This window comes from Gossypium arboreum, chromosome 1 (genome assembly GCF_025698485.1).
Source record: "Gossypium arboreum isolate Shixiya-1 chromosome 1, ASM2569848v2, whole genome shotgun sequence".
In the NCBI taxonomy this organism is placed as follows: Eukaryota; Viridiplantae; Streptophyta; class Magnoliopsida; order Malvales; family Malvaceae; genus Gossypium; species Gossypium arboreum.
The window spans coordinates 41,422,002-41,494,090 of NC_069070.1; the positions used below are offsets into that span (position 1 = coordinate 41,422,002).

Sequence of the window (72,089 nt, forward strand, 5' to 3'; positions counted from 1 at the left end):
GCAATAAAAAAAATGGTACACCTAAACAAAGTTACTAATATTAAGCATATGAATGCACATCCACTTGTACCTCCCCTTTAAATCCAGCAGGTTTTTCATAAGTCGACTCTCCTGTTAATGCATTATAGTAATAAACAACCCCAGTGTCAGTCTTGTGGGCAGTCCAGACATCAGATTGTTCATTGACAGCAGATTCAACTCTGGTGGAAACATCATGACCAAGTTTCCTATTATCTGCAGAACCCCATGAAATACGAATGAAGAAAAAATTAACTTCATGATACATTAATGAAGGTTAAACAGATCTTACATTGTTAGTTGATCAGTAATCTAGCATGGAAACCCTGAGCGTACCAATTCCTTGAGGAGGAAATCCTGTCTGGATTGCCAATGACTGGTTAGCCAGAGCAGCTGCAGATGGTGCAAATGGACTCATTCCCAGAGGTCTAACACCAGGAGGTTGAGAATCAGATGATGGTGCAGGAAGAGGCATGCCACTTGATGTTGAAGGAAAAGGTCCAGGATAAACAGTAGGATAAGGCACAAATGGAGGCCTTGGAAAACCACCCAGTGGAGGATGTTGCATCCAATACCCTTGAGGGGAAGAAACCATAGAAGGTAAGGATGTATAGGGAGGGTATACCTGTTGCTGAACAGCAGGATTTAATGAAACAGGTGCACCGGGTCCAGGAACTGCAGAAGAGGGAGAATCCACAGCAGCAGAAGCAGTAATCATCTGAATAGATGGTACTGATCCAGGGTGTCCAGGTGTCCCTGAAGTTCCAGAAGATCCGCTAGACATAGGAAAAGGAGGAGTTGTGGGGATCCTTGAAGTTACAGGGGCAAAACTGGGAGTAGTAGATGCATTCATTGTAAATTCTGAAGAGCTATGAACAGGCAATGGCCCAGACTGAGAAACAGTGGATGGAGATGATGCAGTCATCGCTTGTGTACCAGTAGCTAGTGTATCCTGAAAAGAGCAAAAAGGTTCAACACTTCAAATTGTAAGACAATGGCGTACAAACAGCTCCATAACAGAACCAATTCGCAGATGCATAAGCAAATGCTGGACATCATTTTGCAAGCAGTAGAGAACTAAATTGAGAATGGGATTGAAGGAGACTGCACAGAATTACAAATGCTCGACAGGAACCTTGTTAGGGAGTTAATGAATTACTATAAAGTATGGAAAATACTGCATTCATAATCCACTCGATGAGATTTGATCACAACGGACGCTAAAATTGAGGCATACTGTTTAATTAAAGTCACCAAAACAGATGATTTTGTAGATCTATCCTGGATAGACTCTTGTGTTGCAACATAGTCCACATATTCATTTTTAAGGATGTTATAATTGCTGTGCAAACAGCTGCTCAAGAACATTTCTAAAAACAAAAACTTGAAACAAATACACAACCCACCTTCCTTACCCAGGCATAAAATCTCTCAAATTCTTATATATGTCAAGTTCTCCGCCAAATTCAAAGTACGCCCCCCTCAACTCCTTCCCCTTCAAATTTGTCAATCTTTTAGAATTAAAATCTCTGTTTTATATTATTTCATGCATAACTTTGCCACTCCTCCGCAAAAACAAAATTAATCTTGGCTCCAGAAAGCTTAGTAAAACAATCGCTACAAACCATCTACACTTAACTGGAAGTCCAATTAACTCACAAAATTGTATAGCTTGACGCCAAAAATTAATGAGCACGGCAATTTTCGAAAATTTAAGCCGAATACAACGAAACGAAATTAGAATTCAGTATTTTTATAATTGTCTTACAGATTTAGAAGGTTGAATTTGAGCATTCTGAACCAACTGAGGATTTGGAGTAAAAGAAAAACTTGCGGAACTCGACAAGGCTCCTTGCGGGACTGGCAAAGGAGGCTGCATTATTGGTGAAAACGCTCTAGGAAGAATTTGAACGATGGTCCTAGCAAAGATACCTGAAGGATGAACAAGAGGAACAGGATCGAACAGCGTAAAAATGCATTAAAAAATAAAATCGAACTCTATAAACAGCCAATCAAGAAATCGGAAACATCAAACTACGTGATTCTTCACCATATCGTTTTCCTTGGGAACAAAAAGTTTGAACATTAATCAAAATAAAATAAAATAAAATAGGGAAAATATGTTTCAGGGAAAGGACTTACTTGACAGGATTCTGAGACTACCGAGAAAGCTTCATTCGATAGGGTATTGGTAGCGAAAACAAAGAGGAAGGGGGACAATGGTGCCTGTCAAGGTCGAAGGAGATTATTAGGCAGAGATTAGGGTTAGGGTTTGGGGCTTTGGGGCTTTGGGCTTCTGGGACCGAACAAAGGGAAAACGAAATAAGAGTTAAAAAATAATATAACAAAATACTAGTCACCGAGTCACCGTTGTATTTTTATGGTTCAAGACTTCACCCTTCCCATTTCTACTGGAGAAATTTTACGTTATTACCAATAGAAAGGTAGACTTCTTCCCCGTCCACTTGGGAACATTCAATCCGGAGAGAACAAGTTTTATACAGTAAAATAAAGGACGATACTCAATCGATTTGATTTTTATTAAATTGGTTCAACGAGTTGAATTAACTACGAAAAAATAAAAATTTTAAATGATTCATAAAAATATTAATAATCACAAATAAATAATAATAATTAGAAACTCTATGAGACACCCTATACTCGATTCGGTTGTTAAATTCGAGTGTGACACGTCACATCAGGTTATTGAAGTAACTTTGATTAACTCCATGTAATTTCATAAAGTTTAGCATCTAGTTATCATATAATCCAAATCAATCATCATTCACAATAATTTATATACATTATAGATGTCTATCAACTTCATTTAATATGTCTCAAAATTGCTTGGGGTAAAAAACGGAGTCAAGACTCGAATCTAAACTCAAAGATCAAAATTCAGCTAAGTATTTCGATACATGGCCTTCATGTCTTGAGACATGATGATTTTCATTTTTGTCTCAATGTTGGAATGTCTCGAGAATTGGTCTCTTATCTCTCGAGAATAACTTCCCTGTCTTAGATCCATAGCTTTGATGTTTCGATGTCTTGAGACAAAGAGATTCTTATGTAACAATCTGATTTTTAGTGGTACCGAAAAATACGATTTTAAAATCTCATTTCCGTAAATCGAGTTTGTAAATATAAAATAGAAATATTTACAGAGTAAATACGAGAATATAATAAAGAATGGTTAAGTAATTAACTGATAGAATAATTAATTAAAGCTCAAGGACTAAATTATAAAAGTCCAATCACTATTGAATTTTAATTGAGAAAAGGCTAGAGGACCTAGATAGCAATTAATCAAATAGCTAAAATGGTTATTAAACCATTTCCTATTATGAGATAGTGGACATTGATGATGTTGGCCACTTATATTAGTTAAGAGTAAGATCAACATGATTAAGCTTAGTTAATTTAAAAAAATTGGATTAATTAGGTCTTAATTAATGTATATATATGTTGGTGAGTGGGAAAAGAGATGAAAACATCTTCATGTCTCCTCCATTTGCCACTATCCTTTATTGGAACAAAAGGGAGAAAAACCATTTTTGGGTTTTTCAACATCAGCTACTAGGTTAGTATGAAAATCAAACATTTTTATTGTAATTTTTATAGATTTATGATCATGAGCTTGATTTAGCTAGCCTATGTATCAATTTGATTAATTATTAAAGTTTTATCAAGTTGCCAGTGTTGATAAATTGACGAATTAGGCTTGAAATTGATAGATATTGAGCTTAGATTATGAAAAGGACTAAATTGCAAAGTGAATTAAGCTTATTTGTTAGCTGTGTAACATTAAGGACCAAATTGAATAAATATAATTTTTTTTATGAAATTATGCTAGCAATAAAAAGTATAAAGTGCCTAATGAAAGCATGTGAAATCAAATTTTAATTTGAAGTTAGGAATCGAAAGTTATAAATATCCCGAGTTTAAGGACTAAATTGAATAAAATTTAAAATATGTGTGAAATTGGAAAAAAAAAAGATTTATTTAGGATCATGCTTCTCATGACATTGTATGATCATGTATGACACTAATTTGGTATATAAAATATTGTATGGACCAAGAATTGGATTAAAATGAAGCTAACAGGGGAAAAGCAAAAATTATAGATTAGTCCTTGAAAAATCTACCCGTTTTGCATTTTGAAAAGGTAAGTTCACATGGAACTTACTACCTTTCCTTCTGTTTACTTCATTATATTTATGTTTGAACATAATTTTAAATATTGATGAATTTGGCATACAAGGCTAGTAATGAGATTGAATTGTAATGAATTGTGATGATTGATTGTTATGTGATATTACAGGGTATAAATGTGAAAATATGAATGATTACAGGATATGGAAATGCAAATGTGACTGAAAACAAGATATGATATACAAATATGAATGATACAAGGTATGAAAATGTAATATGTATAATAGATGCCCATGTGAACTTAATAAAAGGGTTATATGCGCGCTAGTACTAGATAAGTGATGATACAGAGATTATGACAGATTATATCGAAATCCATCATCTGTTGCGGATCATTGAGTATTATTTATCTCTACGGAGACTTTGGTGTGGTGGAAGGATGTAATTGAAAATGTTTAAATACTTAATGCATACGGGCTTTGCACTTCGGTGTCTTGGTGTGGCATAGTTTAAGTTCGTATGAGCTATATAGTATGGTGTAGTTCATCCGTGTATTCGAATCTGTTTTACTAGGGTTCCATTGGGTGAAACATTGAAATTGAATAAGGAAATTGGAAAATGAAATGAATTGAACTTGGTAAATTAATGTGATATGTGACTCACTTGAAATGGTATAAATTTGTGGATTGATGATAGAATATGGTATTGAGATGAGTATATGTGAAATTGGTTCAAATTTGTAATGTTTTGAGTTATGTTTATAATGTTTGATGCCCATGAAAACTTATATTCATATGCTTACCTTGTTGTGACTTTAAGTGTCATGTTTTAGCTAAATGTATGCCAAAACTATGGTAGTTAGCATGCTCATTTGTGAACAAGGTAAGTTATGCAATTTCCATTTGAACTTACTAAGAATTTAAATGCTTACTATAGTTGTTCTCCAACTTGTAGATCTCTAGCTTGCGAAACTCAGAAAGCTAAATCATTACAAACATCACACTATCGTCAAATTGGTAGAAATATGTTCATTTTGGTTCCTAAAGTTGGAAAATTGTATATAAGGTCATTGTGTTATGTAATAATCATCTTAATGTGAATGTCAATGTTGTATTTGTGGTTAAGATTGAGTTTGCATTTTAAGCTTGATATATAGCCAAATTGATGCTTTGTTTTGATCATGTTAAATTGTAACAGCCCGTTTTTCAGTAGTGTCGAAAACAGTGATTTCGAAACCACAAATTCGGCTAATGAATTTGTAGTTTTTTATTATTTTATTCATGTGGGTCAAATATAGTTTAAACTGAATTTTGATATAATTAAATTTTGCTAATTAAATAAATAGTTAGTAAAAATTGTTTGTCCTGTAAGTCAAATAGTTTCCAGAAATGAGGTATCGAGACCTCATTTTTGTAAACCGAGCTCGTAAATATATTTACAGAGTTATATATTGGTATGTGAAGGTTCGGTTCAAAAATTTTAATATTTAGCTAGTTAATTAAAGAAAAAGAACTAAATTGTAAAAGAAATTGAATTTTATTGATTAAATGGTTTAATTATTATAAGTGGAAGGATTTCTAAGGCAAATAGGCTATTTTTATTTAGTATGGATAGTCAGTGAGCATTTTTATTTTATTTTATTCATTAATTAAAGGTTAAAATAGTTAAAATAAAGTAATTAAAAACTTAAAATAAAGGCCATCATCTTCCACTTAACTTTTTACCACCAAAAATAAAAGAAACAAAAGCTTAAGAAGCCATGTTGATAGCTTAAGGCTCGACCAACATTTAATTCATGCATGTAAGTGTATTTTTATTCTGTTTCTTGTAAATTTTATGTTTTTGATATTGTTGCAATTAGGTCCAGCTAACCCATATCTTCGTTTTCAAAACTGTTAAAGATTTTGGGTTTTGCCATTAATGAATTTTAGTTGTTCTTGGAGCTAGTTGAAAGATTTGTAAACTTGATTGTGATTTAGAACTATTTCGTAAAGGAATTTTTTATAGTTTTCTACCTAGGGGCTAATATGAAATTTCGTAAAATTTAGCGTATTAAATTGTAAATTTTCGATTGTTTAAGGACTGTATTAGGGTGCTATTTTGTTTGGTTCTAAATATTAGGGACAAAATGTGTAAATTTAAATAGTTTTAGCTTTATGGACTAAATTGAAAGAAATATAAAGTTTAGGGGAAATATGTAAAAAAAACTTAAGGGTTACATGCATAGAAATGAGTTTAATATTGCATTTGAATTTGATAAATTGAATTTAATCATTATATAGATCAAGAATTGAACCATACGGAGGATAATCGGGGAATTGGGAAAACTACAAATTAGTCCATACGAATCAACCATTAGCGTATCTTAAGTAAGTTCATACATTTATTTTTGGTTATAATTCATTGTTAAATACTATTAGTGATTTTTATATATATTTTGGAAGCCATTGAAAAGAAATTTATTTATGTGAAATAAATTGAATTTTCTAAAATTATTTCGATAGATCGAGTAAAAATTTCATACATGAGATTTCTGATTGAATTCTATTCTGGACTCAACTCCTGGATGTGTTGCAGACTCGAATATACATGTGACTCAGATTTAGCCTAGACTGGTAATCCGTTGTCGTTTTAAAGGTTTAGCCTGGATTGGTAACCTTTGTAACAACCCGTTTTTAGTGAAATCAGAATAGTAGTTTCGGGACCACAAATCCAAGCCAGAAAGAAAATTTATTTTAATATTATTGCATGGTCCACATTATGATAGGAATGTTATATGAAAATTCTGATAAGAAAATTTTACTGATTATGTGTTTAACTTTGGAAAGGACCAAACTGCATAAGATGCAAAAGTTGAGTTTAATAGCTATAAGTACCAAATAGCTCTGGAATTTAAAACTTGAGGTCCTTATATGGTAATAAAACCATTAAAGAAAATTTAGTAGATATTTTAGGTGATTCACCGATGGAAAAACTAGAAAAGGATAAGAACTAAAATGGAAATGAGAATAATTAAAAGATGATAAATAAATTAATAAGAAATATCATATTAATATATCATCTTCTTCCTCAAAATTTCTATGGAAACCCTAAGAAAGAGAAAGCAAGCTTTCTTGGCTTAATTAGGTATGAATTCTTGTCCCGTTTTTGGTAATTTTTATATTTTTGAGATCGATATAGCTTAATCTATCTATTTTGGGGATTAATTTGCAAAGATATCAAAGTATAGAAATTTTGTCATGGATGAATATGCTAAAATTTTGAAGTTTATGGTAGAAAATGAAAGGTTGTTGATAGATAAACAACTTTTGTAAAGTGAATTTTGATGAAATTATTATTTAGGGACTAAATTGTAAAGATGTAAAAGTTATGAAAAAAATTCTAATTTTTTTGAAATACATGTGCTGTAAATGTTATATGAAAATTTCGGTTAGGCTTGGAATAAGGATTAAATTGCATAAATTTCATTTTTCGAGCCTAGGGACGAAATTGTCATTATGAAAATTATAGGGGCAAAATGGTAATTTTGCCCAAGATGTGAATTGATTGTAAATGTGTATGAACTGGATTAAATTGATGTTAAATTCATTTATATAGATCCAAAAAGATCAAATAAAGAGTTAGATCAAGGAAAAGAAAAGGTGTCGGATTAGTAGACTTTTATACACGAACAAGTGTTGAGGTAAGTTCGTGTAACTAAACTATGTTTATTTTTATGCTTGAATTGAATGTGGTATGTGATTAAATGAATTATATAAATGGTATAATTATATGAAATAATCACATGTCCAATCATGTTTGGAAAATGTTAAATTCTGTTTGAATAATGAATTTTGATGGATATAGTATTTTCCCGTATTAATTATAGTCCAGCATATGTTGTGGACGCCTTATAGCTCAGACGAGCAATCCTGTTATAAGCCCTCTCGAGCGTCTTGTTATATAGTTCCTGTGAGCATCCTAATCGGTAGTGAACTTGCATGTGTTGCACACTATCGTAGCTAGAGGTGTGCATGGGCCGGACTATCCGGCCCGGCCCGAAGGCTCGCCCGAAATGTGGGAGGGTTTGGGTAAAAATATAAGCCCAAAAAATGGGCTTGGACAAAAAAATAAGGCCCGTTTAAAAAATGGGCCGGGCCTCAGGTAAGGTATTTTTAGCCCGAGCCCGGCCCGGCCCGACCCGAATTCACTAAAGGACAAAAAAATCTGCATTTTTTTTATTTTTGAATGTTATTTTCTTGTTGTTTTCTCCCTATTTTGCTACCATTTTACAATTATGTTGCTCTGTTTTGTTGTTATTATTTGGATATTGTATAAAATTTATTTTATTATTAATTTTCTTATTATTTTAAAGGCATTTGTTAATTTTTATTATTATTTTAGAAGCATTTGCTTGTTAAGTTGCATTTATCTTAGTGTTATTTAAGTCTACATATTTTTAAAATTTATTTTCAATTTGTTGGGAAATATTTATTTTGATGTTTTTAATATTTTGATGTATTATATATATTTAAAATAATATAAAAATAATATAAAAAATAATATGGGCGGGCCGGGCTGGGCTCGAGTTTTAGTATTTTTATTCGGGTTGGGCTTGGACAAAATTTTAGGCCCATTTTTTGGGCCCGGCCCATGAACACCTCTAATCGCAGCTCTTTGTGAGCGTCCTGTTACACGATTCAATCGGTTGTGATCTAGCATTTATTGCGGACACAAACGTAGCTCTTCGTGAGTGTCCTGATATAGGCTCTTATAAACTTCCTAACATGGCTCACTTGAACTCCCTATTACGCTATCCGGTGTTCCCTGATAATAACTCTTTAAAGTTACCTGTTAAGCTCTATAAGCTCTCTGATTAAAACTCTTATGATTTTCTTGTTTAGCTTGGATAAGCATCATGTTACATGGCTCATCTGAGCATCCTGATATGTGGTTCGAGAGTGTTCTCCTTGATTAAGTGCCCTAATGAGTACCCCTGATCATGAGTTGATTGTTTACAGTTTTGTACACCTTATGTGTATTACGTGAGCATCCATCAATATTTCAGTAATTCAACGGATAAAATTCTTGGCATGAGAAATTATGAGAGTAAATAAATTATGTTTCGAATGCTTCTGAAATACTTGAAACTTTGTAGCATGATGAGCTCATCCATGTTTATTTGATGTACATGTGAAATATGTGACTAAGCATGATGAGCTCATCCATGTTTATTTGATGTACATGTGAAATATGTGACTAACTTGCTTAATTGAGTGTATGTTTAAGCAAACTTGCCAATTTGTTGGGAAGCATGTTATTGTTATGCTTATTTAAATGAATATGATTGGTAAGTTTAATTCCTGTTATACGAACTTACTAAGCATTAAATGCTTACTAGGTTTTATTTTCCCTATTTTATAATGCTCGGAAGCTAGTAAAGGTTGGAGAACGGTCGGAACATTTTCACACTATCCTACAACTCGCTTTGGTATAAATAGTAAACTTATTTTGGTATAATGGCATGTATAGGATAACTTTGCCAATGTTGGCATTTAAATGGATGTTTGTAATCTAGCCATTAGAACGGCTAGTAATGGTATGTTTTGGTTCATTTTTATAAGGTTACATCATAATTAACATATATGTGTTTGGTATGGTTAATTGAATTATGGTAAGTTTAAATATTTTTACAAAAGGGCAAGTTTAAGCACATGAATATATAAGGATGTTATATTATGCATGATATTGAAGTTTGCTTGATTTATATGACTTGAATTGGTTAGCAAATGTATGCAAATGTTCTTGTAGGTTGAAGGTTAAATTTGGGTGAGAAATAAAGCTAAGAAATGACCTGATTTTGTCCATAAGGGTAGACACACGAGTGTGTGGCTGGCTGTCTGATCCAAGTCAGAGAGTTACACGGATAAGGACACAGGCTAAGACACAACCGTATGCCTCACATCGAATGCCCACACGGCCTGAGACATAGGCATGTCACTTGGCCATGTGAGCCACATGGCCTATACACATGGGCGTGTGACCCTTGTATATAAGAAAAATTTTGGAATATTGCGAAAAATTTTCTGAGTCCCTGATTTAGTCCCGATTTGTTTCTAATGCTTAATTTGGACCCTGAGGGTCCATTTAAGGGATGATATGATTAGTTTCGGATGTGAATTGTAATATCCTGATTTTGGGCCTAGTCGGAATAGTGGTTTCGTGACCACAAAATTCGAGATAGAAATAATTATTTTATGATTATTTTAAGGTCTATGATATGATTGCATGATTGTGTGAAAATTTCGTGAAGAAATTTTATGCATAAAGTGCCTAATTTGAAATTTGGGACTAAATTGAATAAATTGCAAAACTTGTGTTCTAGAAGTATTTTGCATAAAATTGAATTAGATTATTAATTAGAGGTCCTTAAAGAGTAATTTTACCAATTTCTAAGTCTATGGACAAAAATTGGACATGGATGGAATTTTGGAAAGTTTAGTAGTAAGGGCATTTTGGTCATTTAGGGTAAAATGAATTAAAATACAAAATTAAAAGCCAATTTTGCTCATCTTCAACCCCATGGCCGAATATAGCAAGGAGAAACCATGGCTAGGGTTTTCAAGCTTCCAAGCTCGATTGTAAGTTCGTTCTAGCCTCGTTTTAATGATTTTACGTTTTGGAGTCCGTAGCTCGATTTAGCTTATGCTAGCAATAATTTAACCTAGGGTTTATATTTGGAAAAATACCCATAGGTGAAATTTGTGTATTTTGGTGTTTTATGATAGAATATGAAGTTTTAAATTATGTTAGACAACTTGTGCTACTCGGTTTTAAGTGAAAACGAGCAAAAGGGCTTAATCGGTAAAAATACCTAATAGTCATAAGTACATGTTAGAGTGAGAATTTGATGGTGCCATAGAAGGGAAAAATGATCAGCATGTCATAAAACATAAGAAAATAGGCTGAAGTTTAATTTACGAGCTTTGGGGCAAAAGTGTAAATATGCAAAAGTTTAGGGGCAAAATTGTAATTTTTCCAAAATATGATTTTGGGTCAATTTGAATAATGTGAGTCCTAATTAGACTATATTTTAAATGATAGAGCAAGGAAAACTGAAATTCGGGCTAAAATGGGGAAAATACCAAGTGGTGGATGAAATGGTAAAAATAGCCATTTTCGCATATGAGGTAAGTTCATATGTAAATGTTGGTAACATAGTTATTATTTTAAATGTTTTAATGTTTTTTTTAAATGATATGATAATTATTATGAAATATTATACTTGTGATAATTGTTTGATAATATGTCAAATTATGTGATATACTTGGAAAATGTGAAATACTACCGAGTATCAGATATCGGCATTCCGTAGAAGATGGTTGAGACACATGATTGGGAAAAAGGTCCGTTGAACCTCGTGAATGGATTAGGATACAAGTGACATGTCACTGGGATATTTGGGCATCCGAACTCGTTGAGTTGAGTCCGAGTTCACTTATGGATCGACGTCGAACTCGTTGAGTTGAGTCCGAGTTCGTGAGATATAACTAGGCATTCGAACTCGTTGAGTTGAGTCCGAGTTCACTTATGGATGCGAACGCCGAGCTCGTTGAGTTGAGTCCGAGTTCACTTATGGGCGGGTTACATGGTAGCTTGGCTACATATGTGGCACTTATGTGCAAACTTTCCATGTATCCGAATTATATTAGATGTGTTCAACGGGTAAAGTTCTACTCAAATGGAGGAATACTCAAGATGAAAGGGACGTATTGGTAAGTGTTGTGAAATGGATAATTTGAACAGGTATGTACTTAACCCTCGGGTTGAAAACTCGATATAACAACAATATGGTAAGATGATAAATGAAAAGGTGATATGAATGTCTTGGTGATGATTATGCAAATGATGTTTTATGTTTGCTTATATGGTTATGTTACTTGCTATTTGCATGTGAGCTTACTAAGCATTTATGCTTACTCCTTCCTTTTCATTCCTTGTAGTGTTGACAAGCCAGCTCGAAATCGGAAGCGGTCGGAGGCACGCTCACACTATCCGTATACCATCTTGGCATAATGGCTTGTATATTTTGAGTATGGCATGTATAGCATTATAATCATTTTGTATATATGGTCTTATGATATGGTTATTGAGTTGTATGGAAATAGAAATGCTTGGTAATGATTAGCCATTGGAATGGCTAATCATGATCATATTTGGTATTATGTATGTCAAATTGCTAGCTAATCCATGGAAACCATGAAATAGGTAAAATTTACCATAAAATAGATTCAGACAGCAGCAGTGACGTGAGTTTAAAAATCACTAAAAATAGTAGAAATGGAATTAAATAATGAATAAGTTATGGAATCGAAGCTTGATGAGTCTATTTTCATATGGAATAAGCGAAACAGGTATATGAGCTATATTTTATGAGATGTTTAAATTTTTGTGGAACAGGGCAGAGCGATTTCTGGATCCCCTGTTCGACTTTGAAATTCACCATAAATTTTACAAAGATAATTAGAAGTCATGCTTTATATGTACAGATTTCTTATTGAGTATAGTTTTATTAGAGACAAACGGAATAGTCATTGAAGCTCTGTACAGGAGATATCTGATTTGTAATACAGAGGTCGAGTAGTTGAACCCTGAAGCAGGGAGACTTTAACTAATAAACTGTACTAATTGGCCCAACCAAAAATTCTAGAAAAAATTAGTAGATATATATATGAGTCTAGTTTCAGGAAAAATTTACGGAATTGGATTTGAGTTTCAGTAACTCGAGATATGATTTTTAAAGCGACTGTGATGCAGTTAGCCACTTGTCCGGAAATTTTAAAATGAATTGTATGAAATGTTTAATTAATGAATTAAGTCCGTTAACACCTTGTGTTCGACTCCGGCAACGGTCTCGGGTACGGGGTGTTACATGAATAGTAAATGACATGAATTATCTATAATAGTTCCATAAACTCTAGTAATACTTTGTAACCTTGTTCCGGCGACATATACAGGTTAGGGGTGTTACAACATTACATGTATACACAGCCTTAGCTAGGCTATTTTTTTGGGTTGTCATTGGTTTAGACAGGGGGTAACCTAACACACTTACTCTGTAGCCGATTAGCTCATATGAGCATTATCTGTTTTTGAACTTATGTATTGAGTACTTTTACAAAGATCCATCGAAAGATTAAAGGTTATTTGATATGGAACTGTTTCAAGGAAAAAAAACGAATTACGAATTCTATATATTCGTATGTTTAAATGTTTACTGACTTGGATTTATTGAATCATGTTGTAATAAGGTTGATATTTGATTGACTATGTACAAATAACTATGTAATGAGTACGGCAAGTTAAAGAGTTGAATTGTGGAAACTTATTAAGTATTTTGCATACTTATTTTTGTTATTATTTCTCTGTAGATTTTAAACTTTTGATTAATGTTGATCGGATCAACGGAGCTTACACCTATCATCATCTCTATTCGGTAGATTTTGAAGTCTTGAATTATGGTTAATTGTGGCATGGATATAGGATGCTCATTTTGTAAATGTTTGGATATGTTTTAATACTTTGGCTGTAAATAAACTTTTGTTCAAAGTTAGTATTTATACCTATACGCTTTGTTGTCATCTTGGTTATATGAAGTTATGGTATGTTTCATGGTATTTGTGGATGCCCATTTGGTAACAAATTTGGCATGTTTATTGCTGGTTAGATGGTTTAAATTGTTGAATTGTTTTGGATGTTAAATCTTGTTTATATGTGGTGCTAATGATGGCATATTGGTTAGGCACAAAGGTGATTGATTTTGGAATGTATTAGGTGTGTTTGATTGTGTTTTAATGTGTGAAAGTGTTAGGAAATGGTTTGTCTTGGTGTGTAAGAAAGAGTTGTTGAATTGGCTTACATTAGGGGTTATTTTGATAGCACACGGCTTGGGACATGGGCTGTCACACGGCCATATGTCATTTTAATTTTAAGTGCAAGATTACTCACTTGGTCTCAGAGAATTACACGGCTTGGCGACACGGCCGTGTGACCAATATTTCGAATTGTACAAGGTTGGCCATAAGACCACGTGACCCCTTTTCCAAAATCTTCAAGTTTTTCCATATTTTTCTATTTTGATTCAAACTAGTCCCTGATTGTTTCCAAACCATTTTTAAGGCCCCGTAAGCTTGATTTAAGGCCTGTAAATGTAATTATGCTATGAATGAAATGTTTTAAATTAATAAATGAATTGTTTAATGAAGTAAATTGTTTTATATGTACCGTAATACTCCATAACCTTAATCCGGCGACAGAGATGGGTTAACGGTGTTACATAAATGCTATTTGAATTCATGATTTCAAGCTTATCTAAGTCTTATATGTTATAACCTACAAAATAAGGTACCTTGGTATGTTAAGGTTGGAACGAGACTTGGAAACATTTAGGTTCGAGCATGTGTTTTGTGCCATTGATCGATGATTTTAAAAGAGTTATAAACTTGATTTGGCATAGTTTGGCATGATATTATGCATTGGTGAATTTGGTATAGGTTGATGTTTGCTGAATTTGAAGCATCATATGAATGTATAAACATGTTTAATAGGAAGCATGAATTATGTACCAAATTGATTTTTGCTAAAATAGGGACAACGTCATGACGACAAGTCCCTAACATTATGACTTAGATCAACAGTGAGTGATGTTGTGATATCAATATTCTCGAAGTCTTGATGAAACTCACTGATTGATGAAGTTGAACATGAAAGCCATGAAGTCGCAACATCAACTTTCAGATTTTGACAACTTTTCAATAAAGTCCTTAATCGACCTCAAGTTAGCAAAAGAGCTTTCATAAGCTCGTATAAGACTTGAAAATGATTTTATATCAAATAGGTTGGATTTCTTGGTAACGTGATTTCTACAAATGGTATCCAGGTTGATCCAAGCAAAATTTTGACAATGTAAATTGGAAAGCTTCCTAGAATGTCTCTGAGGTGCATAGTTTTCTAGGCTTAGCCAAGTATTACCGATGATTTGTTAAGAATCTCTCGATGGTTTCTTTATCGATGACAAAACTATCACAGAAAAATGTTGATCTTGTTTGGTTAGATAAGTGTCAGTAGAGTTTCAATCAGTTGAAAACCATATTGACATAAGCTCCATTATTAACTTAGCCAGAATCCAAAAAATAATATGTTGTGTCCAGCGATATTTCACTTAATGGGTTAGGTTGTGTACTGATGCAGGATGGAAAAGTTATAGCTTATGATTTTTAGCAACTTAAACCACACGAGAGAAATTGCTCGACGCACGATTTAGAACTAGCTTCAGTTGTTTTCGCTTTGAAGATCTGGTGACATTATTTGTATAGTGAAAAATGTCACCTTTTTTACTGATCACAAAAGCTTAAAATACCTGATGACTAAAAAAGAATTATCTATGAGACAGCGTAGATGGTTGAAACTATTAAAAGATTATGATTTAGTGATTGATTATCATCTAAGTAAAGCTAATGTTGAAGCGAATGCCTTAAGTCAGAAATCTCTATTCGCGTTGAGATTGATGAATGCTCAGTTGAGTTTGGAATGAGACAATTATATTTTAGTAGAGTTGAAGGCTAAACCATTGTTTCTTCAGAAAATTCAGGAATTGCAAAAATATGATCTAAAATTGTTAGCTATGTGAGAACAGATTTAGAATGGTTAGACCACTGAATTAAGAGTTTGTAACGATGATACTCTGTACTTTCGAAATCGACTGTGTGTACCGAATGACCCAGAATTAAAACGAGACATTTTATCTGAAGCTCACAATAGTACATACTCTATTTATCTGGGTAGTACTAAAATGTTCAGCAACCTGAAATAGATGTATTAGTAGTCGGGAACGAAAAGTAAGATTGCAAATTTGTATCAAAATGTTTAGTGTGTCAGTAAGTAAAAGTTAAAACCCCAGGTTCTATCAAGTTTGTTACAACCTGTTATGGTTCCAGAGTGAAAATGGGAATGGGTCATAATAGATTTCATATCAGGATTGCCTCTGACATCAAATAAAAAAGATTCGATTTGGGTGATTATTGATAGGTTGAAGAAGAAAAGGTATTGTTATCACTTTTAAAAGATTTGGTTTGGGTGATTGTTAATAGAAAAGTGATAAATAGTAGATATTTGAAGAGAAGGGAAAATAGCCTATTAATCTCTGACTCTTTTTTCTATTGTTATTATCACATGGTAAGTTCACACGGTATATTTATATGTATTCTGTAATGTTTATACTTGAATTGTGTATTTTGGAATGTATACTTAAAAGTTGTAAATTGGTACAAAGGTGAGAAAAAGTCTGAATTGAAAAGTGTTATACTATTATATGTACTGAGCCCTAATGAACATAGGATAGGACACAATTGACATGCCAATAGGGTTATTTCGTGCACTGTACTGGTTTGACATGAGATGAGATGATGATGTACTATTTATTCACTGATCGTATCGGAATCTAGCATTTGTTGCGGATTACTGAGTTATCTTTTCAATGACAAGGTGTGTTTTTGAGGGAGGATGTGTAGCCTATGGACTTGACACTTAGTGCCCATGTGTGTTATTAGAGGGATGTTTAGCCTACGAGCTTGGCACTTGGTGCCCAGATGTGTCTATGGATAGTTTGGCTTGTTTGAGCAATCATGTATGTTTTAGGTGGTTACTCGTGTATTCATATATGTTCATTATAGTTCATTGGGCTAAACTAATATTTCTATTTAAAATAGATGAATAGTAAAAGAATTATAAAGTGATAAAATATAGTTATATAATTTAAAAGTTCATATGTTCAATGGTTTGATGTTATAGCTTCGATTATGGTTGAATTATATTGAATGATATGTTTTATGTGTTATATACTCAATGAATTGACCTGTTGATATGAATTGTGGTAACAAGGAAATTTGTTTAATTAACTGTGTTATTTTGTAATTGTGGAAATGAGGTAAGTTATATTGTTTCAAACCTATGAAATTTCTAAGCTTATTAGAAGCTTACTCCGTTTCGTTTTTTTGTTTCCTATAGTTATCATTTTGTGGAACTCGACAATCGAATCATCTTGAGGATTACACTATCCAATCTCCATTTTTGTGGACTTTTAAATGTTCAATTCGATTTATGGCATGTAGTAGGAGTTAAATTGTATCTAAGTGTTTTTGTATTAGTAAAATGTGAATGGTGTTTGGTTTGCGATAGAATATGCAAGTATACACAGTCATTATCAAGTATAAGTGAGTCAAAAGAGTATCGTTTCCACAGGGATTGTATCTATTCAACAATTGTAAAATTAATATTTTACAAGTTGCTTATGCAAATAAAATATTTAAAGGTGGTGGATGTCTTAATTAAATTAACAACTAATATACAAATGAGATAAAATAAAATGCAATGAAATGTTTAGCAACATTTCACAAGATTTAACAACAATAATATGAATAAGCTAGAACAATTATAACTTTTGATTTAATTCATTCAGAAATAATGCTTAACAAATGTTCTAGAAAAATTCCATGGTAACTCGATTATTTATTATCTCGGAATAAAAAATCCATAAGCTTCTCTTGAAGTCTTATGTTTATCACTTAGAAAAACATTGCATATGTCTATGTCAACATTTAACTAAAGATTATGTCATCATTCCTTAGAATTTATGCAAGGTAACAGAGACGGTTTGTTTGAAACAATTTATCCACATACATCTAAAGTTATGCAAGGTAATAGTGTCCTTTCTAATTATTACGAACCTTTAATTTATTTATGTTTGAATATAAATTAAACATGCATCTTCCAAATATTATGTCCATTAATCACCGTCTAGTTCTTATTAAGTAATTAATTCTAATGTAGTCAAACATATCTTAATGCATGAATAACATAAATGATTTTATTTGGAAGCATAAATACTTGAAGCACAGAACATTATAAACATGAGTTGAACAAATTGAATCACGAAATTGTAATAATCCTAGTAGAAAAAAATTAAGTTATTATCATTAATGAAAAGACAATTAAATAATTTGCAAACATGTTTGTAAACTAAGAACAACTGAAAGAGAAAGGAAGAAGAAACTCTAATAAGATTTTAGAGATTCTCCGAGAACTATCTGTAGTGGCTTCCTCCTATTTCTGTTGTTGCTTCGATGCGAATTATTCCTCAAGATGGTCGGCCAAGAGAGATTTTCTCTCAATAATTGCTTAATAGGGAAACTCTCAATGAAAGTATAAGAAAATGAATAAAAATGGAAGGCTTAGGCGTGAGAGAGAAAGGAGAATGAAGTGAATGTGTTCATTGATTGATGAGTTGAGAGGTGAATGAGGGGTGGTATTTATACATGAGGGAAGGCTTGAGAGTTTCCTAAAAATAACATGAACATCCTTTGGAAATCTCTCATGCATGTCCGACCATATTTTATGGAAAGAGGGGTTGATTATTTCATGATTCTAGCTTAATTATTGGGACCCTTAATTAATTGTTCCAAAGTTGGTTGGGCTGTTCATTGCAGAATTTGGACTTCTTTCCCCCTTAATGGATAGTTTAGGCTCCAATGTGAAAGGCAGACTTGTTCTTTTCAGCAACCCACTTCCAAACTGGGTTAGAAGAAATTTCTTTGAGCTTAATGCCTTAGCTTTGTTGTCCCATGCTAATTGATATTCAGCTCATGTGCATGTGTCATCCATACTGACTTCAAACATCGAACAAATTAGTGCACAAAGCTACAACAATTTTAGCAAAAATTATGAAATTTTCAAAATGCAGCAACATAAAGTAAAATTATGTGCAATTAGCACATAATTACTCAAAAATTGTAATCTTACTTTAATTGTGCCAAGATTCTCAATATGTACTAAAAACACATAATTAGCTATCAAAATACTAGAGATTTGCATAAATTCTAAGTTAAAAAGTGCTATTAAAATCTATATAATTTAGACTTATCAGTGTTATATAAAGAATATGTGCTTGATGGCTTTTTGATATGTTTGATCATGGCTTGAAATGGTAATTTTGAATGTCGTTGTTAAGCATGGGAAAATTGATAGATTTATATGAATGTTTGGCATGATTGCTTATGTTATGTAATGCTTGAATAGTTGAGATTGTGTTGGAGATTATGGTATAAAATCTTGATGATAAAATTGGATGTTTTACGTATGATATGTGGATGGTTTTGGATATCAATCTTATAGGTTGTGGATTTGGTATTTTTGGTCAATAATAGGTGAGTAAAAGATGGCATTTTGATTGTGTTTAAGGTATATGTTGGTCATTCATTATGTTGGTATGAAATGGGATGAACTTTGGTATTGATTCATGTTTGTGATGGTGTCTTGAGGCATATTGGTTAGAATTAGGAAAATGATATGTTTTGGTATGCTTTTGGTGAATTATGAATAGGTCTAAAGAATGGTTAAGTTCATACTTATGGCATATGTGAAAATTGGTTTTGTAACTTGCATAATAAGGTACCTAATAGCATACACATCTAACACACGACCATGTTTCACACACAGACATGTGACACGATCATGTGCTCCTTATGATTTAAGAGGTTTTGGTTAAACACGATTTTAGTTTGTTACATGGTTGGCCACACACCCGTGTGGTACTGTTGATTTGGTTAATGTATTTTTCACATTATCTTAGTCTCTCACATGGCCCAAGCACATGACTGTGTGATTGTTTGTAAATTTTTGCATTTAGGTCCACATGGCTTCAGTGAGTTACACAGCCTAGTCAAGTGGTCATGTGACTCCAGCTTACATGCTTGTAGTTTATAACACGACTTAGGCACACGATCATCGACCCTATTTTTATTATTTTCCCTAGTTGTTTGAAAATTTGCAATTTAGTCCTTATTTGCACTCGGGTTAACATAAAAACTTTCGTAAGCTCGATTAAGATTCGAAATTGTTTGTCAATCATGCTAAACACGTATTATGAATTCTTTTGTTGATTTATTGAATAACAAAGTTAGAAATGTTTGTGATTGGTTCTATTAACTTTTGTAGCATCTTAAAGCTCAGGTCCAGTGACCAGACCAGGTAAAGGTTGTTACACAATTAGTTATATTACATACTGGAATAGAGATAATCAAGATTGATGAATTTTTTTTGATTTTTTACCAAATGATGAATAAGCGTAGATAGATGTGTAAATGCATATATGGGAATTTAACATTATTCATGGAAACAATTAGAAGCATGCTTTGGTTTTGTATTCATTGAAATGTTAAGGGAAGACCTAAGGCATTACTTGTTTAGCTAAGAGCCGATGATTAACCTATAGCTTATACATATCCTTAGTTCCCTGATTTTGAGCATTTATTGATCCTTTCTTGATGAACTTATAATTTTGAAACCTTGAGCCTAAATTGAGTTAAAAACTCAACCTTTTTTAGTCATTGCTCTTAAAATGAACTATAGAATGGATGTCAAGCCACGAACATTGAGGGTTAGGTAGAAATAACTTTATGGTTTTAAAAATGGATTTGAGTGAATAGCGAAGAGATGGTTTGATACAACATGTATAAACTCTTACAAAAATGTGCTTAGAATGAAAAATGTTAAAGTGAACAAAAGTAATGTAAGGGTTAAAAGCAATGCAAGTGAATAAAAGCATAGGTAGGTATGAAAATATTGTAAGTGAAAAGAGCGAAAATTTTGTGCTCAAAGTGAAAAATCAATTCATGAGCTCAAAATGAACTTTTCATTGTCATAATACACAAGTTCTCGATAAGTTGTTTGTACTCGCTAATGTCGAACCATATCTTCCATATTGTTGAAGAGAAAAGACAGGTAAGAGAAGGAGAAATAAGGCAATGAGCTTAATGATCACATATGTTGGGAAATGGGAATAATGCCATTTTTTATATTGTTCTTAATGCTTGAACCATTTTGAGTTGATCTTTTCTTTGAACTCATACCAACCTAAGCCTCAGAACATTATGAGCCAAAAAGCCCTATGCGACTTTAACATCCTTGTTTATAAAACAAAAACTTGCAAAACTTAAGAGAAATGAATAATTTAAATTCCTTCGTGTATAGATACATCATATTACGTATCGTATTTTGATAGAATAATATGAAGAATGTTGCTTTTCTGGGATTGCCTCTATATCTATTCACTGTGTAACTTTGTGAACTAAATTGATTTACTTCCATAGTTATGAATTTATAATGCATCATTCTTAGGTTGTATAGTAGAAGAATTTATTACATTGTACATACCCATTAGTTAATTGTTAAGTCCCCCCATTGTTCAAGAGTCGTCTATTTTGCGTGTATTGGTGTTTTAAGTGTTTGCTTGAGGACACACAAAGACTTAAGCGTGAGGGAGTTTGATTTGTCGCGATTTGATACATCAAATTAGTATCTCAAAAACACTCGAGGAGCTTATTCTCAAGCAATTCATGAGCCTTTTTCATAATTTTTTTGTTTTGTATTTTTTTACTATGAATAATCATTTTTGCTTAGTTTTACTCCTTGTGAAACCCAAATTTGCAAAGTGGTGCCATGGGGAACCTAACAATGTGTTTGAGTTGGTGTAAGGAGATGATAATAACCCGACCCTGAGGAAAACAACATTCGACATGGTTGTCACAATATTAATGCTATGGATGACACGACATTGTGTTTCTTTGCCCCAAGGGTACATGACTTCAACAAGAAACCAACCTAGAGTCGACTATCGACAGAGTGACGACATTAAGGGTGTGATGTCACGACATGGAGCCCAAAGTCGCAACAGTGAGCTTCCAAAGTCATGATATCACTAAAGGTTGTAAAGTGAAGAAATAGTGGTCACCAACAAGGATGTCATGACATCGGATAGTGAATGTCATGACATTGAGAAACCCCAGAGCCATAAATGTGCCACTGTAGAGGGTGTTGTGACATTGGAGCTTGGATATCGTAACACTGCTGCCTGACAGGGTGAAAATTGTTGCAAGGGTAGTATTTTTTCCAACACCAACCCAAGTCGACACACACATTTTAAGGGCAATTTTATCATTGATAGGTTGAATTCTCAGTTGTTTAAAAGACCTTTTGGCTATCAACTTAAAGGAGCGAACTTTATTTCATCTTTTCAATTTAGTTGTTAGTTTCTTCTCCTTTTTTAGGTTTAGGTTATTTACTTTTTTAAGCTTATTTTGTAGAGTTGTTAGTTTTGTTAGTTTTTGTTGTAGCTTTTCTCTTCTTTGCAATTAAGTACTCAAGTTTTACTTTGTATGTTGATTTCTCTTCAAATCCTTCAATATATTTCAGTCATGTTTACCTTTCAAAAGAATAAAATATTAATTTTAGTTGTGTTTTCACCTCTATTGTTGTTGCTATAATCCTTTTCAAAACATCCATAAAAAGCTCGTAAGATTCCTTTAACCTTGCTTTTGTGCTTACTTTAACGAACCATTTGAGCATGTGTTTGACTGTTATTCACATGACGATGAATAGTGGTAACCAGATCTATGGTGGGATGTTGATGGAAATGTTGCTTGGATAGTTTTTGGTGTAAGGACTAAATCATAAAAATTAGACTAAATTGAATAAACTTCAAAACTTAAAATTGATGAATCTAGGTGAATATTTAGCTAGGTGAGATCGAGAGGAGAGCCTATCGAGAACCAATTTGGTTGTCCTGATTTAGTTTTTTGAGGTCGAGAGATGAACCAGATTAAATTGTCTAATTTGGTTAAATATTGATTGAGAGGTAAAATTGAACCAATTACAAGTTTATGCCCTTTAGATCCCTAATCCAAAATTTAATCAGCAACATGGAAGTCAACCAACTGCTTTTCTTCATTGAATTATTAGTTGTATAATTTTAACTATTTTGCAATTTAGTCTTTTCTAGTGTTAGTTAAGTAGTGTAATTACCCCCATCAATATGAATTATCATACTATACTATGTAGCAAGTAGCTAACGAGACTTCCTAGTTTCATGTGTTTTCTTATTAATCGCCTTATCACTTGAAATCTCTTGGGTTCGATCCTTAGAATAATCGAAGTTTTCCATTGTAACACTTATAAATATTACAACTGACCTGTCACAGTTGTAGTACACTACTATATTTCTAATTGTAATTGTGTTGATTCATCGCCTTGGTGCATGCATGCTGAGCACCATCACAAATTCGATGAAGGTTTAGGTTTTCAAGACTTGGCCAAGTTTAACATAGCACTCCTTGCTAAACAAGAGTGACATATTCTAATGAATTGTAACACCCCAAACTTGACCCAACCATCAAATACAAGCTACGTGGTGCCATATACATTTCTAAAGCAACTACGAATACAATTCTGATTCATTTAATACTTTATACAAGTTATTCAAGTTAATACATCAATATAACACGCTAGATATTCTTATCTGAGGTTTTTTTGGGCTTAAGAAAACCCCTATGATAACCCGAAACCATTTGAGCACTAAAATGTAAAACTTTAAAAGTTTATCGAGTTGGTGCCACAACCATGAAGGGATCATGTTGCGACAGCAAGAAAAGAGGCATGGCGTTTTGACTTCAAGAGTGCAATGTCACAACTTTGAAGGTAGTAGGTTGATGTTGCGACTTCAACCACGGAACGCCGTGACATCCGTGGGGTAATGTCGCGACTTCAAGAATAGACTCCCTCATCGATCATTTCTTGTAATAGGCAGTTTTCAATGAAATTGAAATAGTGGTTTTGGGACCACAAATCTGAGTTAAAAAGAAAATTTATTTTAATGTCATTGTATGGTCTGCATTATGATAGGAAGGATATACGAAAATTCTGATAAAAAAATTTTACCGATTATATGTTTAATTATGAAAAGAACCAAATTGCATAAAATGCAAAAGTTAAATTCTATTAGCTAGAAGGATCAAATAGCCATGGAATTCAAAACTTGAGGTCTTTATATGGTAATTAGACCATTAAAGAAAAGTTAGTAAATATTTTTGATGAATCATCTATGGAAAAATTAAAAAAGAACATGGACTATATTGGAAACTAAAATAATTAAAAAATGATAATAGAAAAATATCATCATTTTATATTATCTTCCCCAAATTAAGACATGGAAACCCTAAGAAAGAGAAAATTGTTCAAGCAAGCTTTCTTGGCTTAATTGGGTAAGTATTCTTGTCCCGTTTTTAGTAATTTTTATATTTTTGAGATTGAGATAGCCTAATCTATCAATTTTGGGGATTAATTTGAAAATATATCAAAGTATAGAAATTTTTCCATGGATGAATATGCTGAAAATTTGAAATTTATGGTAGAAAATGAAATGTTGTTGATAGATAAACAACTTTTACAAAGAGAATTTTTATGAAATTCTGATTTAGGGACTAAATTGTAAAGATGTAAAAGTTATGGAAATTTTTTTAAATTTTGTGACATACAAGTGCTATAAATGTGATATGAAAATTTTTGTTAGGCTCTAAATAAGGATTAAATTGCATGGATTTCATTTTCCGAGCATAGGGACGAAATTGTCATTTATGAAAAGTATAGGGGCAAAATGATAATTTTGCCTAGGATGTGAATTAAATTCAATTGAATATGAAATGTAATAAATTGATGATTAAATTCATTTATATAGATCTAGATAGATCAAATACGGAATTGGATCGAGGAAAACAAAAAGTAATTAGTAGAATTTTATATATGAACAAGTGTCGATGTAAGTTCGTGTAACTTAATTATATATATTTATATGCTTGAATTGAATTTTGTACTTATTAGAATTGCATAAATGATTAATGTATGAAAGTAATCATATGCCCAAAATTACTCGATAAATAATGAGTTCCGTTTGAATAATGAAATGTGATGGATACAGTATTTTCCCGTACTAATTATAGTCTTGCATATGTTGTGGACATTATAGCTCGGATGAGCATCCTATTAAAAGCCTTTTCGAGCATCCTGTTATATAGTTCTTGTGAGCATCTTGATCGGTAGTGATTTTGCATATGTTGCACACTACCGCAGCTCTTTGTGAACGTCCTATTACATGATTCGATCGGTTGCGATCCAACACATATTGTGGACACAAACGCAGCTCTATGTGAGCGTCCTGTATAGACTCTTATAAGCTTCCTTTCATGGCTCATTTGAACTCTCTGTTACTTTATCCAGTGCTCCTTGATAATAACTCTTCGGAGTTACCTGTGAAGCTCTATGAGCTCTCTAATTAAAACTCTTATGAGTTTTCTGCTTAGCCCGAATAAGTGTCCTGTTACATTGGGTCATCTGAGCATCCTGATATGTGGCTCGAGAGTGTGCTCCTTGATTATTTGCCCTAATGGGTACCCCTGATTATGAGTTGACGATTTACAGTTTTGTACACCTTGTGTTTACTACCTGAGTATCCATCGTCATTTCAATAATTCAACGGATAAAACTCCTAACATGAGAAAATTTCAAGATTTAAAAAGAATTATGTCTTGATTACTTCTGAAATACCTGAAAGTTTGCAGCATGATGAGCTCATCCATATTTATTTGATGTACATGTGAATTATGTGACTAACTTGCTTAATTCAGGGTATGTGATTAGGCAAATTGCCAATTTGTTGGGAAACATGTTATTAAATGCTTATTTTAATGAATGTTATTGGTAAGTTTAATTCATGTTATACGAACTTACTAAGCATTAAATGCTTACTAGGTTTTCTTTTCTCTATTTTATAGTGCTCAAAAGCTCACAAAGGTTGGAAATCGGTCGGAGTATCATCACACTATCCATCAGCCCATTTGGGTATAAATAGTAAACTTATTTTGGTATAATGGCATGTATAAGTTAACTTGGCCAATTGTTGGTTTTCAAATTGTTATATGTAATCTAGCCATTAGAATGGCTAGTGACAGTTGGTTTTGGTATATTTATAAGGTTAAATCAAGATAAATACATATGTGTTTAGTATGTTTAATTGAGTTATGTTAAACATGTATGTTTATAAAAGGTAAGATTATAAACATGAATGCATATGATGATATAATATGCTGAATGATAGAGTTCGCTTGGTTATATTGCTTAAATTGGTTGGTATATGTTTGTAAGTATTGATGGAGGTTGTTGGCAAATTTCAATGAGAAATAAAGATAGGAAATGGCTTTATTTTGTCCACACGGGTAGACGCACGGGCATGTGTCTTGACCGTGTGTAACACACGGCATGGCACATAGGCATGTGGTTTGGCTGTGTGTCCTTGCATCTTAAAATTTAGAAATAGAATGCTGAGAATTAGGAACACGGGCAGAGACACGGGTGTGTGTCTCAGCCATGTGTGACACATGGCATAGAACACGGGCGCATGTCTTGGCCGTGTGAATGCTGCACCTAATTTTCGAAAATTAAATCAACCACACGGCCTAGCACACGGGGGCGTGTGGCTAGCCTTGTGACTCAAGTCAAAGAGTTACATGAGTAAGAACACGGGCTAAGACACGGCCGTATGCCTCACATCGAATGCCCATACAGCCTAAGATATGGGCATGTCACTTTACCGTGTGAGCCACACGGCCTATTTACACGGGAGTGTAACCCCTGTATATATGAAAAATTTTGGACTTTTGCAAAAAATTTCCTTAGTCCTCGATTTAGTCCTGACTTGTTTCTAATGCTTAAATTAGGCCTCGAGGGTCCATCTAAAGGATGATATGGTTAGTTTTGGATATGAATAGTAAATTTCTTGAATTACCTGTAATTGTTCTGTAAACTCCGGTAATGCTCTATAGCCCTGTTCTTGTAATGTATACGGGTTAGGGGTGTTACATTTCTCTTGTTTGAACCTATTATATTGCAAAATTTAGTGACTCATGAGACCCCAAAATGTGCAAATTGAGTGTTTTATTGACCTTAGGGGCCGAATAAAGCTTAAGGGTGAGCTGATGAACAATATAAGTGTGCAGGAGACCACTAGAAGGCGTAATGGATAGATACTGGTCGCTTTGTCAAAACACAAAATGCTCGATGTCACAACATAGGGAGAAGAATGGAGAAATCATGAAACTACCTTTGATGTCGCGACATAGACTAGTGGTGTCGCGACGTACCTCGAAAGATATCCTAATAGGAGTACATTGATTGCTGTGTCATGACACAGGTCCTAGTGTGTTGCGACATCAACTTCGGATGGGAGATAAACATGAAATAGGGGTGTTTTGGTATGCACAACCAAACTTAAAACTCGAAAATATCAACTAACCTAGGGCTAAGGCTGACGACCACTGAGAATCTATAAATAGGCTCCTTTGGCACATGTTATGGAGACCATTCATTCAATTTAGAACTAGTTTTTTTTAATTTTAGTTTAGTTTTCTTTTTTTTTTCCTTATGTTTTTAAAATTTATTTTCAGTTTTTCTTTATTTTTAAGAGATCTGATTCGGGAAGATCATCAAAATTTATGGATTCACAAACAATTTTTAATACAATCAGGCTCTTTTGTAAACTCTATACTGACAATTTATTTAGCATGTTTGCTCTTTATATTGATCTTATATTGTCTATAGAAGTAATAAGGAACTAGTCCTTCTATGAGGGATTAGCGAGTGGATGTTTGATCCATTAACTTTTTTGTAGGGTTACTCTGTAGACAAACTATTTGGGAAAGGAAGAATGTGAAATAAACCCTAGGCTTGACAAGCCCAAGAAGTTACTAATGTGGGAATTAACCCATAATTGGTATGACCCATATATGAACACTTTCACCCTAAACCAGTCTAGATTATGAGGTCGAAAAATAAGTAGTCCTTGCTGACTCGTTATGTTAGTGGAAGATCGAAAGATCCTGCTAGGGTAATGACTAGTTGGTTGACAAGGAACCCGAAGAGACAGTTAATGGGGATTACCAAAGTGAGCTAATCACCCATAATTAAGATTTGCTTTACTCTACTATTTAGTCTCTTTAATTTTTATCTTTTTATGTTATTTTATTTTTATTATTATAAAAACCCTAAAAATCCGTTGTTTTATGTTTTTGTACTATAACTATTTTAAAGTACTAATTATATCTTTTATTGTTTAGGTTGAAATTGATTTAGCACTCGCCTCTTTTGGGTACGATCCTCGAAGTACTCACTTACTCTATTGTAAAAACTATATTACAACTTGACCTGTATACTTGCGGATACCACCTCGTATTTATATATTTTATTGCAGCAATCACACTCTAGATGTTAGTACGTTCGAAGGTGGTCAAGTTGTTAGCGTCGTTGCCGGGAGGCAATGTTTCTAGATTAATTTTTATTTGTGCACTTTTAAAAGAATAATTAGGAAATTTTTTTAGCTATACCTATGATTTTAATTTCATTATTGTTATTAACTTTTATTTCTGGGTTTATGTATGTCTTGTAATAGGAAACACCTATTGTGCCAATTACAGATCTAAAGAGAATCATTCATATAAATCATTGACAACAACAATAGTAGATGCAAGATACACCACCACCTACTATAGGCAACGTACCACGTGAGAATCCGCTGTTTGATGAAGTTAACAATAACCCGCCAAAAGCAATACCACCACATCTACCCACAAGCATATATATGGCTTGGAACGAGAGAACCTTAAGGGATTATGCCTTACCAAGTCTGCACATGGTTCAGGAAAGTATAGCAAGGCCGACGATTACAGCTAATAATTTTGAGATCAAACCTGCAATGATTCAAATGATCCAAAATAAACTACAATTTAGGGCCATGATGATAAAGGACCCTAATCAGCATTTAAATCGATTTCTCCAACTCTGTGATACTTTTAAGTATAACGGGGCCACTGATATGCTATTTTTCTTTGGTTGTTCCCCTTTTCTTTAATTGATAATGCCTTTTCTTGGTTAGACTCGCAAGCACCAGGGTTTATCACGACATGGGATGAACTTGCTGGAAAGTTCTTACAAAAGTTCTTCCCGATTAGCAAGGCATTCCAACTAAGAAGAGAGATTGTTGTCTTTAAACAAATGGAGGGAGAAAGCTTCTATGAGTCGTAGGAACGTTTCAAAATGTTGATTCAAAAATACCCGCACCATGGATTTCCTGAGTGGATGCGACTGCAGATATTCTATAATGAGTTTGATGTGAATGCACGATATGGATTAGGCGGAGCAACAGGAGGAGCTCTTATGAATAGGACATATGAGGATGCATATGAAATTATTGATAATATGGCACTAAACTCCTATTAGTGGTTGATTGAATGATTCACATATGGCCAGAAACCCGCTACGTTCAAAACTACCCAAGAGGATGATAATTATCAACAGATAGTAGATAGACTCAACTGTGTCAAATCTGCTTCTACACTGTCTATGCATGGAGGAGACAAACCACTCTTCCACTATGTCTATAATCCCGCCGAAGATGTAAACTACATAGGGAATAAGGGTGGAAACCCTTATTTGAATACATATAATCCCAGATAGAGGGATCACCCAAACCAAAAATGGGGAGGAAACCAAGGAGGAGGTAACAGTTCAAATCCAGCTAAAAATACTAATTATCAACCTCCTTATTTGCAGAAACCTCAGAATAGGGTCAACCCAAGTGACCATATTGCATATGGTCAACATCTGGATATAATCAAGGGAGAAATGCAGTCAATGAGAATAGATGTCATACAGGTGCAATCTGATTGTACCAACTCAACAAGAACATTGACTAAACTCTAGGATAAAATGAGCCAATTGATGAGTATGATGGGTGACATCAAAAGACAAATTGGCACAGGTATTCCCAACAACACGAAAGATAATCCAAGGAGAGAAGACAAATGGCATGTGAAAGCAATAGCACTCCGATTGGGCAAAGTATTGAGTAGCCTATAAACCGCTACTCCTGAGATAATTATAGAGAATACTGATGAACCTCAAGAAGAAATCCTAGAGGCTGAGAATGACCCAGAGCTAGAAGAGGTAATTGCATCGGCGGCTGAGCCAGAAAAAGAAATAAATAAAGATATCACCATCACAAAAATCCCATTCCTGTTGAGATTAAAAGAAAGATAAAAGCGGGTCGAAGATGAGTTTGTGAGTTTTCTAAACTTGCTCAAAACATTAAATGTTAATTTGCCTTTGATCAAGTTAATAGAAAAAGTTCCTAAATACGCCAAGTTTTTAAAAGAAATTATGTCTAGGCGTAGGAAAATTAAGGTAGGCGAACAAGTTAGTATAAGCACTTCTTGTAGTGCTATTATCTCAAGACAGGTTCTTCAATAATTAAAATACATGGGAAATTTTACTTTTCCCATAGAGATAGGGATCACTTATTTTAATAGAGTTCTATGTGTCTTAGGAGTTAGTATTAATTTAATGTCTTTATCTACTTAAAAAAAAAACTTAGGTTAAGAGATCTTAAAAATATGCATATTACACTACCGTTGGCTGACAGATCTTCAGTTCATCAAGAGGTGTTGTAATTCCCCTTGCCCGAGTCTGAGGCCGGGACAGGGTACGAGGCATTATCGGACTAAAATGTACATATACATGTAAAATTGGGTCATAAATTTTAGTTCAAAATAAAAACATTCATTCATGTTCATAATGTCCCTTCTATGGGCTCACGAGGCCCAAAACATATATTGAGGGTGGTTTGGGACTAAGTCGAGAACTTACAAAACTTTTACAACACTTGGGAAATTTTCCATGTTTGGAAAGTCACACGTTCGTGTGGGTTGGGCGTGTGGTCACACACGCCCGTGTCCTCAGCCCATGTAACTCTCTGTTTATGATGTCAGCAATGAAATAGGGTCACACAGCCAAGTCACACACCCCTGTACTAGACCGTGTCCTTCACATGGATCAGACACAAGGCTGTGTCTCTGCCCGTGTGGCCCAGAAAATGGCTATTTACCAAGCCATTTGGCACCATTGTTAGCACTTACATAAACATAACTTCAATGGCACTTTTCGTGGCAATTTCATATCAATTTATTCATGCAAAAGGCACCGTACTTTACCTAGTTTATGTTGGAACGCCGGTGCCCCCAAGGCGCAGCGGAAAAATAAAATAATTAAAAACATTCCGGCGATCCAAACCATGGATCCATGTGTAAGGAACGTATCGGGGTGATAAAAGGTTTCGAAATTATCGAAACTTCAATCTGAGTAGACAGCGACGCCTAGGCAACGGAAATCCTGAACCACTATCGAACCAAGCCGTAACCTTTCCGATGTCGACCTTTACGTAGTCCACCTAGTTGACAATGAACAGTAGAAAAATCTTAGAAACCATTTCAGTGATTTTTATGCTTGACGGCTGCTAGACCTTTTTGCATAGTTTCGGGCTTATTTATATATTATCTCTTTAGGGTTTTTACCCTTGCCATATATAACACCCTTTTAATTGGTATATCTTTTTAATGAATATTAATTCATTAAAATTAATCTGATCATAATAGTTGTAACACCCCGAACCCGAGACCGTTGCCGGAGTCGAACACGAGGTGTTAACAGACTTCAAACCACTTATTGAGAATTTCCCAGACAAGCTGCCAATCTGTGTACTAGTCGCTTCAAAAATCATAACTTGAGTTTTACAACTCGAAAATCAGTTTCGTAATTTTTCCCTGAAACAAGACTCATATGTCCATCTACATATTTTTTTCTAGAATTTTTTTGGTCGAGCCAATTAGTACAGTTTATTAGTTAAAGTCTCCCATGTTACAGAGGTTGACTACACTAACCTTCGTGCGTTACTACTCGAATAACTCCCTGTGCAGGGCTTCAATACTAATGCCGTTTGTTTCTATAGAAACTAGACTCAAAGAGGAATTTATACATATATGGTATGACTCCTAATTATCTCTGGTTAATTTATAATGAATTTTCAAAGTTGGAACAGGGAATCCAGAAATCGTTCTGGCCCTGTTTCACGAAAACCCAAATATCTTTTAGCATACAACTCATATGACCGTTTCGTTTCTTCCATATGAAAATGGATTCATCAAGGTTCATTTACATAATTTATTCACTATTTAATTCCATTCTTACTATTTTTAGTGATTTTTCACATCCACGTCACTGTTGCTGCCAGCATCTATTTCTAGGGTAGACTTTCTCTAACACATAGTTTCTATGATTCAACCACCCCTTTTACACATATAGTCCCAAAATATAATCATGATGACCCATTCTAATGGCTGGTCATTGCCAAACATTTCCGTGCTTCTTAATGAGCATATACATACCAAATGATTACAACATTATGCTCAAAACATTTATAAGCCATTTTCGCATGGCTATTCAAAATTTTACATACCAAGTTCAAACAAAACATAATAGCCTATACATGCCGAAATGTACTCCAAGACCAACTACGAAGAAAATACCAAAAGTTGTTAGCCGGTGTGATGACTTCGATGACGGTCCCGAATACGCAAAAAGTCGAGTCCAAGAAACCTAAAATAGGTGACGAGCAAACACCGAATGAGTATATAACTCGATGAAGTCATAAGCAATGCACTAACAACCATTAATAACATTATCGCAAGAGGAAACAAAATGGAGCGAGGCTAATTACTCCATTCAAACCGAACTATACCATAGTTCCTTAGACCTTCGATTCAATCATACATCTACATGACCTTTCACTCATTCGCGATAATTCTTATGTACGTGACTTCAATTTACATTGTCACATAGGTTCAAACTTACCAAGTTCGACCCCAAATATAAACATAAGCGCCTATTAGCCATGAACTCAAGGTACTTACCCGATCCATTGTCCGTGATCAACTCAATAGTATCGCACACTCGGTGTCAATAGTAATTCAAAAGCATATAGTGAGTCCGCACACTTAGTGCTATATAATCAACTCGCACACTTAGTCTTTGCATGATCAAACTCGCACACTTAGTCTTTGTACAAGTTTTAAACCCGCACACTTAGTGCCATTCTCATGATCACAAATGTTTATACCCGCACACTTAGTGCCGAAATCAACAACTCAATACATCTCACCTCTTTTCCTTCCATTCAATACTTCCATCACCACATACACACATGTATATAAATTCATCATTCCTTTCGGCATAATTACATAGACATTATGTCTATTCAAATCAATACAAAATATATGCTTAGTGACTTACCTTGTGTTGGGTAAAACAGTCCAAGTCGGCTACTCGATGACCTTCGTCTTTCCTTGCTTGATTCTCCTTCTTTAACTCCTTGTGCTTAATCAATAAAGCAACTAGTTTAACCATCTTGCTAAACATTCATAATTCAATTACACATGCATATGTATGTTTGTATATTCGGCAACCATCCTCACTTATTACCCATTTAGTCAATTATCTAAGCCAAGATAAGGCTTCAATACGGTTGCCTCTAAAGAATACATGCACACCAATCTACTTCATTTGGCGAATATGCATGTCTATGTTGAGGCCAATTTTACACTTAATACCACACTAAAAAAAAAACAGCATACATTTTACTAACTAACGCATTACATATTGTAGCTCAATACACATCTCTCATTTACTACAAAACCGAAACATCATCACAAGCAAATGTACACCTTGAAATAGTATATATGTCATACCAATTCATCATGTGCAAACACATATTCATGTAGGTGCAAGGGCCGAATCTCAAGTTGTTTATATCCAAATATAAACACATATCCAAAGCTCAAATCTTACCTACCATGCAACATGCATGAATCATACTTATGGATATACCATGACCGAATACATCACAACACCATAATTTTGGTCATGATTAAGCAAAGAACTTAATGTCTTACTCAAAAATACTAAAAAGAAAGTCCAAGAGCCATCAATCCCCATCACATATACCATTAACAAGCTTCATATTTAACATGCAATGGCATTAACACAAAATCCACCTTGGCCAAATACCATCCCCATGATATAACAAAGATTTGAACCATGGGCTAATAAGAACATCAAGCTAGTAACTAAAACATGCATGAATCTCATGGCACAACCTCAAACATACCTTAATCTTGATGCAAGTATAGCCAAACCCTTCCTAATCCTCTTCCAAACCAAACATGAAGCAAAAATTCCTCTTCTTCCTTAGGATTTTCGGTCAAGAGAGAATGAAAGGATGATCAATTTTTTTCTTTTCTTTTCTTCAATACACGGCAATAGGGGTTCACTCACACACATTTTTTCATTCTTTATTACCCATGCTTATTTGTTTATTTCTTTTCTCCTAATGCACCAACAAAACATGTCTATGACATGTTTTGCCCATCCTCATTGTCATGGCTGGCCACCTCTTATAAAAGAGGGATATTTGACATGCAAGGCCATTGTTTTGCATGCATGCTTTAATTAGTCATTACACATTCCCCATCATACTTCCAAAGTTTTCTACTAGGTCCTTTCTAGTGAAATTCACATTTATAACTCTAAATTAAAACATCAAAAAATGTCACACATGAGTTAACACATATTATAGGCAATAAAATAAATATTAAATTATTTTTATGCCTCGGTTTTGTGGTCCCGAAACCACATTCCGACTAGGGTCGTTTTAAGGCTGTCACAATAGTCATCATTAAAATAAATATAATAATGTTTAACCGAAAATTATAATTACATTAATTATAGTAAAGATTTCGGTAAACTATATTTATTTAAATTTATATACGAACCAAATTCATATACTAATGAAATTATGTTCTGATTATGTGTACAACATCCTTGTACGTATAGTATGTTCAACAATTTGATTGCCCAATTAAATTAATTCTATAATTAATTTAATTCATCTGACAATCAGAATACAATACCAACTATGTTTTACTCTGTTCATTTCAACCATAGGGTGTGACCCTATAGGTTCTTGTAACGTTAGCAGTAATATTAGAACAATTCTAATGTTATAAACAATGAGTGGCATCTAGCAATACATCATTGCTACCTAAGTTACGAGAAGTCATGATTCGACATAACCTTTTGTGATTAACCTTTCATGCATTAATCCTTAAGTCCTATATCTTTGGAATGGACACAAGTCATGAAATAGTCACACTTGCATAGTCCATCCCATGTTTCTTGATACCTTAAGTGAACTATACACAAATAAGTATGACATCTCATATAAACTTATTTGAGCATGGCCATGCATTTCTAGTCTCACTCAATCAAGTGGCCTAAGATATTACTCCCATTATGTTGGAGGGACTTATCCTATATTGATCAACCATATCCCTCTACATAGATTATGGTATATCCAACATTAGTATTTATAGAACAACCAGTTACGATGTTCATTTGACTATATCAAAATATACAACTCACGATGTTGGGATAATGATGATCTCAAGTATGAGGATCATATACATATTAATCACTATGAGTAATGTTGTGACAATTACATAATAATCCAAGAAACATACTCATAGCAGGTCAGTCCAATATTTTGTTCTCTAACACACATATTCATGCATTGATTTTGACACTCCATATCAATGACAACTCTTTATCATCAATCAACTACATGTTAGTCTTAATGCATTATTGTTGTCCTAGCCAACAATAATACTTGACTAAGGATCTTTTAAGAATAATCATATTGTTCTCAGGACATTATTATAAAACAGTTTATTTATGTACACAGAAAAGAAACTGAAATAATAATGGAAACGCCTTATATCAATAAACATGATAAATCAAGTATGTTATTACAACCATCTCGTGATTGATCTTTGGGCATACTCTTACAGTTTAAACTTATCAACTTCATGCCATGATTATCATTAACATATTCTTACACTTCATACTTATGCTAAGGTCTATCCATAAACCAATTTAGTCACTTTAAAATCATCAAGTAATCTAGGGCACATTCACAATTCATCAATACTAAATACACATGACCACTCCATATGAAACCTTTAGCACATGCATGCATATATGAATAGGTTTACAACCCAATAACCAATATGAGCCACATGACATGGCCATATACAAAATAAATCATATTTCCATTATGAGCCAATACATTTGGCCAAATCTAATGACACATACCCGATTCACTAAGTCCCTATACATGCCATAGACTTAAAGTTCTTGAAATCATTTATACCCTTCAATAGCTGGATAGTGTGATAGGATCTCCGACGATCTCCAACTCGAGCTAGCTTAGTGATCTTATAAAATGAGGAAAAAGGAAGCGGTAAGCTATATAACTTAGTAAGTCCATATGAAAATAATAAGAGATTTATTTACATGTTTTTTTTCCATATTCTCACAACATGTTCTCAAGGTAACACAATCATAATTGCACATAAATCCACTATTTATTCATATTCCAGCCAAGCTATCTACACGATTCATAGTCACTAAATTATTTATATCTTGAGCTATGGAACTCCAAATTAAGTTCTGCTAATTTTCCCTGAAACTACACTCACATGTATCCTTACTATAAAATTTTCAAATTTTTTGGTTTAGCGAATAAGTACAGTTTATTATTTAAAATCGTCCTCGTTCTGCTGTCCAATAGTTTCGACCCTGCTTCACTAAAAATTAATATCTCCTCGTACGAGACTTGGATGATGTTCTCATTTGATTCTCTTGAAAATAGATTCATTAAGCATTAAAAAAATATAAATTATAACATGTAATTATTTTTATACTATTTTTAATGATTTTCCAAAGTTAGAATAGGGGATTCCAAATTCATCCAAACCCTGTCCCACAAAATATCAAACATCTTATAATATGAAATTCTTTTGCTTACATGTTTCTTCTATGTGAAACTAGACTCAATAAGATTTAATTTCATATCTTATTCAACCTTTAATTCAATTTCCACAATTTCTGGTGAATTTTCAAAGTTATACAATTGCTCATGTCCAGAGCTGTTTTACTGCTAACTTTACTCTTTCATGATTTTTTTGTATTAACATCCATTTAATCATACATAACACCAAAGCATATCCTTAACTAGCCATTCCAATAGCTAGTAATTATCAAATATTTACATGCCATTCGTTGGCCAATTTAACCTATACATCAACAACAAAACTTAAACTTATCATGTCTCAATTTAATTTGGCCCAAAAGCCTCACACATGATCATCAATCAAATTTACTACCTATTATACATCATAAATATAGGCTTATAATCACAAGGTCAGCATAAGATTATTTTCATAGGTAGGACTTACTCATTTAAATTCTTACCAAATGTCACATATATATCGAATTCACTACTCATGAATTTTGCGTACATACCTATACACTTTCAACATGATCATACCTTGTCATTTCTTTGACATAATATTTGGATTTACCTGTTGAACCTCTTGGGATACTAAGGATACTCGGGAAAATTCGTACATAATGTTTCATACCAATGCGATGTCCCAGACATGGTTTTACATGGAAATCTCATATTGATGCCAATGACCCCGCTATGGTCTTACACGATGCCTCATGCCGATGCCATGTCCCAGACATGGTCTTACACTGGCTTACATAACGATACTGATACCATGTCCCAGACATGGTCTTACACTGGCTCATGTAACAATGCCAATGCCATGTCCCAAACATGTTGTTACACTGGCTCACGTAACAATGTCGATGCCATATCCCAGACATGGTCTTACACTGGCTCACTAACAATGTCAATGCCATGTCCCAGACATGGTCTTACACTGGCTCGCATATACTGGTGCCGATGCCATGTCCCAAGCATGGTCTTACACTGATACATATCAAGGCCGATGCCATGTCCCAGACATGGTCTTACACTGACACATATCTAGGCCGATGCCATGGCCCAGACATGGTCTTACACTGGCTCTCATATCGCCATGGTCCAACCATGGTCTTTTCCGTCAATTCATCACGAGTCTTAGTCTGATTGTACTCGACCCTACATTTTTCTTAGATTGATCTTTCAATTCAATCTCATATTATCCTGGTTTGATAATAATTGTACGTAATAATAATACATTATATCATTTCTAATTTAATAATTGATCACTGTCAACTAACCATATGAACTTACCTCATTCGCTAAAACAACGAATTAAGTCGACTAACCTAATAATTTGTTTTCCGTTGTTCTCTGTTTAGATCTCGTCTCCCCCAATCTATATAATAACAAATTTTACTTATTTAGTCGTCAATTTATACAATTTAGTCCAAAAATTCACATTAGGACAACTTTACACTTTTGCCCCTAATGTTTCACATTCTTGCAATTTAGTCCCTATCACATAAAAGTGCAAATTCATGAAATTAAACACATCCCAAGCTTAGCCGAATTTTTACAATTATTACTAGTTGCCCATAAAATATACTTTGGCAAATTTATTATTTTGCCCCTAAGCTTTTACAAAATTACAATTTTGCCCTTATACCAGTAAAACGATTTTCATCGAATTTCCTCAATAACCAAGCCTAGCCGAAACTGATTTAAGCTTATAGCTACTCTTAATTTCAATTATTCCACACATTTATCACCTATTTTATAACCTTTACAAAAAGGTCCATTTTAGGTGGTTTCATGAAAAATCCTTTCACAAAAGTTGTTAATTAAACAACCGAGATTCATTTTCTTTCATAAAAATTTAGCAAACAACATGAGTATTCACATGACAAAACCCTAGACTCTTAACCATTTTGTAAACTAGTCCCTCCATTAGTTAGCTTAAGCTACAAGGGTCACAAAGATACAAAAATTATCAAGAAAGACCTTCAAAAACACTTACTTGCAAGAGAACTAAGTGGCTGAAAGTTTGGGCTCTCAAAACCCCCATGTTTGCTACCATTTTCAGCGGATGAAAAAGATAGATGAAAAGATGAAAACCTTTTTCCTTTTTGTTTTATTACTAAATAAGTCACCTAATGCCTACCAAACTTTGACTTTTCAATTTCTTTGTCTCCATGTTCAGCCACTAATTTTTATTGGTCTTTTTGCTCACTAAAGACCTCTAATTTAGTGTTCCATAGCTATTTAACAACATTAGGTTGTAGAACAAATTTTTCGCACTTTATGCGATTTAGTTCTTTTTCGCAATAAAGCATGAAATTGCTAAAATTAATTCACGAAATTTTTCATACACTCATATAATCATGCTATAACACATAAAATAATAAAAAAATAATTTCTCCAACCTTGGATTAATGGTTCCAACTAGGCCCAAAATCAGGGTGTTACAATTCTCCCCCCTTAGGAATTTTCGTCCCCGAAAATCCTCCTAGAAAAGTGGTTTGGTTTTCGCAAAAACTTCTTTTCTCATAATCATTGTCACAGAACTCTCACTCAGCTGTACCTTCAATACTTATCTCTTTATTTTCTCATACTCGAATCATGAGTGATTCTTTCACTATACAACACATCGACTGAATCTCACTTCTATTGAAGAATTCATACATATGAAAGGTCAGATCCATGTCATCGTAACATGTATACACACGTACTTGAATCTTTTCGAATTCAAATAGTGAAACTAGCTAGTTCATCTCAGCCTTATACTCTCTATAATTTAATACGGCCCGATAGCTTGTTGACTCAACTCTCAATTGCTCTTAAATTTTAGAGTCTTTTTTGGCTTCCTCAAGAAATCACAATATAAAACCCTGATTTCAATTAGATTAATGAAGACTTAGCACTCCAAGAATTCCAACAATCATAGAGACAAGAAATCCCATTAATTTGATGAGCAAAATTTTTCCGTACATACCGGTAAAATTTTACAGATCTCATCAAACATTTAATCAACAAGCCACATAACACTTATTTTTCCTCTTTACAAGATAGGGGAAATTCCTAGTATGGCTTTGAGAATGATCCATTTCTTATTTCCATTAATATTATTACTGACGGAAGTAGTTTTGGTAAAACCTATTGTTCTTCTTTAACTCTATTAACATTTCAATTGCTTATACACAAAAATAAAAAATATCAAGTTCCAAACTCGATCACTAACATACTATTTCCGTGAGTTTTCTTGCAGAATCTCTGTATAAGTTTTGGATTTTTCTATCTAAACACTTGGAATCACAATTTGCTTCATCAAGTGTCATTCGATACTATCTCATCATCTTTTAATACCTAAGTCATCTTCACCATATCAAACTCAGATCTTTCTATAACATTAGATACTTTAAGCTATCACGTTGCCTTATGGTCTTAAAACACTTCACAATTCATTTAGCAACACATTACTGAAATCAAGAAGTCTTTGCCGATGTCAAATCCTTACACAAAAATTTGAGAAATCCAAATACTAAGGTCACCACATTACCAATAATCAAATCAAAAGCATAATCATAGTCAACATAGTCATCATAAGCCAAAGAACAAACTTTAGACATGAGCCAAGATTGACAATTTATGAAATAAAGATGACATGAAAACTAAGAGGAAGAAATCCAAGTTGGAAAATTCCAAAATAAAGAAATCCAAGATGAGATACCATATCGAAATATCGAGAACATAGTTCACAAGAAACTATGAAAGATTTTGATAATCCCCTAGAGAAAAGAAGTCTAGAAAAACATCATTCAGACGCATTGGGATTAGATGTAACAATAACAATGTACCTTCCTATATATAAATCAGATAAAGTAATATTTAGAAGAAACAGAATCATAGCTTCATACATATTTTCCCATCCATTTGCAACAAACGAAATGTATTAGAATGCTAGAGGGAAATAGAGCAACATAGATTATAAACCAGTCACGCTGACAATGCTTTAGTGTAATATCATGATTAGAAAACATACCAACATAAAAGAATTTCATCAGAGGATCAATAGCGATAGGAATATTTCTGAGAACAAATAAACACATAGAACACCTCAGAAGAGACTGCCATAATTTGTTCAGCCATCACAAATTTCATATAATTCTTCTTACTAAAGGAGATCAGTTTTGAAGAAATTCCGATTAATACATTTCTCGACATCGTATCAAAATAGATCGATTTACCGAAGTTAAGTTCTTCACCAACTGTGATATTGCGTGAATCACAAAATTTTCCGTGTTGATCTGATACCTTACTAATTCTAGCTTTACTTATCAACCTCTTCTCAATCTTTGACCATATTTATAGCTATTCTATCACTATACTCTGTAGTTTCACACTTGTGAGTTTATTCAATACATTTCTCACAAAATTCCATTACAAAATACCATTCTGGTAAAGGGGAAGGGTGAGGTTGTAAGGTCCTTAGCTCGTCTCTTATACACATATAAATATGACACAACTTTCATAATCAAAGTAACGTCGTCATAATTATATCATTCATTTCAGGCAAACTATCGTTCACATTTGTATTTCATAGATTTTCCGATTATCTTATTCAATCAAGTTCACTTATACATACATTTTATGAATTTCGAATGTCTTTTCTCGTCACATTCACTTAATCAAACATATCAAACACATAACATCTTGTGAAGGCCAACAAATATGAATAAATGTATCACAATCGAAACTTTTATCTCACACATCAACGTATACACATGATTACAATCATATAAATCAATCCAATCGATTTAACATATTTACTTAAACTATACTAGTTTGCCAATCATAATTATTCAAATAAGTATACATGGACATTCATTCCACCAATATTTTTGGTAAGTTACCTTAACACATGCATTCACTCGAGCAAATTAGTCTTATACATCATGGAATTATTGATCAATATAGATAAGCTCATTATGCCGCTTACACATTCTATTTCATGTTTCTCATGTCTCATATATGTACATACATATATATATCATGAATTCTTATTCGTACCTTTTCGAGTTTTAACTCATCATAATTGCACTTTACTCAATTACCTTAGTACCGATATCAACATGGTTGGGTGTAGCTCGGTTGGAGAGTACCTTTGTCTAAACAAGATGTTCTCATTTGCATCGAGAGACATCACATTATCACAAATCCATGTAAAGCATAGCTAAACCTTCACACATGCTAGGTTAGTTCGAGAACCGACTAAACCATAGCTCTGATACTACTAAAAGTAACACCCCTTGCCTGAGTCCGAGGTCGGGACAGGGTACGAGGCATTACCAGACAAAAACGTACACATACATGTAAAATTGGGTAATAAAATTTCGTTCAAAATAAAAACATTCATTCATGTTCATAATGTCCCTTATATGGGCTCACGAGGCCCAAAACATATATCGAGGGTGGTTTGGGACTAAATCGAGAACTTACGAACCTTTTACAACACTTAAGAAATTTTCCATGTTTGGAGAGTCACATGTTCGTGTGGGTTAGGCCGTGTGGTCACACACGCCCGTGTCCTCAGCCCATGTAACTCTCTGTTTATGACGTCAACAACGAAATAGGGTTACACGGCCATGTCACACACCCGTGTGCTAGACCGTGTCCTCCACACGGATCAGACACACGGTTATGTCTCTGTCCGTGTGGCCCAGAAAATGGCTATTTACCAAGCCATTTGGCACCCTCGTTAGCACTTACTTAAACATAACTTCAGTGGCACTTTTCGTGGCAATTTCATACCAATTTATTCATGCAAAGGCACCGTAATTTGCCTAGTTTAAACTTGCCAACTTCATTCCATGATTATCATTAACACATTCTTACACTTCATACTTATGCTAAGGTCTATCCATAAGCCAATTTAGTCACTTTAAAATCATCAAGTAATCTAGGGCACATTCACAATTCATCCATAGTAAACACACATGACCACACCATATGAAACCTTTAGCACATGCATGCATATATGAATAAGTTTACAACCCAATAACCAATATGAGCCACATCACATGGCCATATACAAAATGAATCATATTCCCATTATGAGCCAATACATTTGTCCAAATAACTAAGTCCCTATACATGCCATAGACTTAAAGTGCTTGAAATCATTTATAATCTTCAATAGCTGGATAGTGTGATAGGATCTCCGACGATCTCCAACCCGAGCTAGCTTAGTGACCCTATAAAATGAGGAAAAAGGAAGGGGTAAGCTATATAGCTTAGTAAGTCCATATGAAAAAAATAAGAGATTTATTTACATGTTTTTTTTCATATTCTTACAACATGTTCTCAAGGTAACACAATCATAATTGCATATAATTCCACTATTTATTAATATTCCAGCCAAGCTATCTACGCGATTTATAGTCACTAAATTATTTATATCTTGAGCTATGGAACTCCAAATTAAGTTACGCTAATTTTCCCTGAAACTACACTCACATATATCCTTACCATAAAATTTCCAGAATTTTTGGTTTAGCGAATAAGTACAGTTTATTCTTTAAAGTTGTCCCTGTTCTGTTGTCCGATGATTTCGACCCTTCTTCACTAAAAATTAATATCTCCTCGTACGGGACTTGGATGATGTTCTTGTTTCATTCTCTTGAAAATAGATTCATTAAGAATTAAAATAATATAAATTATAACATGTAATTATTTTTATACTATTTTTAATGATTTTACAAAGTCAGAACAGAGGATTTTGAATTCATCCTGACCCTGTCCCACAAAAATTCAAACATCTCATAATATGAAATTCTTTTGCTTACATCATTTCTTCTATGTGAAACTAGACTCAATAAGATTTAATTTCATATCTTAGTCAACCTCCAATTCAAGTTCCACAATTTTTGGTGATTTTTCAAAGTTATGCAATTGCTCCAGAGCTATTTTACTGCTAACTTTACTCTTTCATGATTTCTTTGTATTAACATCGATTTAATCATACATAACACCAAAGCATATCCTTAACTAGCCATTCCAATAGCTAGTCATTATCAAATATTTACATGTCATTCATTGTCCAATTTAACCTATACATCAACAACAAACTTAAACTTATCATGTCTCAATTTAATTTGGCCTAAAAGCCTCACACATGATTATCAATCAAATTTACTACCTATTATACATCATAAGTATAGGCTTATAATCACAAGGACATCACAAGATCATTTTCATAGGTAGGACTTACTCATATACATTCTTACCAAATGTCTTATATACATTGAATTCATTACTCATGAATTTTGTGTACATACTTGTACCCTTTCAACATGATCATACCTTGTCATTTCTTTGACATAATATTTGGATTTACTCATTGAACCTCTTAGGATACTAAGGATACTCGGGAAAACTCATACCTAACATATTGTACTAATGCCATGTCCCATACATGGTCTTACATGAAAATCTCATATCGATGCCAATGGCCCAGCTATGGTCTTACACGACACCTCATGCTGATGCCATGTCTCAGACATGGTCTTACACTGGCTTACATAACGATACCGATGCCATGTACCAGACATGGTCTTACAGTAGCTCACGTAACAATGCCGATGCCATGTCCCAAACATGGTCTTACACTGGCTCACGTAACAATGCCAATGCCATGTCCCAGACATGGTCTTACACTGACTCTCATATCGCCATGGTCCAACCATGGTATTTTCCGTCAATTCATCACGAGTCTTAGTCTGATTATACTCGACCCTGCATTTTTCTTAGATTGATCTTTCAATTAAATCTCATATTATCATGATTCGATAGCAACTGTACGTAATAATAATACATTATATCATTTCTAATTTAATAATTGATCACTGTCAACTAACCATATGAACTTACCTTGTTCGCTGAAATAACCAATTAAGTCGACTAACCCAATACTTTGTTTTCCCTCGTTCTCTGTCCAGATCTCATCTCCCCCAATCTATATAATAATAACTTTTACTTATTTAGTCATCAATTTATACAATTTAGTCCAAAAATTCACATTAGGACAACTTTACACTTTTACCCCTAATGTTTCACGTTCTTGCAATTTAGTCCCTATCACATAAAAGGGCAAATTCATGAAATTAAACACAGCTCAAGCTTAGTTAAATTTTTATAATTTTTACTAGCTGCCCATAGAACATACTTTGACAAATTTATTGTTTTGCCCTTAAGCTTTACGATTTTTCCCCTAGGCCCGTAAAACGATTTTCATCGAATTTCCTCATTAACCAAGCCTAGCCGAAATTGATTTAAGCTTATAGAAACTCTCAATTTCAATTATTCCACACATTCATCACCTATTTTATAACCTTTACAAAAAGTTCCATTTTAGGTAGTTTCATGAAAAATCCTTTCACAAAAGTTGTTAATTAAATAACCAAGATTCATTTTCTTTCATAAAAATTCAGTAAGCAACATGATATTCACATGGAAAAAGCCTAGACTCTCAACCATTTTGTAAACTAGTCCCTCCATTAGTTAGCTTAAGCTACAAGGGTCACAAAGATACAAAAATTATCAAGAAAGACCTTCAAAAACACTTACTTGCAAGAGAACTAAGTGGATGAAAGTTTCGACTCTCAAAACCCCCATGTTTGCTGCCATTTTCGGTTGATGAAGAAGAAAGATGAAAAGATAACCTTTTTCATTTTTGTTTTTTTACTAAATAAGTCACCTAATGCCCACTAAACTTTGACTTTTCAATTTCTTTGTCTCAATGTTCAGGTACTAATTTTTATTGGTCTATTTTCTCACTATGGACCTCTAATTTAGTGTTCCATAGCTATTAACAACATTAGGTTGTAGAACAAATCTTTCGCACTTTATGCGATTTAGTCATTTTTCTCAATTAAGCACCAATTCGCTAAAATTAATTCACCAAATTTTTCATACACTCATATAATATGCTATAACACATAAAATAAAAAAATAATTTCTCTGACCTCAGATTAATGGTTTCGACTACAAAATCAGGGAGTTACAGGTGTATTAGGCGATGTGTTAGTCAAAGTGTGCAATTTTATTATTCCAGTGAATTTTGTGTTGCTTGATTTTGAAGAAAATGGTGAGATACAAATCTTATCATGTAGAGTTTTCCTAGTCACTTCTAGGTCTACCATTGTTTTAAATAAAAATGAATTAACCATGAAAGTCAATGGTGAGACTGAAACTTTAAAATGTGGCCATTAACCATGCGAGGAAAGTAAGAGGAAGTTATGGGAGCAGTGCAAAAAATTATTTATTTCTAACATTCCTTAGTCAAGAGAGACACTTCCTTTTATGCATGTAGAAAGAATAAATAGGTTTAAGGAAAGGGACAAGTGGGCAAAGGTGGAATGGCACGATGGACGATAAACTAATACTGACAGAACAAAAGAATGACCTATTGGTGAATTGATTATATTGTTAGATGAATCCGGAAATAAGATTTAAAATATTTTACTGGATGCTTAACATTAGTAAAATATTGTATTTTTAGGCAACTGTTTAATACAGATTTTAATTCACATTAACTTTGTATTTTATAAGAAAACGTAGCACTCTAGAAAATGGATTTTTGAGTGAGAACAGAGCCTGTGTCACGACACAGGAATCCTATGTCATGACATAGGAATCCTATGTCACAACACCGAGGGAAACTTTTAAAATCAAGGCAATGCTTTCGATGTCACGACACAAACCATAAGTGTCGCAGCACCACAGTTAGTATACTAAAAAATCCAAAAATTTAGAGTGGGTCGTAACACCAAACCCCAATGTCATGACAACGAGAAACTGCCAGGGATGTCATGGCATAGATCCCATTCACACAACCCGGCGGCCCAACCCTTAAATTACCCAATTTTAAACCCCTAAAAAACTTATTTCTTAACCTAAAAAAACATTAACTTTTATTTAAACACCCTTTACCTCATTTAATCTTTTAAATCTTCCCAAATATCTTAAACCTTAAAACTCAATCTTCCCTTTTTTTTCTTTTTGATTTGTTTGGAAAAATTGCTTCTTTCAATCTTACTTGTGAATGTAAAGTGTTAGAATTAAGTGACCCAAATTCTTATTTAAATAAAATACGATGGAAAATAAAATAAAAGTAAAATCCATATAGAACTAGACTTCTTTTATTTTATTTTAGAATAAGGTTTTAAACCTTATTAAACTCCATCTATTTTATATTGATTAGGATAAGGTGTTTCAATCCTACTAGAATATGGCTTTGCAAGCCTATAAATAGACATAGTCTATTCCTCTTGTATTTGAGTAAAAAATTTTTCGACATAGTGAATTTTCTTCTCCTCTGCCGTGGTTTTTTTTCCGAAAGGGTTTCACGTAAAATTTATGTGTTCTTTATTTTTATTTATTTTATTTTATTTTATTTTTCACAAATTGGTATCGAGCTTAGGGTTATTCATCTCGATCACGGTAATGGCGTCTTTGAAGTATGAAATTCATTGTTGGATCGCAACACGATTTGCGTTGTGGCAAATTAAGATGCAAGCGTTCTTGCACAGATGGATCTAGAGGATGCCCCGCTAGGATAGATAAGATGCCTTCGACATTAACAGATGAAGAGAAGAAGCGTAAGGATCGAAAGGCATTAACACAATTACATCGCATTTGTCCAACGAAATTTTGCAGGATGTGATGAAAGAGAAAACCGCATTGCATTATGGAAGAGGCTAGAACAAATATGTATGTCGAAAACTCTAACAAGCAAGTTGCATATGAAGCGGCGTCTTTATGCTCATCGTTTGGAGGAAGGTGCGTCGTACACGAACACTTAACAAGTGTTTAAAGAAATTCTCTCAAACTTGGAGGCCATGGAGGTTCGATATGATAAGGAAGATCTAGGGTTGATTCTACTTTGTTCGTTGCCCTGTCTTATTCAACCTTTAGAGACACGATTTTATATAGCGCGAGTCTCTCACAGTTGATGAGGTTTATGATTCTTTAACCTCGTATGATAAGATGAAGCATCTTGTGGTTAAACCCAACTCTCGGGAGAGGGTCTCATTGTTCGTGGGAGACAAGACCGGAATGTTGATGATGATCGTGGTAGAACACGAGAACGGAATCCTCGTGGTAAATCTAAGGGTAGATCGAAATCTTCAAGCAGAGGTAAAACTTGCAACTTCGCAAGAAGAAAGGGCACATTAAATCTGAGTGCTATAAGCTACAAAATAAGATTAAAAGGGAGGCTGCGAATCAAAAGGAAAACTTGACGGAAAATTCGGTGAAGGCGATGTTGTAGAAGACTACGTGATGGTGAACTTCTAGTTGCTTCATCAATGATTCTAAAGTGGCGAGAGTGGATACTTGATTCAGTTGCACCTTCCACATGAGTCCCAATCGGGATTGGTTTACAACTTATGAAACGATGTCTGAAGGTGTTATTTTGATGGGAAATAATGCTTCATGTAAAATCGAGGTGTTGGAACAATTAAAGTTAAGATGTTTGATGGAGTTGTCGAACACTTAGTGACGTGCGACATGTTCCGAATTGAAAAGAAATTTAATTTCGTTGAGTACTCTTGATTCAAAAGTGCAGATACACATTTGAAAGTGGGGTTTTAAAGATTTCAAAGGGTCCTTGTTGTGATGAAAGGGCAAAGAAAGATTGCCAAGTTATATGTTTCTGAGGTTCTCTCATTATTGGTGATGCAATTGTCGCTTCCTCTTCCTTGTCGATGATGATATTACTAAACTTTGGCATATCGCCTAGGGCATATGAGTGAGAATGGCATGGCGAATTAAGCAAAAGAGGACTTCTTAATGGGCAAGGAATTTGCAAACTGAATTTCGTGAGCACTTTGTGTTTTGGGAAGCAAAGAGAGTTCGATTCACTAGAGGAATCCATAACACGAAGGAAGCGTTGGAGTATATCCATTACGATCGTGGGGCCGTCCGAGTGCCTTGAGAGGTGGAGCTAATTATATGCTAACCTTTATTGATGATTTTTCGAGAAAAGTTTGGGCGTTCTTCACAAGCGTAAAAGCGATGTGTTTTCCACATTTAAGTCTTGGAAAATTATGATTGAAAAGCAGACGGAAAAGCAGATAAAATACCTCCATACATACAATGGCTTAGAGTTACATTACGATGAGTTTAATAGATTGTGCAAGTCGGAAGGGATCATGAGACACTTGACGGTTTGTCATACTCCACAGAAAAGCGGCGTTGCGAGCGAATGAACGAACGATCATGGAGAAGGTTCGATGTATGTTGTCAAATGCCAACTTACAAGTCATTTTGGGCGAAGCGAGGCTCTCTTGCATGTTTTTGATCAACCGATCTCCATCCGTTGCCATTGAGAAAAAGACTCCACAAGAGGTATGGTGCGGTAATCCCGCTAATTATTACGATTTAAAGATTTTTGGGTGTCTGCGTATGCTCATGTTGATAATGGAAAATTGGAACCGAGATCCATTAAATGCGTTTTCTTGGTTATAAAGTGGTGTAAAAGGCTATAAGTTATGGTGTCTGAAAATAGAAAAGTTGTGATTAGCAGAGATGTTGTTTTTGATGAAACGCTATGCTACCTAACTTATCTCTTAAAGACTCTTCCAATAAAGAAAACCAAAAGCGGTGGAGCATCAGTTAATCAGAATCAACTCCTCAAGCCAATACAAAAATTGAGAATAGAGTTGCTTCTTCACATAATACTCTATCGCCAAAAACAGGACAAGAAGAGAAATTAAACCTCCAAAGAAGTATGCCGAGGTTGATCTAGTTGCTTATGCTTTAAATGTGGTGAAGATATAGATGCGAATCAAGAGCCATTTAATTATTTCGAGGCGATTAGGCTGTGAAGACTCGAAAAGTGGATGTTTGCTATGCAAGAGGAGATGGAATCACTCCACAAAAAGCAGAACATGGGATCTTGTAAAACTTCCTAAAGGTAAAAAGGCATTCGTTGTAAATGGGTGTTTAAAAAGAAAGAAGGGACTCGGGAGTTGAAGAACCCGGATATAAAGCAAGGCTTGTTGCAAATTCGAGTGGACTTCACAGATGTGTTCTCTCCGGTTGTTAAGCATAGTTCGATTCGAGCTTTGCTTGGTATTGTTGCCATGCATGATTTGGAGCTTGAGCGGTTAGATGTAAAAGCGCATTTTGCATGGAGAACTTGAGGAAGATATTTACATGCAACAACAGAGGGTTTTATAGTCTCGAAAAAGAGGACTATGTTTGCTTCTGAAAAAGTCCCTTTACGGTTTGAAACGATCACCAAGACAAGTGGTACAAGAGGTTTGATTCCTTTATGACTTCTCATGATTTCAAAAGAAGTAGTTTTGACAGTTGTGTCTACTTTAAGAAAAAGCAGTGATGGTTCTTTTGTGTATCTACTTCTTTATGTTGATGACATGTTGATAGCGACAAAAGATAAAGAGAGATAAGAAAGGTTAAAGCCCAACTAAGTGAAGAATTTGAGATGAAAGATTTAGGACCAGACAAAGAAGATACTTGGTATGGAGATTCTCGAGATAGAAAAGCAAGTAAATTGTACCTAACTCGGAAGGGTACATTGAGAAAGTTCTTTGCGGAGTTCAATATGCAGAGTGCTAAGCTGTTAGTACTCCTTTAGCGACCCATTTCGGACTTTCATCGGCCTTATCTCCTCAATCGATAATGAGATTGAGTACATGTCACATGTTCCATACTCTAGTGCGAGAGGATCTCTCATGTATGCTATGGTTTGTTCACGTCCAGATTTATCATATGCGATCGGTGCGATTAGCGATACATGGCGAATCTCGGTAAAGAACACTGGAAAGCGATTCGATGGATTTTAAGATACTTACGAGGCACTACTAATGTTTGCTTACAGTTTGGAAGAACTAAAGATGGAGTTATAGGGTATGTTGATGCTGATTTTCTTGGAGACCTTGATAGAAGAAGATCTCTCACGAGTTACGTCTTTACAATCGGAGGTTGTGCAATTAGTTGGAAAGCCACTTTGCAAACTACGATCGCTTTGTCTACCAATGAAGGTGAGTACATGGCGATTCTTGAGGCTTGTAAAGAAGCTATTTGGTTGAAGGACTATTTAGTGAACTCAATGAAGACCTTCAAATCAAGACGAGATTTTGTGACGATCGAGTGCCATCTTTCTTACAAAAGATCAAATGTTTCATGAGAGAACAAAACACATTGATATTTGGTATCATTTTGTTCGTGATATTATTGCTCGTGGTGATATTGTTGTGAGCAAAATTAGCACTCATGAAAATCCTGCAGATATGATGACTAAGTCACTTCCTATAACCAAGTTTGAGCATTGCTTAGACTTGGTTGGTGTTCATTGTTGAAGTTAAACCCTTAAGGGGTTTTTGGAAGAGGTGAAGAAATTGTTTATTGAAAGTTCGCGATGAAGAACTTGTTCATTGAGAATTTGTGTCAAGGTGGAGATTGTTAGAATTAAGTGACCCAAATTCTTATTTAAATAAAATCGATGGAAAATAAAATAAAAGTAAAATCCATATAGAACTAGACTTCTTTTATTTTATTTTAGAATAAGGTTTTAAACCTTATTAAACTCCATCTATTTTATATTGATTAGGATAAGGTGTTTCAATCCTACTAGAATATGGCTTTGCAAGCCTATAAATAGACATAGTCTATTCCTCTTGTATTTGAGTAAAAAAATTTTTCGACATAGTGAATTTTCTTCTCCTCTTGCGTGGTTTTTTTCCGAAAGGGTTTCACGTAAAATTTATGTGTTCTTTATTTTTATTTATTTTATTCTATTTTATTTTTCACATAAAGAATGGAAGCACTCTGAGGAATGACGAGCAAATAAAGCCTGACGAGTAATCCAATGATATCTCTTAGGTTAAGGGTTCATAACTCAAACTTTTACTGTTCCATTGGATTTATTTTCTTAATATTTCATTAGTAAGTCGAAACCAAAAATCATGCCTTTTAGAAAAGTTAAATGAACTAATGAACCAGAATCGTCGATGGTTCCAAATTCCTCTAATTTTTCAAACTCAGATATTGAAAAATATTTCATTGAACTTCAAGGAAAAACCTTTATCTAAGAGAGGGGATTTGATCCGTCCATGATTTTTTTTAAGGAAATATGGCCTTTGGTTAGATATCATAGGTGGGAGTGTTTTTGGATGGTCCCTAAAGATAGTGTGGCGGTCCCTGTAGTTCAAGAATTAAAAGCATCATTATGGGACCAAGAGTTTAGGAACACTAAAGGCTATATATGGGATATAGTACCTCTGTGAGGGAAAGAGGTGTGCATAACTCCTAGAATTATCTACGACTTTTATAATTCTCCATTCTATGAAAATGATTTTATTAACGAAACAGATTTAGAATATTTCCAGGACATGGATATGTATAACATTATAAACCTTTTAAATAAATGAAGGGGTGAATGGAAATATCGCTCAGGTACCAATCTTCTTGTGTCCTTTCATCAAGCTATTATGTATCCAAAGGCTAAAATGTGGATTCAATTTGTGTACACGTGAATAGGACCTGCTTTAAATGTTTCTAATGTTAATACCTTTCAAGCAGTTTTATGGTATGCAATCTTGAAGAAAAAACAAGTGTGTATCGACAAATGGATCCACCAGAACATAAAGAGATGCATTAGTGCCCAGAAGGTGGGAGTTTTCTTTCCCCATTTAGTAATGACATTATGGAAAAAGGCGGTTGTACCTACGACATTAACTATGCAGTCACTAAAAGCTTATCGAAGTATTATCGGTGATACCTTGTTCCAACAATACATAGAACTACGAGCCAAATAAATAAAAGAATGGAACAAACGACAAAAAGAAGTGATAGCTATACTAGCTTCATCATAGAGGTTAACGCAAGCTCAACAAGAAGTTGGTGAGAGTAGTCATCTAAAGCTAGTTTGGATGATTTAGTGGATGCAAGAATTGGGGCCAACTTTTCAAGAATTTTCAACACAAAATAACATTCGGGTTCCCAATTATACACCTGACATGTTTGGGCTAAAAATCTAGAACAAGAAGAAGAGGTACATGAAAGCGAAGAGGAAAGAGAGGATGAGGAGGACGACGAAAGCAAGGAGATGGATTTTAAGAAAGGAGATTGAATAATTTTTAATTCTTTTTTAAAGACTTGTATTAATTTTGGGGATAATTTTGATTCATACACTGTAGGAGTAGGATTAATAGTAGATTTTTAGTTATATTGCATTTTGTTTAAGTTTTCTATGTAGGAACCCAACACGAAGGAGACACAAAAAATTTGAGCTTTACATGATCAAATGAGGAAGCACCCACCATTAGTAGTTGGAACGACCACGATCAATCAGGTAACTTCTTTTCTTATCTCTTTAGGGGCTACACGTTAAGGACAATGTGTCAACTAAAGTGTGGGGGGTAACATAGAAAATTTGTTTATTTGTTTCAACCTTTACATTTTTCTTTGATTTTTCTTTTTTTTGGTGTGCTTGAGCTTGTAGAAATACAAGTGATTGGTTAGGAGCATGTACATAGGTCGTTTGTGTTTACAAATAAATTTGGCATGATAATAGGTGATTTTAAATTTTTTATTATTAGACTATTAAGTTCTATATGTTGCACTATAAATAGGTATTAAGCAATCAATTGTACCAAATGATATAGAAAATACAAGGAAACGAGCATGCTAGTATGAATAATAAATGATTGAATGTGAGTTTGCTTGGTGGATTAAATTTGTGCATATTGAGGTATTAACGGATGACCTAAGGCATTATTTGGAACACACCCAGAGCAAAAAAGTTGACCTTTTCATGTTCACCTTTAGAACCGTTTTTTGAGCCTATTGACACTTCTTGATGAATCTCATTACAAACACCCAAGCCTAAAAATGATAATTTGTATTTGCCCTTTTTCTTTGGTCCTGCACTACACAACTATAGACGTCTGGCCATACGTATTGAGGGTTAAGTAGATACATTACGGTATAGTTTGTAAAAATAGAGTGAAATAGGAAAAATTGATGTGATATGGGAACTATAAGTTACTCTGAAAGCGTAAAACAAAAGAAAATTTCAAAAAAGCAAAAGTTATATTAGTAGAAAAGTTCTTGTAAAATAAAAAGCATTCTTGAGTGAGATAAACTGAAAAAAGAAAGTGAAAAAGTCACAAAAGAAAGAGAAACTCGTTCATTAGTGCACAGAAACTCGTAGGCTAGCCGTAGTTATTATATCATGCTATGATTTCCTATATATGGAAAGACAAGGAAGGTGAGAGAAGGAGAAATAAAGTGGAGAGCGGGTAAGGGTCATTAAGAGGAAGAATAGGGATCGATACGACGTGTAAAACTATTTTCATGTTGTAACCCTCTTAATGCTTACCATTCTTGAATTCTATACCTATCCTAAGCTTCAGAACATTACAAGCCAAAAAGTCTTATGTGACCTAAGTATCCTTATGTAAGAATTGGCATTTCTTTAAACAAGCATATAAATGACTATTTATATCCTGTTAGGATAATCAAATTACTTGTATGATTTATTGATGGATTCCTACAAGTGAGACCCTCAATACTTGTACACTTTGTAACATACTGAACTTAGATGTTTGTGGTCAAAAGTGGTAAACTAGTTATTCATCATGTTAAATTTGTTAGTGAATTTGAAATGCCTAATTCATGTGCTCCGAAGTCAAAACTTGTATCATATTTGCTCACTTCTATTTCTTGCTTATGTCTATGTTGCTTGAGGACAAGTAATGAATTAAGCGTAAGGGACTTTTATTTGCTGTAATTCAGTGTAGTAGATTAAATTAATTTTCACACTTTAGGAGCTTAAAGACAAGTGTTTTATCAAGTTCTAATTATGTTTTCTTAAAGTTTTCATTTAGTTAATAAAATGGGCAAATTGAGTCTTTTATTGACCTTAGGGGCTGAATGAGGCCTGAGGGTTAGTTGATGAACTATATAAGTGTGTAGGAGATCACTAGAAGGCATAATAGACAAATACTGGTCACTATGTCTCAATATGGAATGCTCGATGTCGCAACATAGGGAGTAGAATGAAGAAATCACGAAACTGTCTTTGTTGTCACGACACAGACTAGTGGTGTCGTGACATACCCCGGAAGATATCCCAAGAGGAGTACACTGACTGCTATGTCATGACACAAATCTTAATGTGTCACGACATTGACACTAGACGAGAGATAAACACGAAATAGGGGCATTTCGGTCTGCACAATCAAACTTACAGCTCAAAAACATCAACTAACCTAAGGTTAAGGATGATGACCAATAAGAATCTATAAATAGGATCCTTTGGCACATGTTATGGAGACCATTCATTCAATTTAGAACTAGTCTTTTAATTTTAGTTTAGTTTAGTTTCTTTTTTAGGTTTTTAGAATTTATTTTCAGTTATTCTTTATTTTCAAGAGATCTGATTTGGGGAGTTCGTTAAACTTTGTGGATTCATAATCAATTCTTAATACAATTAAGCTCTTTTGTAAACTCTATACTGACAATTTATTTAGCATGTTTGCTCTTTATATTGATATTATATTGTCTATGGAAGCCATGAGAAACAAATCCCTCTATAGGGGATTAGCGAGTGGAGGTATGATCTATTAACTGTTTTGTAGGGTTATTCAAAGGATCAGTTGTTTGGAAAAGGAAAAATATGAAACAAACCCTATTCCTAACAAACCTGGGAAGTTATTAAGGTGGGAATTAACCCAAAATTGGAATGGCCCAACTATGAACACCTTCACTCCAAACCAGTCTAGACTGTGAGGTCAGAAGATAAGTAGTCCTTGCTGACTTGTTATGTTAGTGGAAGATCAAAAGAACCTGTTAGCATAACAACTTGTTAATTGACAAGGAACTTGAAGAGATAGTTAATGGGGATTACCAAAGCAAGCTAATCACCCATAATCAAGATTTTCTTTACTTTACAATTTAGTCTCTTTAATTTTTATCTTTTTATGTTATTTTATTTTTATTATTATAAAAACCCTAAAAAATTTTGTTTTATGTTTTGTACTATAACTAATTTAAAATACTAATTATATCTTTTAGTGTTTAGGTTGAAATTGATTTAGCACTCGTCTCCCTTGGGTACGATCCTTGAAGTACTCACCTACACCGTTGTAAAATTTATATTACAACTCGACTCGTATACTTGCGGTTACCACCTTTTATTTACATTGCATCAAAATCAAACTCATCTCTTATTTTGCAGATGGTCAAATCTACCCAGGCTCTACCTATAGAACATGGGCTATTAAGTGGAACCCTTTAAGAGTTCAACAATTACCATAAAGCCAAGGTCGTAAGCTTAGAGGAGTCAAATAAGTAAAAAATTAAGATGATAGAGGAGCTACGCTACAATGAACATGTTCTTAAAAGCAAAGTCAAATGTCTCGACTCATGTGTTATGTCTTGGAAGTTCAAAAACAAAGACACAGAGGATCAGTGTAAACTGTTGAAAGGAAAGATTAAATCAGTGGAGGAGGGCAAGTCCTTATTAAGGGAGCATCTCAAGACCCAAAAGCTACACTATGAGGCTAAATTGGATAGTCTTCTCGAATCCAATTATGAAGCCTTTAAAAAATACCAAGAGGACACAACCAAGAACTTGACGCGGCAATGCCAAAGTTGAACGCTAACTTGGTTCTCCACGCCCAAATGGCTGTTGGTCCCATGGACTTCAGTGAGGTAAACTTCGACTTCTTAAAAGACATTTCTACTGATTCAATGGATTTCAATGTTTACAATCTCAACGATAAAGTGTGGGAAGATTTCTAGTCAAAATGAAAACAAATTGCTGGTTTCTTCATCCCTAACTAGCCGAAAATAGAGGGTGAAGAGAGCCCTAAGATGCTCAATGACTTAACGCAAACACCAAGGGAAGTGGGGCAAACAAAGGAGGTCCCTATAGGAGAGAAGGTTCCCGCTGAATCCACTAAGCATCATGTTGAAGGAGATGACTAAATCTCATTTTATTTTATCTTTTCTTTTATTTTTTTCATTCCATGTAACGTCCTTTTATTCATTTTAATGAATTGATTCTTTACCCTTTTTTTGTCCATTTTTTTCATCATTATTTATCTTCATTAAACTATTGTTATTATATTTATCACATAATAGAATAATTTCAACATAATTAAGGAACTCTATTAGGTTTGATGTATTATGCCTACAGGGCTCCTTCATTTTTTCTCAATCCAAGAACTGGTTAAATCGTGCTCTGATACCAAACTTGTAAAGTCCCAAACCTGATTTGTTTAACCGGATCTAGATCTTAAGTGTTACCACACTTATGCAGACAAATCCTAAACTACTTATCCAAATTTCAATCAACTACAACTTAATTAGAAAACTTCTAACTTGAATACAAATGCATGTTTAAGAAGTAAATACAATTACAAGACGAGGTGATCAAATTACCATGTTATTTAATTAGAAATCCTAATATGTTACAGACGCCCCAAAATGTGGAATTCTCAAACAAATCAGTCGTTGGATGCATCACTAAGCTCGCTCTGTATGTATAATATCCCGATACGCCCTATCCTTTGGCATAATCTTGGAATCATTCCTCTTAGCGCATACTTATAATCAACCTAAAACAAAAATATAAACTCATGTAAGCTCATAAGAACTTAGTGAGAAAAATATCCTTTACTTACACAATGCTTGCACATTGTTACTGAAGATTAATTGTGACTTTCTTATTATTCTGGTCTTTCAACTTGTTTTTGATGAATACATTTCTTAGAATTTCATTCTTCATTATTTATGGATATCATGCCTTACTTTAAACTCATTACTTACCTATCAACATCTACGATACACCACTTGCCTCTTTCAATCTGATCTTCATAAGTCTTTACCCATTTCTTTTACAGAGGTCCATACGACCAAAACACCATTACTCTTGAATACGTAACTTTAACCCACCATTTCACCATAATTCATGTTTGATCATACATACATATAATAGGTGCCTTCCTTTATATATACAATTAGAAAAATCCTTATTCTAAATACACTTCTTTTATGTGTACCCATCACCTCTTCTACATATAATCATTTCATTATTCACAGTTGAATCATGGTATTGCATAACACTTTACCGTAGCCCATAAAGACATTGGGCCTTTCTAATCTTTTTAATCAGTTACAAGCCATACTGAATGCGCCAAAATGGTTTCAATACAGAATCTGCCATAGGATTCATCTTTTTAGGGTATGATACGTCTAAAATATATAGGTTTTTCAAGCCCATTTTTAATTGTAATCTATGCAAATTTCAAGTATATGGACAACTAATTCAGTCATTTTAGTTCATATTTAAACATTGAGTATAATTTTAGTGAAGTATGTAATTTTATGAAAATTAGTATTAATTTTACATAATTTTACTATTTTATGCTACATGTTAAATTTTACTCAATTTGCTATAGTTGGACCACCAAATTAGTTTATGTGGAAGTCAATAAGAACACAAATGCATGTGAAACAAAAAAAAAAACTTTATGTGGACAGCTAGAGGATGAATTGGGCTTAGGAATATTACTTTAATCCAGCTTAAAAATGGTTGCTAAAGAGAATTAAGCTGCTTCTCAATTGGCTCACCAAAATCGTCCAATAAGAGGAAGAGAAGCCCAAATTTAGCAAGCCATCAATAGCAACCCAAATTAGCTTTGGGATAATTAAATTGAAGGCCCTTACACATGTGAAAAAAATCACAAATTAGCCCCCAACTTGAGCCTTGATTTTCATCAACCTATGCCATGAATCAAGGGAGAACCGGTCGTCAAATCAAATAACCACCAACCTCCCATCCCGCATTTCATGGTTGGCCAAGCAATGGTGCAATCCAAGGACCTCCAAGCTATTTTTAGCAAACTCTCATGCCACTCCTCTACTATAAATACCACCATTCATCTCCCATTTCAATTATCCCACATATCTCCCAACTCTCATCTTTCTCTCATCTTTTTATCCTCTCTTACGCCATAAGCCCTCCATTTCCCCACTTCCCTTAGCTAGCATTTCCCTTGAGAAAAACTCTCTTGGCCAACCATCTTAAGGAGTAGTTTGCGAAGGAGAAATCACGAGAATTAAAGGAAGCCACCACGATTGATCTTCGATGAATCGTCGAAATCATCAAGAGTTCCTTCTTCCTTCTTCCTTATTCTTTATTTTTGTTCTTAGTTATTCAAATATGTTTACAAATTATTTAATTGTATTTCCATTAACAATGATGACTTAAGTTTGTTTTAGCTGGAATGATAGCAATAATTTGATAAAATTCATTTGATTTATGTTTATGATGTTATGTGCCTCAATTGTTCATGCTTCCAATTAAAATCATTTATGTATTTCATGCATTAAAATATGTTTGAATGCATTAGAATTAGTTGATCAATCCTTACCATATGGAAATTAATGGACACGATAATTGGAAAGTGCTTGCTTAATTTAGATCCCATCTGATTAACTTAAAGGTTCATAATAACTTGGGAGAGCTCTATTACCTTGCATTACTTTAGGTTTGTGTGATTAAATTATTTCAAACCTAATCCATCCCTATTACTTAACATAAATTCTAAGGAATCCTTAGTAAATTATGAACATAGAAATATATATGTTTTTCTAAGTATAAGATTTCAAAAGAACTTATATAAGATTCCAAGTTAATGAATGATCGAGTTGCCATGGAATTTTTCTAGAATATTGTTAAATATAATGATAATAAATTGAGTCAAGTGTTCTAATTATTCTAGCTTATTCATGTTATTGTTGTTAAACTTGTGAAATTGTTGCTAAACCATCACCTTGCACTTTATTTCATCTCATTTGCATTTAGGTTAATTTGCATCTAGTTAATTAATTACTAACATCTATCATCCCAAATTATTGTGTTTCTTTACCAACTTGTGAATAGTAATTTTACAATTATCGATTTAAATATAGTCCCTGTGGAGATGATAACTCTTTTACTTACTTATTACTTGGTAACAACTGTGTATACTTGTACAATCTATCGCAAACCAAGTTTTGGGAGCCGTTGCCAAGAACTATTGCCTTAATCATTTTTTGTGAAATTATTCTTTCCAATTTGTTTTTATTTTATTTTATTTTATTTTTAAATTTATTAAATTTTTTTATTTTCTTTTATTATCTTGTAAATTGGTTCAATTTTATTTTTTTTCTTTTTTTTTTACTTTAGTAGTTTTCAAGTAAACACGGATCCTCTACAACATGTTTGTAATAGCCTGTTTTTTAGTGGTGTCAGAAACAGTGGTTCCGGGGCCACAAATCCAACAAAAGAATTTGTAAACATTATGTTTTAATATTCATGAGTCAAATATAATTTATAATAAATTTTGATTTGATAATTTATGTTATTTGATTGAATAATCGGTCCAAGTGGTAAATCCTTAAAGTTAAGTGGGTTTAGAAAATAAGATATCGGGACCTTGTTTCTATAAACCAAAGCTAATATTTAAAGAGTGTTATTAAGGTTATATTAAATTTTGGATAAGAAATTTTAATGTTTAGATAGTTAATTAATTAAAAAGGACTAAATCATAAAAGGTGCAAAATTTGGTTTCCATTAGTCAAATGGATAAAAAATGTAACAGCCCGATTTTGGGCTTAGTTAGAATAGTGGTTTCGGGACCAAAAATTCGAGGTTGAGAAATTATTTTTATTATTATTTTGGTGTCATAACATGATTATTTGAGTGTATTAAAATTTTGGTGAAGTAATTTTAACGTTTGTGAGCTTAATTGTGAAAAAGGACTAAATCGCATAAAGTACAAAAGTCCTATTTTAATAGCCAAAGGTGCTAGGGAACCTATATTGAGGGGTCTTTAAAGTGAAATTAGGCCATTAGATAAGTGATGGCTGGCCAAGAGACAAGGAAAATTCAAATGGTCAAATGTTAGGTGGGTTTTGGTGGCTTAATTGATAAAATAGAAATAAAATAAAGAAAGGATGATATCACTTCATAATCTTCTTCTTCACCGATTTTTCAACATCAAAAAGGGGGTTTAGAGAGCTCAAAATATCAGCCATTTGTATCTCTTGCAAGTAAGTCATTTTGAAGGTTATTCTTGATGATTTTTGTATTTTTGTACCCCTTGTAACATGAGCTTTCTAAAAAGGGGACTAATTTGCAAAATGGATGAGGGTCTAGGGTTTTTCCATGAAAGCATGTATGTTGTTAGCTGAAATTTTAGGGAAAAAATGAATCTTGGTTGTTAAACAAACAACTTTTGTGAAGAGGTTTTCATAGAAACCCTAGCTAAGAACCATTTTGCCTAAGTTATAAATTACATGGTGAATGTGTGAATTAATGAGAATTATGGGTTGCTTCTAGTATAAAAATAATTCAATTAGTCTTAATACTTAAAGAAATATGATAAAAATTGATTTACAAGCCTAGGGGTAAAATCATAATTTCTGCAAAGTTTAAGGGAAAAACAGTTATTTTACCAAAGTATGAGTCTTGAGTTGAACTGAATGATTTGAGTATTAAATAAGCTAAATTTCGACATTTTAGATCAAGAGAAATGTGATTCAGGTCTTGGTCGGGGAAAAAATTAAGTTTACGAGGATTAAGCTCGTTCCTATCTTTTTGTACCGAGGTAAGTATATATGTAAATAATTTTTCATTGTAGCTTACTTTTAAATGTGGTAATATATACATTTGAATTTTTTATCGTTATCATGTATCAAAATATTATTTGTTGCCATGAAAGTATAAATAGTGTGATATAAGAGTAACCTACATTATGAACAAGTGCGATGACAATGGGTTAGATTTGAAATCCCATTGAACCTCAGGAATAGTATAGAATACACAAAGTAGGTCATGAGAAACTAGATGGTCTGAACTCATGAGTTGTATCTGAGTTCATGAGATGAATGTTATATGTAATATGGGTCCGGATAATGGCTTTGTGACTAAACCCGTGAGTATCTCGTTGAGCGAGCATTTCATGTTAACGCTATATGGGTCTGAGTGCAGACTTTGTGTATAGACCCGTGAGTAGTTTAATGAGCAGGCGTTGCATGATAGTGCTATGGGGTTCGAGTACTGACTTGGTAGAAAGGCCCTTGAGTAGCTCAAAATGCGAGCATTAAATAGCATGATGTAGCTCTGGCTACTTATATGGCACTTAGGTGCGAACTTCCCGTGTATCCATTAGTATTCTGTGATTTCAACGGGTAATTAAAAAAGTGAGTTGGTGATAATTCCAATGAGGCATGTCATTAGAGAGGATGAACTTGAGTTATTTTACGGGTGATTACAGGTATGTGTACTAAACTTATGAATAAGGCCTTATTCTGTGACGAGATGTAGCAAGTATGCATAAATGAAGTGAAGAGTAAGATAAAGAGGTTTAAATGGTATATATCATTCAAGTTTAATAAATTATCATCTGATAAATGAATTCCTACTTATACATTATTTGCATATATGTACTTACTAAGCTTTATGCTTACTCCATTCCTTTCCATTTTCTTATAGTGCTGTCAGGTTCGTATCGGGGATCAAGGGACGTCGGAGGCATTGATCACACTATCATTTGAAGCTTTGGTATAGTTAATTTAAATGTTGTAGTTTTGGCATGTATAGGGACTCGAATCTTTGGTTTAGTGTCTTGTTCGATTAGCCACAAGTGTTGGCCCTTATGATGGATGTGATAACATTTTGTATAGGCCATTAATGTTGGCTAATATTAATTATTATTAGATGCATTTGATGCAAATTTCCATTGATTGTGGCTAATTTGGTTATATATGTTATTCTTGTATTGGTTTGGTAGATCTTGTGTAAGTTAGTACAAGTAAGGGTGGCAATGAGGCTTGGTAAATAGCCTTATTTTTGTCAACACAAGCGTGTCTAGACCGTGTGTGACACGTGGTCTACCCTACGAGCGTGGAGTCCAGCCGTGTGTCCATTGCACTTCAATTTTACAAGTCAGTATGCATGGTAGTAAACACACGGGCAGAGACACGGTCGTGTGTCTCAGCCGTAGGAAGGGCACGACCTAGCTCACAGGCGTGTGCCTTAGCCGTGTGACCCTTAAGAGTTGATGACGTTAGAAACAGAATGTCAAGATTTTTACACACGAGCTACGACACGGGTGTGTCATGGCTATGTGAGGGACACGGGCTGTAGACACGGGGGTGTGCTCGGCCTTGTGAAAACCCTCTAGGTTCGAATTTGGAATTTAATTCACATGGGTTTGGGGCACGGGCGTATTCCCTCGTGCTTAGGCCGTGTGAATCACATGAGCCTTCAGCACGGCTATGTCAAAACGGCCACATGAGCGTGTTGCCCTTCCACACGGACGTGTGGCCCTGTTTCACGAAGAAAATTTTCTAAGTCCTTAAACATTTCCATTGTCATCGGTTTTTTCCCGAACCACCTCAACATATGATTTGGGCCTCATAAACCCGTTTAAGGGACGTTGTACTTGAGAACGAAAAGTTTTAAATAAAAAAAATTCTTTATAACCCGGCTTTGGCTGAGTGCTTTAATTAAAGTCTGGTAATACCTCGTATCCTATCCTGGTGTCAGACACGGGTAAGGGGTGTTACAAAAAATCTTTAAAAAGATAAACTAATAGACTTGAATGGTAATTATACCATATTTAATATTAATGGATATTCATGGATAGGTTGCATGGTAAATTTCATGAATTTTAAAGGTTAAAATAGTAAATAGGTAAATAGTAATTAGTGTAAAAGATGACAAAATGTATCATCTTCTAAAATGCTTCTTCTCCACCGAATTTAATGATGGAAAACCACTATTATTCTTAGCATTAAGCTTCGACCATGGCTGATTTCTTTTGCATTGTAAGATTTTGAACCTCGTTTTTAATAATTTTTATGTTTTTGAGCTCGTATTAGCTTAATCGAGTTAACCCGGGGGTCAAATTGTAAAATCGTTAAAGGTTTAAGGATTTTCCATGAATGATTTTGAAGTGTTTTTATTTTAATGGATGAATTTTTAAAGTTGATAGCTAAATATTAATATTTTGTTAAGTGATTTTGAATGTTAGGGATTAAATTGTTTAAATAGTAAAATTCAAGGGAAATAATGTGAATTTGTTAAAGATGTGGGCTATTTTAGACCCCTAAGAAATCGAATAACATGAGTTATCTTTTAAAATGGTAAATCTGCAAGTTATAGGTCTAAGGACTAAATTGAATAAAAGGTAAAATATTGGGGTAATTTTGTAAATTTCTCATTAATAAGGGTTATAAGTGAAATTAATTATTTTAAGTTATTAAATGAATTAGTTGAGTGAAACCTTATTATTTAGATCACAAAACAAACCAAACGAATCAAAATCGAGGAAAAACTATGTGTTGAATTAATCGTTGACTTCATTGTTACAACTGTATTTGTCGATGTAAGTTCGTTTAAGGATAGAAATTATTATCTTTTCTATTTTGGATTAATTTAAATAGTTATTTTGTTATGTTAAAATTAATTGATAAAGATGTGATAAATTAATATTATCGTTCAAATAGAGGAATTAGTCAAATTAAATGATATGAGAGCTAATACTAATGTTGTTTTCTAGTTAATGGAATTGTATGATGTACAGGAAAAGGAAATTTGGTCTTTGATTAAATGAATTTTCTCATGGTTGATTAATTCAATGCAATTGGTAAGTTTAAGTTTTTTTTTATATAAGCTTACTAAGCATTAGTTTCTTATATAGTTGTTTTCTTTGTTTTGTAGATCATCGGAAAGCTCGAACGGTTGGAATCTTTGTTGGAGCACAATCACACTATCCATCGATCCACTTTGGTAGCTTTTGAATATATTGAAATGGTTATAAGTGGCATGTATAGGGTTGTGTGTTATTTTGGTATGATTTGAATGTAATAAGGTTTTAAGTGTTCTTTTGGTGATTGATTTGTTTTTTAATTGTGTCAAGTTCATTTTTGTTTGTGTCTTTTGATGAAAACTTGTAAGTGATGTATATTCATATGAGATGATAGTAGTTATGCATACTCTTATGTAAGTAGAAAGAAGAAGGTTGTTTCATATGTTTGTGATATGGTCATTTGGTATGCATAAGGTATGCTAAGTGATGGAAATTATATAGTTGAATAGGTTCAACGTTGATTGTAATTGTGGTACCTATTGTTGGTACATTGGTTAGAACATATATAATAGTTGATTTGGTATATTTTGAGCAAGTTTGTAATGACTTTTGGTCTTATGAATGCTTGTGGAAATGGTGTCTATTGATGTGTAAGGTTAGGTTGACTTTAGTTTGTTTAAAGGGTTAATTTGGAAGCACACAGCCTAGGACATGGGTTGTCACACGGACGTGTGCCACACACAGTCACCCTACATGGTTGTGAGTGTTTTGTTAGTTTTGGTGTAGGTTTCACAAGGTCTGAGACATGGGCCGAGACACAGTATTGTGTCTTAAGTCAGTAGGTTACACGAGGTAGCACACAACCTTCGAAATGGCCATGTAAGCCAAGTCAGTTAGTTGCACGGTCTATGACACGGGCTGGGACACGATCGTGTGTCCCTACTTCTAATGCTCACACGGTTTGAGCTGTGTCACACGGCCATGTGACCCCTACTTCTAAATTTTCAACTTTTTCCTAAAATTTATGTTTTGATTCATTTTTTATCCCTGATTACTTTCAAACTAATTTAGGGCCTCGTAAACTTGAATTAAGGCCCATGTGAATATTTATTCTATGAATTGATATATGTTTATAAATTAATTGAATATTTGTTTTTAATTAAGATAAAGTGTTCTGTTTGATTCTCTAACACTTTGATCCTTAATCTAGCAACAAAAACGGGATATGGGTGCTACAATGTTTAAGGAGGAGCATTTACTTTTAATACTCACAATTCAATCATGGTTATCGATGATATAAACTGTTTCATTCGGTAATATGTCATTCCTCTCTTCAACGAGCTTAATCCGAGCATTGTGAGACCCAAAATTAAGGCACTGCAATTCGAACTAAATCTAGCCATGTTCCAAATGTTGCAAAATATGGGTCAATTTAGTAGGATGCCTACTGACTATCCATATCTTCACCCTCGCTTGTTCATGGAAGTAAGTGACTCATTCAAATTAGTCAGGGTCACTGACGATGTCTTGAGACTAGGATTATTTCCATACTCCTCAAGAGATAGAGCAGGAGCATGGTTAAACTCCCTACCGTCTTGTTCTATAACTACATGGCAAGAGTTAGTTAAATGCTTCTTAATGAAATAGTTCCCTCCATCTCTGACTGCAAAGTTTCGAAATAAAATCACTTCACTTCAGCACCTTAATGAAGAATCTTTATAAGAGGCATGAGAGCAGTTAAAGGAGTTATTATGGAAGTGCCCTTATCATGGCATTCCTTATTTCATTCAAATGTAGACTTTCTATATTGCTCTCAACATTCATACTAGAATGATGGTGGATGCTTCGACAAATAGAGCCTTCCTTTCTAAGTCTTACAACGAGCCTTACAAGATTATTGAAAGAATTGCCAATAATAACTATCAATGCTTAACCAACCGAGCAGCCTCAAAAAGATGAGTAGAAGGAGTATATGACATTGATGTCTTTACTTTGCTGGCAGCTTAGGTATCTTCTATATCCTCAATGCTTAAAAATTTTAATATTAACGGTCTTAATAATGTTGTAGCTTAGCCACTAAGTCAATTTGAAAATGTTTCTTATGTATATCATGGAGATGGACACTCGTTTGAAAATTGCCTATCAAATCCAAAGTCCTTTTATTATATGGGAAATCATAATCAAAATAGTAGTGGGCTAGGATCACAGTCCAACTTCTATAACCCCTTATGGAAAAACCATCCAAATTTCTCATGGTGTAACCAATGAGTCGGTCCTAATAACATTTACATGCAAACCAGACCAAATCAACTACCAGGGTTCACTTAGCAAGTTTAGAAACCATCGTAAGCTAAATCTTCCAATAGTTTGGAGAACTATTTGAAAGCATACATGGTGAAGAATGATGCACTGATCAAAGGGCAAGCAGCAACGTTGAGGAATTTGGAGAATCAAGTGGGCCGATTAACCTTTAAACTCCAGAATAAACCGCAAGGAGTTTTTCCTAGCATTACAGAAAATCCAAGAGTTTCAGGCAAAGAATATAGCAAAGTTGTCACTTTACGATGTAGGAAGATGTTAAAGCTTAAGGTAGCTGAGGAAGTTCAACCGAAAGTTGAAACTTCTACTCTTCAGAAGCCAAATCCTGAAAAATCTGATATGATAAGCCATAAACTAGTCAATTCTGATTAACTAACACCTTTGTCAAATGAAAAAACATTACCTCGGAAGGACTGTCTAGTTCGAGCCAGAATTCCTATCACGTGTGAAATGATATGCGAATTGTGCAAGTATACACGTCGAATCAAGTAATAAGTGATAAATGAAATTGTCTCAACAAGGATTGGTTAGGTGTAAAATGGTTGAGTTATTATAATGAAGCATGATTAAAGTTATGACGAAAATAGTGATAAGAATGTAATAGTAATTTGAAGGAATAATGATGTGTGTAATATGAATAACTGATAAATAATGGGAAATGCTATGACAAAACTAGAATAAGAATGCAATGGAAAATTCAAGAATAATTACATGAATAATATGCAAACGAACAAATAAACAACTAAAAATGCTATGGAAAAGATACTACGGCAAAGGATAGAGGGCCTACGATGTTGATTTAAAATGTCGGGATTACTAAGAATCTGCCCTTACTGATAGTAATGCCTCGGCAAAACCATACTTAATCTACTAATCAGAAAAGTTCTAAAATGTCCTACTTCTTTTGAGAACAAGACCTCAAATTACCTTACCTTAAGTGATATATGTCTATAGGCCTTTAGCACGGTACCTGGAACTATTTTGTTTTCTTTCCATATGAACATTGCTCTATGTCTAGAGGCTGCTACAAGTATTACGTCAAACACTCGCTCATATAATTCAATTTCAATCTAATTAACCTAACCTTGTTAGAATTAGATTAACTTAATGAACATATTGTACATCCATTTATGTCTAGATTTTGTAAATAAGTAATTTTGTAAAAAAATTGAATGAAACAGTATATTAGGGCATATCTACACTTCAATCATTAAAGAAAATAAGAGTTTCATAAGTAATCCCAACCCTATGAGATTTAGCTCATGGGTTGGCAATTAAAATTCAAATCCAAAGTATCAATCAATATCGTTTCAATAAAAAAATAAATTTACGATGAATAATCAAGAAATAAAGGAAGAACATTGAGAAGATAGCTTCTGCTTATCTAGACCACACTCTAGTGATGCAGTGTCCTGTGGTGGCTGAGAGGGCCTACGTTCGTCTTCCTCTTCCTGACTCTACTCAGCTGCTACACTTTATTTTTTCTCTTTTGTTTTTCCACCTCTTTTAAGGTGTCCTTCTTTTTCTTTTATACTCATTTTCCCTAGGGTAAATCCAAAATCCCATGATTTTCTTCCCTCTTTTTTAGGTAGATATATCTGGTACAAGTTCAACTGGGCCTAAAATCGGTACACTTTGAATGCTGACTGGACATCTTCCCAGTATTGCCATGGTATTCATGTTGACAAACTGTCCAACCTTTTCCCCTGAAAAACCTTCACTCATTTACTTTTTGTTCCTCATTTTGCACCTATCAATCCACCACCACACACAACCCTTCCATAAGAAATGAAAAATAACTAACATTTAAATACAGTCCAAGCTCCTAATGTAATGCTAAAACAAGAAAAATACTAATGAATGTCCTAAAATGCAGTTAAATGTACCTAAGTAAAGGTCATTTGCAAGATCTAAAGACATGAAATATAACTCTTTTCAAGAGTTATGAGTTCCACCACCTCCTTACCCATAAAGGCTCAAGCAACAATAGGATATTCAGTTTATAGAAATTTTGGATGACAAGGTGATTTCTGATAACTTCAATTTTATTAAATCCCCAGATGTAGTCAAAGATTGCTCTTTTATTTCCAAGATAGAATCATTGGCTTCTACAGAATCGAAACCTAATTCTCTAAACGATCTGTTAAAATGTATTCTACTAGCGGGTTTATCAAGTGATGATAAGGAAAAGGGATTAATTGTAACATCCGAATTAGGGTCTAGTTGAAATAGTGGTCTCAAAACCATAGATCCAAAGTAGAAATAATTATTTTAAGATTATTTGATGATCCATGATATGATTGAATGTTTGTGTGAAATTTCCATGAAGAAATTTTATGCTTAAAGTGCCCGATTTGAAGTTAGGGACTAAATTGAATAAGTTGCAAAACTTGAGTTCTAGAAGATTTAAGCATGAAATTGCTATGGATTATTAATTAGAGCTCCTTAAATAGTAATTTGACCAAGTTCTAACATTTTGGACAAAAACGGGCATGAATAGGAAAAATTTGAAAGAAAAGCCTTAAGGGCATTTTTGTCATTTGGTTAATAAAAGAATAAAAAGGGAAAAATAAGTCAAAATTGTGTCCATCTTCCTCCCTCATTTTCGAAAATCCTAAGGAGCCATAGCTAGGGTTTTGTTCATCCTTTCAAGTTCAATAGTAAGTACATCCTAGCCCCAATTTTTATTTTCTTTATGTTTTTGAGATCCTTGAAGCATGACCTAGTTATTTGTACCATTATTTTGAGCTAGGGTTCATGTTCAAAAAGTTACCCATGTGTGAAATGCATGTATTTTGATGTTTAATGGAGGAATATGAAAGTTTGATGTGTGTTTAACATCTTTTACTAAGTGATTTTTTATGGAAATGAATGAAAAGGACCTATTTGTAAAACTTGTAAAATAGGTAGTAAATATGTGAAATAAAGAAAAATGTGGGCTGCTAGGTGTAGGAATATGAATCGACTAGGCTTGGGTAATAAAGAAAATGCATGCATTTCATTTTACGAACCTAAGGACCAATTTGTAAATAAGTGAGAAGTTAGGGGGAAAAAGGTAATTTTACCAAAGCATGTGTTATGGATCGATTCGATCTATGTGTGTATTAAATAAGTTAAATTTGGCATTATAGATCAAGAAAAAAGGTGATTTGGGTCTTGATCAGGGAAAAAATAAGGTTTACGAAGAATAGGCTCGTTTTCATCATTTTGTACTGAGGTAAGTTCATATACAAATAATGTGATGTTATGTTATATTTTTGGTGCTTGAATATTATGTGCATTCAAATTCTTTAATGCTATTATGAGTTATGCTTTGATTGCTCTATGAGTAACTGATGGGTATTATGGACATTGAGATCGATATTACGAGCAAGCTTGACAGAGATGTGATATAAAAAAATCCCATTTGAACCTTAGGAATAGTTTAGGATACAAGTGACATGTCACTAGGAATCATGTGATTTATGAGCTCATGAGATATGTTTATGTGGTTCTGGGTGCTGGTCTTGTACGTCCTACCGGTGGCTGGATAGTCTGGCATGTGTTGTGGATACTTGACAGCTTGTGTGAGCAGCCTGGGTAGCTATGTCCTGACCGACAGCTTGTGTGAGTAGACCCATGAGTAGCTCAAGAATGAGCTTTTATGCGTTATGATGAGGTAGCTTTAGCGACGTATGTGGCACTTATGTGCGAGCCTTCCGTGTATCCAATAGTATTCTGAGTGTTCAATGGGTAAATTATTAAGTAACTTGACAAAAGACCCAAGAGGTAAGTCAATGAGAAGAATGAGTAAGAGATTATGTTATGAGTTGATACAGGTATATATACCGAACTCATAAGTAATGCCTTGGTATGTGATGAACTTATGACAAAGTTGTTCATGTGATGAGTAAGTTTAAGTGATTTGATGAATTATAAATTATGTTCATTATGTTAAATGTATGTTAAATACTTGTTTAGATATCATGTTATTTGTTTATGGACTTACTAAGCTTTAATGTTTACCCCCTTCCTTTCCATATTTTATAATCATCAAGCTCGCTCGGGGATCGAAGGACGTTGGAGACTCGATCACACTATCAATTGGACATTTGGGTATAGTTAGTCTCAACATTTTGAGTATGGCGTGTATAGGGGACTTGGTCATTTTGTTATGTGTCATATTGATTAGCCAAATGAGTTGGTTCATGATGGTACTACGATTCATTTTGTATAAGGCCATGAGATGTGGCTTATAATTGCTTCTCGGGTTGTAACCTTAATTATTTATGCATGCATGTAATGTGTTTATGCTTTGTGATGTGGTTGGTGGTTACTTGTTGGTAATGGATGTGATAAATGGCACATATGCTTAATGAATGAATTGGGACTAATAGGTATGACCATGTTCATGGTATAATTGAGTAGGTTGAAGGTAGGTTTATAAGGATGAATAAACATGAAATTGGTGTGGAATGCCATATGAATGCATGATGGTTTGAGCATGTGATATGTTGACATTACAAAGTCATGGATTAATCATGATTGTGAGTATTTGAGTGACTAAATATGCTATGTTGCATGCCATCAAAAATGTATAAGTGAGTGAGTATTTGAGGGTGGAAAATGGCTTGGAAATTAGCCTAAAATATGTCCACACGAGTAGACACACGGGCATGTGTCTAGGCCGTGTGTGACACAAGTCTGCCCCACGGGCGTGTGATTTGGCTGTGTGTCCCCTGCACCCTAATTAGGAAAAATAGGATGTCCAATAGTAAACACACGGGTAGAGACACTATCGTGCGTCTCAGCCATATGAAGGACACGACCTTAGGACATGGGAGTGTGCCCAGGCTGTGTGAAGTCTGCACTTAATTTTTGGAATTTAATTTGCCACACGGCCTAAGCTAATGGGTGTGTGACTTGGCCGTGTGACCCTAATTGTGTTGATAATGTCATAAACAGAGAGTTACACTGGCTAAGGACACGAGTGTGTCCCAAGCCATATAGGCGTGTGTGACCACACGGCCTACCAACATGGGCATGTGACCCTGTTTCACGAAAATTTTTCTAAGTTTTCCCAAAGTTTTCTAAAGTTCTCGGATTAGTCCCGAACTACTTCTAGTGTATGTTTTGGGCCTCGTAGGTCCATATAATGGACAATTTGTGTATGTATGAATGAATTTGATTGAAATGAAATTTTATGGCTCGGTTTTGTATGTTTGCTTGTGTTTAAGTCCGGTAATGCCTCGTAT

The 72,089-nt window shown here is 34.0% G+C and overlaps 1 protein-coding gene and 2 non-coding genes across 3 annotated transcripts in view; all 3 read right to left on the reverse strand.

Moving 5' to 3' along the window:
* LOC108479385 (pre-mRNA-processing protein 40C) overlaps positions 1–2,546 on the reverse strand; it is a 14,778-nt gene extending 12,232 nt beyond the window's left edge. The window contains exons 1-4 of the mRNA XM_053028546.1: positions 2,161–2,546; positions 1,787–1,950; positions 355–970; positions 71–234 (exon numbers count right to left, since the gene is read on the reverse strand). Coding sequence (XP_052884506.1) covers positions 71–234; positions 355–970; positions 1,787–1,897 — 891 coding nt within the window. The 5' untranslated portion in view covers positions 1,898–1,950; positions 2,161–2,546. The remainder of the gene's footprint in view (positions 1–70; positions 235–354; positions 971–1,786; positions 1,951–2,160) is intronic.
* A 26,557-nt stretch (positions 2,547–29,103) lies between these two features.
* Positions 29,104–29,210, reverse strand: LOC128281842 (small nucleolar RNA R71). Its single transcript, XR_008272111.1, has one exon. It is a non-coding gene; the product is annotated as a small nucleolar RNA R71 (small nucleolar RNA).
* Positions 29,211–66,204: 36,994 nt separating this feature from the next.
* Positions 66,205–66,311, reverse strand: LOC128282059 (small nucleolar RNA R71). The gene has a single exon (XR_008272350.1). It is a non-coding gene; the product is annotated as a small nucleolar RNA R71 (small nucleolar RNA).
* Positions 66,312–72,089: the final 5,778 nt, after the last annotated feature.